The sequence below is a fragment of the Brassica napus genome, chromosome C4, assembly GCF_020379485.1.
Source record: "Brassica napus cultivar Da-Ae chromosome C4, Da-Ae, whole genome shotgun sequence".
In the NCBI taxonomy this organism is placed as follows: domain Eukaryota; kingdom Viridiplantae; phylum Streptophyta; class Magnoliopsida; order Brassicales; family Brassicaceae; genus Brassica; species Brassica napus.
In genome coordinates this window covers 1950213-2020155 of record NC_063447.1, presented here as the reverse complement: position 1 = coordinate 2020155, position 69943 = coordinate 1950213, and the positions used below count along the sequence as shown (strand labels likewise).

At 33.6% G+C, this 69943-nt stretch overlaps 9 protein-coding genes, 1 long non-coding RNA gene, 1 other non-coding gene and 1 pseudogene across 16 annotated transcripts; 8 read left to right on the top strand and 4 right to left on the bottom strand.

Annotated features, from left to right (window-relative positions):
* Positions 1-10983: 10983 nt before the first annotated feature.
* Positions 10984-12533, bottom strand: LOC106392386 (ABSCISIC ACID-INSENSITIVE 5-like protein 3). The gene is made up of 3 exons (XM_013833202.3): positions 11465-12533; positions 11311-11382; positions 10984-11205 (listed from the first exon to the last, which is right to left on the bottom strand). The coding sequence occupies exons 1-3, from the start codon at positions 12158-12160 to the stop codon at positions 11125-11127; spliced, it is 849 nt and encodes a 282-aa protein (XP_013688656.1). The 5' UTR covers positions 12161-12533; the 3' UTR covers positions 10984-11124.
* Positions 12534-13028: 495 nt separating this feature from the next.
* LOC106392471 lies at positions 13029-15239 on the top strand. Of its 2 annotated transcripts, none has more exons than XR_002657931.2 (3): positions 13029-13668; positions 13772-14427; positions 15074-15239. It is a non-coding gene; the product is annotated as an uncharacterized LOC106392471 (transcript). The 2 variants fall into 2 exon arrangements; XR_002657932.2 differs by having other exon boundaries at positions 14642-15239.
* Positions 15240-19535: 4296 nt separating this feature from the next.
* Positions 19536-22111, top strand: LOC106390168. Of its 4 annotated transcripts, none has more exons than XM_048754432.1 (11): positions 19536-19775; positions 20074-20259; positions 20346-20388; positions 20466-20492; positions 20571-20660; positions 20724-20890; positions 20967-21126; positions 21201-21323; positions 21389-21588; positions 21661-21751; positions 21837-22111. In XM_048754432.1, the coding sequence occupies exons 2-11, from the start codon at positions 20096-20098 to the stop codon at positions 21915-21917; spliced, it is 1146 nt and encodes a 381-aa protein (XP_048610389.1). In that variant the 5' UTR covers positions 19536-19775; positions 20074-20095; the 3' UTR covers positions 21918-22111. The 4 variants fall into 4 exon arrangements, with proteins under 4 accessions (XP_048610389.1, XP_013686028.1, XP_022556201.1 ...); XM_013830574.3 differs by having other exon boundaries at positions 20967-21129; XM_022700480.2 differs by lacking the exon at positions 20571-20660 and having other exon boundaries at positions 20967-21129.
* A 172-nt stretch (positions 22112-22283) lies between these two features.
* Positions 22284-23618, top strand: LOC106392470 (nucleolin 1-like). The gene has a single exon (XM_013833281.3). The coding sequence runs from the start codon at positions 22506-22508 to the stop codon at positions 22935-22937; it is 432 nt and encodes a 143-aa protein (XP_013688735.1). The 5' UTR covers positions 22284-22505; the 3' UTR covers positions 22938-23618.
* Positions 23619-24054: 436 nt separating this feature from the next.
* On the top strand, positions 24055-26529 carry LOC106395752 (probable protein S-acyltransferase 2). Its single transcript, XM_013836122.3, has 5 exons — positions 24055-24562; positions 25063-25242; positions 25320-25625; positions 25699-25923; positions 26009-26529. Exons 1-5 carry the CDS (start codon positions 24446-24448, stop codon positions 26384-26386), a joined length of 1206 nt encoding a protein of 401 aa, XP_013691576.1. The 5' UTR covers positions 24055-24445; the 3' UTR covers positions 26387-26529.
* Positions 26530-27124: 595 nt separating this feature from the next.
* On the bottom strand, positions 27125-30297 carry LOC106390196. 2 transcript variants are annotated; one of them, XM_022702161.2, is made up of 3 exons: positions 30100-30250; positions 29574-29658; positions 27125-29469 (listed from the first exon to the last, which is right to left on the bottom strand). In XM_022702161.2, exon 3 carries the CDS (start codon positions 29198-29200, stop codon positions 27413-27415), a length of 1788 nt encoding a protein of 595 aa, XP_022557882.1. In that variant the 5' UTR covers positions 29201-29469; positions 29574-29658; positions 30100-30250; the 3' UTR covers positions 27125-27412. The 2 variants fall into 2 exon arrangements, with proteins under 2 accessions (XP_022557882.1, XP_013686063.1); XM_013830609.3 differs by lacking the exon at positions 29574-29658 and having other exon boundaries at positions 30100-30297.
* Positions 30298-34385: 4088 nt separating this feature from the next.
* Positions 34386-35608, top strand: LOC106395074 (transcription factor MYBC1). Its single transcript, XM_013835604.3, has one exon. It carries the CDS (start codon positions 34652-34654, stop codon positions 35396-35398), a length of 747 nt encoding a protein of 248 aa, XP_013691058.1. The 5' UTR covers positions 34386-34651; the 3' UTR covers positions 35399-35608.
* Positions 35609-41806: 6198 nt separating this feature from the next.
* Positions 41807-44371, top strand: LOC106396603 (bZIP transcription factor 17-like). Its single transcript, XM_013837043.3, has 2 exons — positions 41807-43511; positions 43756-44371. The coding sequence occupies exons 1-2, from the start codon at positions 42026-42028 to the stop codon at positions 44187-44189; spliced, it is 1920 nt and encodes a 639-aa protein (XP_013692497.1). The 5' UTR covers positions 41807-42025; the 3' UTR covers positions 44190-44371.
* LOC106396604 (protein PLANT CADMIUM RESISTANCE 10) lies at positions 44325-45445 on the bottom strand. The gene is made up of 4 exons (XM_013837044.3): positions 45344-45445; positions 44977-45174; positions 44669-44895; positions 44325-44594 (listed from the first exon to the last, which is right to left on the bottom strand). Exons 2-4 carry the CDS (start codon positions 45152-45154, stop codon positions 44436-44438), a joined length of 564 nt encoding a protein of 187 aa, XP_013692498.1. The 5' UTR covers positions 45155-45174; positions 45344-45445; the 3' UTR covers positions 44325-44435.
* A 73-nt stretch (positions 45446-45518) lies between these two features.
* On the top strand, positions 45519-48778 carry LOC106395653. Its single transcript, XR_001279321.3, has 4 exons — positions 45519-46290; positions 46386-46554; positions 46637-46683; positions 47515-48778. It is a non-coding gene; the product is annotated as an uncharacterized LOC106395653 (long non-coding RNA).
* A 198-nt stretch (positions 48779-48976) lies between these two features.
* On the bottom strand, positions 48977-55713 carry LOC106392469 (annotated as a pseudogene).
* Positions 55714-58858: 3145 nt separating this feature from the next.
* On the top strand, positions 58859-61329 carry LOC106391050 (WAT1-related protein At2g40900). The gene is made up of 7 exons (XM_013831613.3): positions 58859-59289; positions 59382-59444; positions 59549-59665; positions 59818-60052; positions 60311-60469; positions 60576-60727; positions 60826-61329. The coding sequence occupies exons 1-7, from the start codon at positions 59102-59104 to the stop codon at positions 61094-61096; spliced, it is 1185 nt and encodes a 394-aa protein (XP_013687067.1). The 5' UTR covers positions 58859-59101; the 3' UTR covers positions 61097-61329.
* Positions 61330-69943: the final 8614 nt, after the last annotated feature.

Below are 69943 nucleotides of genomic sequence, written 5' to 3'. Positions count from 1 at the left end.
TGTTCTTCTCCTATAGAGGGTTTTGGATGTTGTCCAACAGAGGATTTGAGAAAGATGATTATATAAGAGAGGAAAAAGTAGGAGATGGAACTACATCATCTGTAAATTACAGATCGTAATGAAAGGAGTAAAGAATGGAATTGAATGGTGAGAGTGGGTTGTAGTTATTACAGAGATCCAAAATGATGAAGATGAAGTGTAAGAGTCGGGGAGAGATCGACTCACAAAGCTTTTCAGGGAAAAAAAAGATCTGTAGGGTAACGTGGCTAAAGTAAACTTTCTGATTGGTTGATAGTCAAAACCGATGGTGATGTGGAGAGATAAAGCTCTATCATTGGCTGGAATTAATAATCCTAGGTGGACACCTTAGATTTTGAGATTATTGTGCTTTTAGTATTGTTAGATATTCTCTAAAGAAACGGGCACAAAAAGATTCCAAACATATAGCAATATTTTCATATTTTTGATTTTTTCTCAAAATCTGAAGGTTAACCCCTACGAAATTGAGTTTTTTTCGGTAAATGCTCTATATATGGAAGTTTACAACCTTTAGTTTTTCTTAATATTTTCTAACCACATTCTAAATTTGTTCTAATGTATGATAAACCTTCTTTCCTGGTATATAGACATCACTCTAATTTTTTAACATTTAATTTATTAATTTTTATATACTGCTTAAATCAGGGGACTAATAAAATATATATTCTCTAGAGAAATGGACACAAAAAGATTTAAAAACTCTTTAACAATCATCCTATTTGAGTTCAGGATGCACTTATGAAATTAAACAAGATTGTCATATTTTTTGATTTTTTCTCAAAATCTGAAGGTTAACCCGTACTTAATTGAGTTTTCGGTAAATTCCTTATATAATGAAGTTATCACATTTTAGTGTTGTTTAAAAATTTCTAACCACATTATGCATTTGTATTAATGTATTCTAAACTCTCTCTCAAGGTACATGAGTATTATCTTTAATTTTTAACAATTAATTTATTAAAACTTCATATATTGCCCAAATGAGTGGACTAACCACTATGACATCTCTATTCTCTAGAAAAACGGACACAAAAAATATTCTAAACTTCTTTGACCATCATCCTATGTAACTTCAGGATGCAACTATTCCGTAAAGCAAGATTATCATATTTTTGAATTTTTATCAAAATCTGAAGGTTAACAACCCCTGTGAAATTTACCTTTTTGGTAAGTGCTCTATATATTGAAGTTTACACTCTTCAGTGTTGTATAAAAATTTCTAACCATATTATACATTTTTATTAATTTATTATAAACTCTCTTTTATGGTACATAAACATCACTCAAATTTTTAACAATTAATTTAATAAAATTCAATGTACTGGTTAAATCAGTGGAATAACCACTATAACATATATATTCTCGAGGGAAACAGACACACAAAAAGATTTTAAATCTCTTTATCCATCATCCTATGTCAGTAGATGATGCAACTATGCAATAACAAAAATTTGTTATAATTTTTGAATTTTTCTCTCAGTCTGAAGGTTAACTCCTACGAAATTGAGTATTCGGTAAATGCTCTATATAATGAAGTTTACACACTTTTGTGTTGTTTAAAAATTTCTAACCACATTCTACATTTGTATTAATGTATTCTAAACACTCTTTCGTGGTACATGAGTATCGTCTCTAATTGTTTTACAGTTAATTTAATAGAACTTCATATAATTCCTAAATAAGTGTATTAACCACTATGAAATATATATTCTTTAGAGAAATTGACAAAAAAAAAAGATTTCGGAAGTAGAAGCACTGCGGTGGGCAATGGAGAATATGCTTCAACATTCAACATGCCAGAGATTTGGGACAGACTGTAAGGAGCTGATTGCAATGATAAAGGAACCTCATGCTTGGCCAAGCTTTGCGACGGAATTGGAGAGGATAGAGAAACTACAGATATGCTTCCTGGATTTCAACATCATTCATGTTCCACGAGCGCGCAATCAGATTTCAGATTTTTTAGCTAAGACTGCTAGATCCTTCCATAGGGAGTTACATTTTATCGGTTGTTCTATTCCGGTCTGGTTACCAGACCACCTCAAGTTTGAGTAATAGAATGGCTTTTTGACGTCAAGAAAAAAAAAGATTTCAAACCTCTTTGACCATCATCCTATGTCAGTTCACGATGAAACTATACAATAAAACAAGATTGTCATAATTTTTGAATTTTTATCAAAATCTGAAGGTTAACCCCTATGAAATTTAGTTTTTCGGTAAATACTCTATATAATGAAATTTACACTCTTTAGTGGTGTTTAAAAATTTATAACCACATTATACATTTTATTAATATATTCTAAACTCTCTTTCATGGTACATTAGTATTTTCACTAATTTTTAACTGTTAATTTAATAAAACTTCATATATTGCCTAAATCAGTGGACTAACCACTATAAAATATATATTCTCTAGAGAAACATGCACAAAAAAGATTTCAAACCTCTTTGACCATCTTCCTATGTCAGTACATGATGCAACTATGCAATAAAAAAGATTTGTTATAATTTTTTAATTTTTCTCTTAATCTGAAGGTTAACTCCTACGAAATTGAGTTTTCGGTAAATGCTCTATATAATGAAACTTACACTCTTTTGTATTGTTTAAAAATTTCTAACAACATTCTACATTTGCATTAATATATTCTAAACTCTCTTTCGTGGTACATGAGTATCGTCTCTAATGGTTTTACTGTTAATTTAACTGTTAATTTAATAAAACTTCATATATTGCCTAAATCAGTGGACTAACCACTATGAAATCTCTATTATCTAGAGAAAGACACAAAAAAATTCCAAAACTCTTTGAAAATCATCATATGCCAGTGCATGATGCAATTTTGCATTAAAGCAAGATTGTCATATTTTTGAAATTTTCTCAAAATCTTAAGGTTAACCCCTACGAAATTAAGTTTTTCGTTAAGTGCTCTTTACATTGATGTTTACACTCTTCAGTGTTGTATAAAAACTTCTAACCACATTATACATTTGTATTAATTTATTCTAAACTCTCTTTTATAGTACATAAACATCGCTCAAATTTTTAACATTTAATTTAATAAAACTCAATATATTGCTTAAATCAGTAGAATAACCACTATAAATATATATTATTTCGAGAAACAGACACAAAAAAAATTCAAATCTCTTTGAACATCATCCTATGTCAGTACATGATGCAACTATGCAATAAAAAAGATTTGTTATAATTTTTGAGTTTTTCTCTCAATCTTAAAGTTAACTCCTACAAAATAGAGTTTTCAGTAAAAACTCTATATAATGAAGTTTACACTCTTTTGTGTTGTATAAAAATTTCTAACCACATTATACATTTGTATTAATTTATTCTAAACTCTCTTTTATGGTACATAAACAATTGCTCAAAATTTTAGCAATTAATTTAATAAAATTCAAAATACTGCTCAAATCAGTCGAATAACCACTATAAAATATGTATTCTCTAGAGAAACAGACACACAAAAAGATTTCAAACCTTTTTGACCATCTTCCTATGTCAGTGCAGGATGAAATTATGCAATAAAACAAAATTGTCATAATTTTTGAATTTTTCTCAAAATCTGAATGTTAAGACCCATACGAAATTTAATTTTCGGTAAATGCTCTATATAATGAAATTTTCTCTGTTTAGTATTGTTCAAAAATTTCTAACGAAATTATAAATTTGTATTAATGTATTATAAACTCTCTTTCATGGTGCATGAGTATTGTCTTTAATTTTTTAACTATTAATTTAATAAACAACATATATTATCTAAATCAGTAGACTAACATGAAATCTCTATTCTCTAGAGAAACGGAATCTATAAAGATTCTAAACCTCTTTGAGAATCATCATATCTCACTTTAGGATGCAGCTATTCCATAAATCAAGATTTTTATATTTTTGATTTTCTATCAAAATCAGAAGGTTAACCCCCTACGAAATTTAGTTTTTCAGTAAATGCTCTATATATTGAAGTTTACACCTTTTAGTGTTGTTTAAAAATTCTAACCACATTATACATTAATTTATGCTAAACTACCTTTCACGGTAGATAGACATCCCTCAAACATTTTAACAATTAATTTTATAAAACTTTTTATACTACTTAAATCAGTGGACTAACTGTTATAAAATATTTATTCTCTAGAGAAACAGACAAAAAAATATATTTCAAACCTTTTTGACCATCAACATTTGTCAGTGCAGTATACAACTATGCAATAAAACAAGTTTGTCATATTTTTGATTTTTTCTCATAATCTAAAGGTTAACATTCCTACGAAATCGGGTTGTCGGTAAATGCTCTATAAAATGAAGATTACACTCTTTATTGTTGTTTACAGTTTTCTAACCACATTCTACATTTGTCTTAATATATTCTAAATATTTTTTCATGGTACATGAGCATCCTCTCTAATTATTAAACAATTAATTAAATAAAACTTCATATATTGCCTAAATTAGTGGACTAACCACTATTAAATGTATATTCTCTAAAGAAACGGGCACAAAAAGATTCCAAACATATAGCAATATTTTCATATTTTTGATTTTTTCTCAAAATCTGAAGGTTAACCCCTACGAAATTGAATTTTTTTGGTAAATGCTCTATATATGGAAGTTTACAAACTTTAGTTTTTCTTAATATTTTCTAACCACATTCTAAATTTGTTCTAATGTATGATAAACCTTCTTTCCTGGTATATAGACATCACTCTAATTTTTTAACATTTAATTTATTAATTTTTATATACTGCTTAAATCAGGGGACTAATAAAATATATATTCTCTAGAGAAATGGACACAAAAAGATTTAAAAACTCTTTAACAATCATCCTATTTGAGTTCAGGATGCACTTATGAAATTAAACAAGATTGTCATATTTTTTAATTTTTTCTCAAAATCTGAAGGTTAACCCGTACTTAATTGAGTTTTCGGTAAATTCCTTATATAATGAAGTTATCACATTTTAGTGTTGTTTAAAAATTTCTAACCACATTATGCATTTGTATTAATGTATTCTAAACTCTCTCTCAAGGTACATGAGTATTATCTTTAATTTTTAACAATTAATTTATTAAAACTTCATATATTGCCCAAATGAGTGGACTAACCACTATGACATCTCTATTCTCTAGAAAAACGGACACAAAAAATATTCTAAACCTCTTTGACCATCATCCTATGTAACTTCAGGATGCAACTATTCTGTAAAGCAAGATTATCATATTTTTGAATTTTTATCAAAATCTGAAGGTTAACAACCCCTGTGAAATTTACCTTTTTGGTAAGTGCTCTATATATTGAAGTTTACACTCTTCAGTGTTGTATAAAAATTTCTAACCATATTATACATTTTTATTAATTTATTATAAACTCTCTTTTATGGTACATAAACATCACCCAAATTTTTAACAATTAATTTAATAAAATTCAATGTACTGGTTAAATCAGTGGAATAACCACTATAACATATATATTCTCGAGGGAAACAGACACACAAAAAGATTTTAAATCTCTTTATCCATCATCCTATGTCAGTAGATGATGCAACTATGCAATAACAAAAATTTGTTATAATTTTTGAATTTTTCTCTCAGTCTGAAGGTTAACTCCTACGAAATTGAGTATTCGGTAAATGCTCTATATAATGAAGTTTACACACTTTTGTGTTGTTTAAAAATTTCTAACCACATTCTACATTTGTATTAATGTATTCTAAACACTCTTTCGTGGTACATGAGTATCGTCTCTAATTGTTTTACAGTTAATTTAATAGAACTTCATATAATTCCTAAATAAGTGTACTAACCACTATGAAATATATATTCTTTAGAGAAATTGACAAAAAAAAAAAGATTTCGGAAGTAGAAGCACTGCGGTGGGCAATGGAGAATATGCTTCAACATTCAACATGCCAGAGATTTGGGACAGACTGTAAGGAGCTGATTGCAATGATAAAGGAACATCATGCTTGGCCAAGCTTTGCGACGGAATTGGAGAGGATAGAGAAACTACAGATATGCTTCCCGGATTTCAACATCATTCATGTTCCACGAGCGCGCAATCAGATTTCAGATTTTTTAGCTAAGACTGCTAGATCCTTCCATAGGGAGTTACATTTTATCGGTTGTTCTATTCCGGTCTGGTTACCAGACCACCTCAAGTTTGAGTAATAGAATGGCTTTTTGACGTCAAGAAAAAAAAAGATTTCAAACCTCTTTGACCATCATCCTATGTCAGTTCACGATGAAACTATGCAATAAAACAAGATTGTCATAATTTTTGAATTTTTATCAAAATCTGAAGGTTAACCCCTATGAAATTTAGTTTTTCGGTAAATACTCTATATAATGAAATTTACACTCTTTAGTGGTGTTTAAAAATTTATAACCACATTATACATTTTATTAATATATTCTAAACTCTCTTTCATGGTACATTAGTATTTTCACTAATTTTTAACTGTTAATTTAATAAAACTTCATATATTGCCTAAATCAGTGGACTAACCACTATAAAATATATATTCTCTAGAGAAACATGCACAAAAAAGATTTCAAACCTCTTTGACCATCTTCCTATGTCAGTACATGATGCAACTATGCAATAAAAAAGATTTGTTATAATTTTTGAGTTTTTCTCTCAATCTTAAAGTTAACTCCTACAAAATAGAGTTTTCAGTAAAAACTCTATATAATGAAGTTTACACTCTTTTGTGTTGTTTAAAAATTTCTAACCACATTCTACATTTGTATTAATGTATTCTAAACTCTCTTTCGTGGTACATGAGTATTGTCTCTAATTGTTTTACATTTAATTTAATAGAACTTCATATATTTCCTAAATAAGTGTACTAACCACAATGAAATATATATTCTCTAGAGAAATTGACATAAAAAAGATTTCAAACCTCTTTGACCATCATCCTATGTCAGTTCAGGATGAAACTATGCAATAAAACAAGATTGTCATAATTTTTGAATTTTTATCAAAATCTGAAGGTTAATAATGCCTACAAAATTGAGTTTTCGGTAAATGCTCTATATAATAAAATTTACACTCTTTAGTGGTGTTTAAAAATTTATAACCACATTATACATTTGTATTAATAAATTCTAAACTCTCTTTCATGGTACATTAGTATTGTCTCTAATTTTTAACTATTAATTTAATAAAATTTCATATATTGCCTAAATCAATGGGCTAAACCCACTATGAAATCTCTATTCTCTAGAGAAAGAAACAAAAAAAATTCCAAACCTCTTTTAAAATCATCCTAAGCCAGTGCATGATTCAACTTTGCAATAAAACAAGGTTGTCATATTTTTGAATTTTTTTTCAAAATCTGAAGGTTAACCCCTATGAAATTAAGTTTTTCGGTAAGTGCTCTTTATATTGATGTTTACACTCTTTAGTGTTGCTTAAAATTTTTTAGGCACATTCTACATTTGTAATAATGTATGCTAAATCTCTTTCATGGTACATAGACATTGCTCTAATCTTTTTAACAATTAATTTAATCAAAATCTATATATTGCTTAAATCATTGGACTAACCACTATAAATATCTATTCTCTAGAGAAACGGACAAAAAAAAATATTTCAAACCTTTTTGACCATCATCCTATGTCAGTGAAGGATGCAATTATGCAACAAAACAAGATTGTCATAATTTTTAATTTTTCTCAAAATCTGATGGTTAATACCCATACGAAATTTGATTTTCGGTAAATACTCGATATAATGAAATTTTCCCTGTTTAGTATTGTTTAAAAAATTTTAACCACATTATAAATTTTTATTAATGTATTATAAACTCTCTTTCATGGTACATGAGTATTGTCTTTAATTCTTTAACTGTTAATTTAATAAAACTTCATATATTGTCTAATCAGTGGACTAACTTGAAATCTCTATTCTCTAGAGAACGGAAGCAATAAAGATTTCAAACCTCTTTGACCATCATCCTATGTCACTTTAGGATGCAAATAACCCCTACGAAATTTAGTTTTTGAGTAAGTGCTCTATATATTGAAGTTTACACTCTTTAGAGTTGTTTAAAAATTTCTAACAGCATTATACATTAATTTATGCTAAACTCTCTTTCACGGTACATTGACATCGCTCAAATATTTTAACAATTAATTTAATAAAACAATTTATACTACTTAAATCAGTGGACTAACCTTTATAAAATATTTATTCTCCAGAGAGACGGACACCAAAAAATATCATCATTTGTCAATGCAGGATGCAACAATGCAATAAAAAAAATTAGTAATATTTTTGATTATTTCTCAAAATCTAAAGGTTCACACTCCTACGAAATATGGTTGTCGGTAAATGCTCTATAAATTACAGTTTTCTAATCACATTCTATATTTGTCTTAATATATTCTAAATACTTTTTCATGGTACATGAGTATCCTCACTAATTATTAAATAATTAATTTAATAAAACTTCATATATCGCCTAAATTAGTGGACTAACCACTATGAAATGCCTATTCTCTAAATAAACGGGCACAAAAAGATTCCAAACATCTTTGCCTATAATACTATGTCAGTGCAAGATGAAACTATGCAATAAATCAATATTTTCATTTTTTATATTTTTTCCCTCAAAATCTGAAGGTTAACCCTTACGAAATTGAGTTTTTCGGTAAATGCTCTATATATGGAAGTTTACACCCTTTAGTGTTGCTTAACATTTTCTAACCAAACTCTAAATTTGTATAAATGTATGATAACCCTTCTTTCATGGTATATAGACATCGCTCTAATTTTTTAACAAATAATTTAGTAACACTTTATATACTGCTTAAATCAGGGGACTAACCACTATAAAATATATATTCTCAAGAGAAATGAACACAACAAAGATTTAAAAAATCTTTAACCATCATCCTATTTAAGTTTAGGATGCACTTATGCAACAAAACAAGATTGTCATATTTGTTCTCAAAATCTGGAGGTTAACTCCTACGAAATTGAGTTTCGGTAAATTCCTTATATAATGAAGTTAAAGCATTTTAGTGTTGTTTAAAAATTTCTAACCACATTATTCATTTGTATTAATGTATTCTAAACTCTCTTTCAGGGTACATGAGTATTGTCTTTAATTGTTTAACAATTAATTTAATAAAACTTCATATATTGGCCAAATGAGTGGACTAACCACTATGATATCTCTATTCTCTAGAAAAACGGATACAAAATATTCTAAACCTCTTTGACCATCATCCTATGTAACTTCAGGATGAAACTATTTCACAAAGCAAGATTGTCATATTTTTGATTTTTTTTCAAAATCTGAAGGTTTAACAACCCCTACGAAATTAAATATTTCGGTAAGTGCTCTTTATATTGATGTTTACACTCTTTAGTGTTTCTTAAAATTTTCTATACAAATTCTACATTTGTAATAGTGTATGCTAAATCTTTTTCAAGGTACATAGACATCGCTCTAATTTTTTTAACAATTAATTTAATCAAAATCTATATACTGCTTAAATCATTGGACTAACCACTATAAATATCTATTCTCTAGAGAAACGGACACAAAAAAATATTTCAAACCTTTTTGACCATCATCTTATGTCAGTGCAGGATGCAATTATGTAATAAAACAAGATTGTTATAATTTTTGATTTTTTTCTCAAAATCTCATAATTTTTGACCATCACCCTTATTTTCGGTAAATTCTCTATATAATGAAATTGTCTCTGTTTAGTATTGTTTAAAAATTTCTAACCTCATTTTAATTTTGTATTAATGTATTATAAACTCTCTTTCATGGTATATGAGTATTGTCTTTAATTTTTTAACAGTTAATTTAATAAAACTTCATATATTGTCTAAATCAGTGGACTAACATGAAATCTCTATTCTTTAGAAAAATGGACACAAAAAATATTTTTAACCTCTTTGACCATCATCCTATGTAACTTCAAGATGCAACTATTTCATAAAGAAAAATTGTCATATTTTCGAGAGCCGGTTCTTAGCTTTTTTTAGTTAAAAGTTAGAACGATGTCTATGTACCATGAAAGAGCCGGTTCTTAGTTTTTTTAATTAAAAGTTAAGAGACGGTTTCTTATATTCCGCTAAGACCCCCCCCCCCCCCCATTAATCATGCTCTAAAGGCCCAAAACGTATCTTAAACCTGAGTCTGATTTTAATTTCGACATACAAACAAATTTTATTAATAAAATTAGAAATTATAAAAATAATATTCAGAAATTCTGAAAACAATTTATCATATAATCAAATATATGTGCTATATATTAAGAAAACATAACATAAAAAAATTTAATTTGACGAAGTTTTCCAACGTGTAGCTTTATTAATCTAAAAAAAACGGTAAGCCGCTCTCCGGCGATGGAATATTAAATCAGCGGAGGCCATACGTTAGGGATATCTGAGTGCAGTCGGATTCGAACTTAGCTCGCTTACCGACGCTTAAACGCCTTACTACCACCCGACCATTAACGCGTGGTTAAAAAAAGGGTAGTGGGTTGCCCCTTTCCCCGGAAAGAGAATGTAAATGCTCTGGTGGCCAGCGCGAATTGAACCCAAGTGGCTTCCCGTTTTGGGGCCGAAACTTCAAATAATCATCACTGGGCCAGCCCGCTCTGGTTTAGCTTTATTAATCTATTATCTTATTTCTATGTATTTGACACTTTTGAAGTGTAGCCTTACCTGACTGTGTTTAGATGTCATTTTTGTAGTTCCATAATTTGAGTCAATAACTACAACAAAAATTTATTTCTTCACTGTAAGGTAATGTTGTTGAATGCATAAATGAACAAGTGTTCATACTCAAAAGCTTGAACCAATACAGTGCCTAGAAGCTTACACATATTTGTTGTGCCTGTTGAGGGTAACCAAAAAGCCATATCATCATGTTTTGGGCCTAAAAGAAGTTATAAACAAGTAGCAAAAGGAAATGTAATTTAAGACATTGTTCTGAGTCAATAAAGTTTACATAATATACAAAGAACAAATACAAAGCTGTCTCTCTCTCTAATAAGAACCAACATAAAGAAGAACAAGAAAGAACCAAAGTCTCTTAAGATCAGAAAGAAGCAGAGCTTGTTCGCCTGAGCTTCCACTTAGGATCCGGTGGTGGTTCACTTGGCAGGATCTTCTCCACCTCCTACCATTAAATCAAATATTCAAAACATAAAGAAACCACTTAATAAAAATGGTTACCATTTAAACGAAGTTACAACATAGAAACAAGAAGAGATGGGACTTTTACCTTTAGCCTCCGAAGTTTTTCGTTTTCTTCTTCTAAGCTTGAAACCTTGATCTCTAACTCATGAGTATAAGCCTGCTCATCACCACAAAAATATTCAATATTATTAAACCAAATAACAAATAAGTTTGTTATTGTTTTCTTCATCATTTTTAACCTGCTTCCTAGCTCTTGAACGTGCAGCAGATTCTCTGTTCTTGATCATCCTCTTCTGCCTCCTCTCTACAACCCTCTCCACAATATCTCCTCCTGATGGAGCCACTCCTTTCCTCCCATGCGCTTGTGGTGCATCACCCATCATCATATTCATTGGTGACACCATTTCTTGCATCTCACAAACCGGATATGGCATAAATCCTTGTTGTTGATGCTGAGGATGATGATACTGAACCCATGGCTCATTTGAAGCTACATTAACAACAGTTTGAGGGAGTACAGTCTCAGTCACTACACCAGCTTTCAACAACAAGTCCTCAAGTGTGATTTCACCAAGTGTAGGCTGTTTATTATTATTATTATTATCTATCCTCTCACCATGAGGATTACCACTGCTTCCGTTCTTGTCATGTTGAATTTCTCTCCAAACCTCTTCAACTGTCTTCTTGCTGAGACCTCGAGGCAAAGCCAAGCTGCCTTGACGAGAGAGCCCTGCCTCTGTTGCTTCTCGTGGCTGATTAGTAGCTTCAGCAGACCAGACACTCTTGAGAAGCTCATCGAGGTTCATGCTTCCTAATGGTTTTGCGGAGCTTCCTAAGTGGTTTTGAACCTCATGGAGCTTTAAACTATATAAAGAGTTTTGTCTAGGTAATGACTGAGAGATAGGCTCTTCAACGTTTCCTCTAAGAGAACCCATTTATCACCTCTAAACAAAAAACTAAAACAATATCTATCTGGTATGAAAACTAGAAACCCTGGTCAATCTAAACACCTCAAAATCAAGTTCTAAGCACCACTACGAGCAGGACAGTATAAGAGAGTTAAAGGACTTGCATGCAGCATTCGAGGACTCACAACAGAGAAAAGGAGAGGAGACAGGAGCTTGTGAAGAAGTAGCAGATGGAGAAGAGAAAGAAATGAACTTTAGTTCTATCTTCTCTCTCTCTCTCCTCCTTATTTACACACGGGAGAGAAAGAACAGAGAGAGAAAGAAAAGAAGAGTCTAAGAAAGAAACTGTTACACTCGAACTTTAAACTGTAGCTTAAGGAATCTTCAGTTAAAAGCTACTTTTAAATAATACAGAAAAAGAAGCAATGGTCTTCTTACTTATGAATACTTTTAGAAGGGACATGTGATATCAAGTTTTATTCCCTATGTATAAACCTTGTACATAAGTCATATGACTCATATCTAACAAATATTCAAGGCACTCTACTTTATTATTTTATTTTTTTGATCAACTACACTGTACTTTATTATATAACCACTTTATCTTTGGTTTTTTAAGAAATATAACACTAATTAAAGACTTTGTCTTCTCAAACATAAGGGCATCTGCATCAATGAACCTTGAGTGGGGTTCATAACTTTAATTTTTTATTATTTGTTTTTACTTTTTCGTTTGATTTAAAAAAAAAAAAATTAAGCAGACCAATCGCGGACCATCATGTAGCGTGGACCCGTGATTCAGTGATGAACCAGGTTCATTGAGCTGAGTTCACAAAAAAGAAAATATTTTAATTTTTTTTTTTTAGGGAAAAATGTGAACCTCTGCATTGAGATGCTCTAAGTTTCCCAAAAATGCACAACTTTTCTAGAGAGTCTAATGACTTCTACCGAGGTGTTGAAATAAATAAATCAATAAAATTGAAATAAAGCTTTTTATTTGATGAAAAAAAATTCATTTGCATGGTCAAAAGAGAAAGAAGGAGGGGGACAAAGGGAGGAAGGGACCACATGGGCTGGTGAAGAGAATCGGGGTTTGCATGAAGATCCGCGTGTGCTTCCTCTTTAAGATGTTCTCCCACGTGTTTCTGCTTCCCTTATTATAAAACCAAAATATATTCGTAACACACTATATACATAATCCATTACTCATTAAATCTAACAAAAGATTGAGATAAAAAAGAGACTCGTAACGACTCAAATCTCGGCCCATAAAAATTTAGCCCAGTAAAATCCAATTACATCGTAAAAAACCCTAAAATTTTTTTATTTAAGATGGGATTTCGTGGTGGTCTCTGACAGAGACTTTTGGGGATGGCAAAACCCTGCCAGAACGTCACCGGAACAGCCACAAATAGCCACCATGAAAGAGAAGTCATCCTACCATCCGAAAAGAGAGAGTATAGCTCTGCAGATACGTTTTGGGGGAATAGAAGAACGATCAATCAAATATGAGTATTTCGAAGCTAAATTTTAAGGTTATATTCTACACTCATAGATCTATGTGTATCAGAAAGCAGATCGTCATTTGGAATTTTTATCTAAGAGTTATGGTTGTTTCTTTGGGACTGATATCTACAGATCGGATCCGCGAACAGTCAACTTCATCAGCGTTTTACCGTTGATACAGAAGGAACCAGGGAACGGGCGAGATATCATTGGAAAGATCTAGATGCCAGCTTTTCAGATCATCTATCCGATTGTCAAATCGACGTACGGTTAGAAAGTTATTGACGTTTCTTCTTGGCAAAGAATAAAGCTGTTGAGTTGCAGAGATAGTTCCGACCAGTCTCGGTGTAAGTGAGAAACGGTCGAGAGAAACAAAATATTTCAGTCTGGAAATTTGTCAGTAAGTAGTTAATTCTCTTATCTATCATCTCCTGCAAGCGGATCGTTATTCCGAGTTATTTTCTGAGAGTTATGCTTGTTTTCGTGAGAGGTGTTGGTGCAGTTTGCGTTTACGACCAGCCTGGAGATGAAGCTACTTTGGTTAAGAAAATGGTGTCCGATCAGAGTAAACTTGGTGTCTATGGATAGAGGACATATAGGAATACATTATGACCGGAGGGATCTAAACGTTAACGGTCCGTTATTGAGTTATTCATCTTTTTGCTCTATGGTTCAGCTCTGCCAGAATATCATATTGATCTAATTTCAGAGAGCTCCAGAGTTGCTTTGTTAGAGCCGTCAAGGTCCATTCGGCGTTTCCTCAGGTTTCTTTAGAACCCGTGGCAAAGGTGAGGGTCTATTTCGTAAATCTCGTACCAGTGTAGAATTCTCTCTATCGTAGTTTTGATTTCGAATCATGATCCGTCTGTTTGAATTGAGTCTTGATTGTTAGTTAGTTCATTCACTGTAAACTGGAACTAGGGGTCTAGAATCTAGAAGATTCAACCGTTGATTGATTGCGTGATGTTAAAAGATACGATATATATATGTATGTACACATAGCTATGAGTAGGGACTATGTGCGCGGGCGGGGGCTCAGAGATGTCTGGGCTAGCGACGCTACTTTGATTGTGCGGGCAGGGGTTCAGAGGCGTCTGGACTTGCGATGCTACTTGTGCGGGCGTGTGGTGCAGAGACGTTTGTACCATGGACGCTACTTGAGAGGGCGGGGGTACAGAGACAGACTGTACTAGCGACGCTATGTATTATATATCCATATGAGGAGATGCGGGGTGTATGGACTAGCTATATGCTATCATCGCAGTGTTTGTGTTGTGTTTATGTGATGCTTTAGGTGTCTTGTTTGTTCATGTTAGAGCTAAACTTCCATAGTGGAAGTTCTATTACTCAAGTCAGTGGTTTGCGTGTTTGGCATCTCATACCTCACGGAGTAACTCCCCTGTTACTCACCCCTCCTATTCCTTCCCCGTTCAGGTGAGACTGACGAGCATGAGTGATTGCTATCGCACTGGTGTTTTGGGAGTTTTATTTCTGTCTTTTTCAGATTTGCGGATTTTAATCTTTTATCGATATTTTCGGGATTTATTATGTTATTTAGATTTATGGCTATTTATTGAATTTACGATTTTGGAGTTGACTTTTGAGAAGTAATAAATGAAGATTTCAGACTTTTTATTTATTTAAGTTATTTCGAAAAATACAGGTGTTACAAGCCTATTCCTTATGGTGAATTTAAGGAGGAGAACATGATCACCAGCGAGTCCTGTGTGGCCGTTTGATCCTTGTCACAGAGAGAAGAACAACATGCAGACTCTATCTTTGACATAGGATCAAGTGTTGAATAAGTTCTCAATATATAGTTGAATGCAGTTTTAACCAAATAGCCTTAAGGACAACTAGGGTGAGAAACTAAGCACTAATTATCATGATAACTTAACATTAGTGAGCTAACATTAGATAACACTTGATTCCACGGACAAATACACAACACACCAGTTCAAAGCCTGGAAGCATTTGTGTGTAAAGAAACAACACATTTCGAATGCAATTGTTACCACAACACAATGGAATAACTTATATTTAAATTGGAAAGACATTCCAGAGCTTTCATGATGCAACATAAAGACACTAATAGTCTGCCTATTACTACTTGCAAACTGTTTTCACAGATTAAATAACTCCAACTACATGAGCACCTTAATAACTTCGGAAGATACACCAGACCAGTATTAAAAACACTGCTTAGGAATATCTGCACACTGAATTGAAAAGGTAAGAGAAGTCTTTCAAGAAATAAACTGGTGCAAAACTGAACACCCATCAGAAAAACAACAAAGCCATGAATGAATATGTGACACCAAAATTTGCAAAAAAATTAAAATGACAAAACATCAACAGACAGATAACTTCAAGTGAAAATTTTGAAAAAAAAAACAAATCAAGTACGAGTTTTAGAAAATCCAGAAGATGCATCCATCTCTGTATTAGGATAGTGATGGGCCTAGTTACAATCTAAGAGAGAGACTCAGTAATCAGTTTAATGAGAGGAAAGCTGGGAAGAATGGCTCGGATTTGAAGGATGAATCATGTGGTCTAGTTGGTTCAGAGTTTCATGCTGAAGCAGTACCTGACTAGTCTGTCATCACCTCTGAAAGCGATTCAAAGTGGTTTGACACTCTGATATGGCCATTTAACAGAGAACAAAACAATAATAATCTTCTTATTGAAAGAGACCCTATTGGAAATGCTGACAGTAATAAAATGCTCACAATGCTCGTCTCAGCTATGGGAGAGTGTGCACTCTCGATCGTTAGAGAACCAGAGCCGCAGTATTTCGATGAGGATTTTCTGCATGATTTCTGCATCTCAACACTAAAGGTTTAATGCTACCTGTGGATTTTATTCGGACTTTTCTCTTTGTGAGGTCGTAATTCTTGGCAAACTAATCATCTCAAGGTTTTCATGTTTAGATCACTTCCTGCCTAGTTGATGATGTAATTGCTAGTCTGTGGATTTCACCTCCCAAGCTCAAACATCTATTTGCCTCATTTCATGAAACTGGTGTAGCTTTGCACAAGATAAAGCATTTAAAAAAGGTTGCATACTTGAGCGCTAAATTTTCATTTTATTACAAGGTTTTTGCAGCTTAGTATATTTTTACAATATTGATGGTTGTACTTTGCAGGTTTCCTTGGCGTTCGAATTATGTATTGTAACAGTGTGGAATTATGTTAGACTCCTCTGTCTGAAATTTGTAAATGTTGAGTCTAACTCATCTGAGGATTTTGTGTCCGGAGAAGCAGTTATTGATTTTGTGACTGAAGCATGTAGCAAATCTGCATTCTATCTAGATGTTCTCGAGCTACATGGGGAACAAGAAATTGAGAAGCTTGGTTTATTTAACCTAGAAAATTGGTCTGAAGCTAAAAACCTCATTACAAGGTTACGAGATATGTTACCATGCATTCTACTTTACTTGTTATTTGTTGTTGTCATTTACAAATAACTTGAACTTATATTCTTACATAACACATGTAGGAAATTCATGCTTATGAGAAGTTAGTTCATGTGTGCTCAGAATTATGTGCGCAAATCAGTTAAAAATAGCTGATATCTTTTTGAAAGATGTTTTCATCACAAAAGATCTATTTGTGGAAAGATCAAGAGTTTTAACATGGAAAACAAGTATGACAACAACTACTGGAACTGAACATTTAAAAGAGTGTGTTCGCTATTTATCAGAAGCAATATTTTTTTTGTGCATTTTTTTGTGCACTTTTTTGTGCACTATCACAAGCAATATTGGTATTTACTTACTAGTTTGATGTTTAACAGCTTAACTACCGCTCATTTTTTTGTGTGAATGATTTCTTTGTCATTGCCACAAGAAATCATATTTAATGAGAACCATGAGACTTTGTGTTACTTCCAACTTATTATTGCATATTTCTTAAGAGCTTTATGCATCCAAGAAACTGAACCATAGTCCAAGGTAACATCATTTAGTTCTGTCGATTTTGTTTATTTATTTACTTTTGGTTCCTAATGTCTATATTTGTCTTATGATGCTATTTTCTTTACTTATTATCTTACTTTTATGTGCAACAAGTTTTCAAAGACATTAACACCTCTTTCAATCTATGGGTATGGATTCAGTCTAGTGACATTATTTCTCTAGAAAATGTGATTCCTCTATTGTTCAATGTAATTGATTTAGACTCAATAAAGGTAAACTTGTAATTTTATCATATTAGAATTTGTGCTCTTGGGATATACATTGTTTTACATTTTTTCTAGCCTTCAATATTTTTATTTCCCTCCAATTTTAGAGTTGGATAGAGCTCCATCAACGCATATATGACTTGATGTTTAGAATCTTAAAATGGAAAAATGTCAAAGTGAAGATCTCTTTGGCAATATTGTGGGATTATAGATGACTAAGTCATGCATTATGTCCTTGTCCAGTAAATGATGTTGTCATCATGAGATAATCATGCTATTTTGGTGAAATACCATAGTTAACAGATTTCTGGAAAAGTTGCTTGCAGTTTTCAAAAGCAAAATCAATTGGGTTCGAGCTGAGCATACATGAATCAGACATCACAATAGATGAGATTAACTGCACAGCTTCCAAACTAGTTTCAAATGTAAGAAAATAGATGTATCTATTATTTTCTTCTAAAGTATAATGTTTGGTTAAAATGTGACGATTTTGTCTCTCATTATCTATTTTCCAGTTTTCCGTCATTTATTGTTGCATCTCTCTATTATGATCTATTATGATCTCTGCGAAAGAGAATGACCATATGGTAATTTATACGAGGCAATATATTTTTTAATTATAAGAATATCTCCAAAAGCTACTTCAAAATTTCAAATATGAAGTTTTACGTGCTCCAAAAGATTAAGTGTAAATTTTGACAAAATAATAAACAACACAAGGATAACACAACAAATTTGAAAACGATGATTTACAATGCAAGAAGTTCAACATGGTGGCAACTATGAACGGGTCAAAAGACAGCAAGTCCACCCTTTAGATATACAAGTATCAAAACATAACTGAAAAACTACAAAATTCATGTAGACCTCCTCCCCATTTGATAGTTTTGGGCCTTAGATCATCATGTCACATTAATTGGACTTTTGAGGCCTATGTATGAACTGAACCGGCCCAATTTAATTTTGCTGGTTTAAAACATTCCTATAAACCGATAAAATAAAGACATAACTTTAGTGATCTCATGGGTGGGTAAGTGTGCCAGTTGGGTTAAGTTTGGTGCCTCCCCCCAGGCACACTTATTCGGTTTGTATCAACTTTATATCTTTTACAAAAAGCATCCACTAAAACTGGAGTATTAATTTTCTTATAATATTTCAGTTTATGAACTTTAATTATTGGTTTGTTTAATTTTGTGTATACTAGTGTTATATTGTGCTGATCTTCGTGCCAGGCGATGCTTGCTTTATGTGCTGGAAGCGGGACCCAAATGATAAGTTTCTGGCGATTATTTTCTAAAACTAGGCATTAAGCATTTTGAGCTGGAAGGAGGCAAGCAAAATGTCTACCGATAAAACGAAAATATATAACTAGGACATGTAGAAAATAAAAAAAAATGTCACAAATCACACCAAGAGAATAATATTTGTGAAAATAGAGTTTGTCATGGTCAAAAAACCCCACTATAATATGATAGATGGAATATACTCATTTAAGGTAATTATACTAATTTTCCCGAATGAGTATCCTATAATGATCCTTTCTGATGTCTTTCACTTTATGGCCAACCCACTAACAGAAAACACATTTTTTTTTTTTTTGAAACACATAAATTTCTAAAACAACGCATAGAAAGAATAAAGTCGAGAAGAGAGAGACCAAATCAATTAGACGGCAAATAATGCGAATAAATTAAATAAAACAACACCACCAAAAATCAATAATATTTGTATTTTGGAATTAAAAGAAGAAAAAAAAGATTTATTTGTGTGTTTCCAGAAGAACATGATATTATATCAATCGCCATAAACAACAATAAGAAGACAAAACGAACCAGCAACGCGACCTCTAAACGCTTAAAGACCTCTCCTTTCCTCAAAAGAATCTCCCCCATAAATAAATAAATCTTCAAACACAGAGAGATAAACAAACCCATCGATTCTTCTGGAAATAAAGGTATGAAACTTTCTATCAATATATTCGATTTCTCTTTTAGTACTATATTTTTTTGAAAATGGTGCATATGTGTAACGTTTTCTCTCGATGTTGTTGCTTTAAACATTTACTTTTGATTGAATTTGAATCTTCCTGGGTTGGATGAATATTAAGTTTTGTGGGGTCTTATTGTATTAATTACATTATTGTCAGAATCTCTAGTCCCTTTGAAACCCTTTTCCTATTCATCTCGTTTTAATTGAAAAAGACACAACCTTTGAATATACTCAGGGACTTGTTTGGTTTTGGGTTTTGTCAGCTCTTTGCAGCTGTTGTGAAAGATGATGTTTTTACACAGCAGTGTTAGACATGGTTTGTCATTGTCTCTTGGTGTCATCAGTGTTATCAGTTGGGGTGTTGCCGAGATACCACAGATTATGACTAACTTCTGTGAGAAATCCACTGAAGGTCTCTCTATTGCCTTCTTAACAACTTGGATCATTGGGTAAGGTCTTGTTTTTTTGCTTTCTTAAAATGTTCCTCTCTCTCTCTCTGGTGATTTGACAATATTTGGATTGGTTTGTTGTGTAGAGATATCTTCAATCTTCTTGGATGCTTGATGGAACCAGCTACTGTAAGTTAATCTTCAGAACAAACCAATCTTGTTGTTTTACTTTTAGCTAACTTTAAATTTACAAATCCGTTTTGCAGCTTCCAACACAGTTCTACATGGCATTGGTAAATTACAAAACAGCTGAAGCATCTGTTTTTTTTTTTTGTTTGCTTCTTAGCTTGATTTGTTTGATATGTTTGTAGTTGTATACAGTGACTACATCAGTTCTCTTTGTTCAATCTATTTATTACGGCCATATCTACCCACGGTTGAAAAACAGAAGAAACCAGATGGTATACTATTTTATTTAAGATTCTTTCTTGTTTTCAAGGCTGTTAATGTATTGTTTGGTGTAGGTTGAAGCAGAACGGATATCAAACATATGCAATGATGCGAAGATTCCGAGCAGATGGAGGAATAGCTGCTCTGATGCTACTACTCCTTGTGGCGTTCAAACCACACCTATCACCATGATTCCTGGGAGTCACCGGACTAGTTTCACCGGAAGAGAGCTGTTCTACACGTAATGCCTGCAATTTAGATTCACTCTCATTGTGAAAGTTAGTTTGACGTTTTTTTGCGTTTATGATTATTGTCAGGTCGGCAAGATCTTTGTCGAGTAGTCATACACCACCAGCTGGATCTGTACTAGCTCAGAGAATGGCTCGTGGACAAAGTGAACCAACTCTTGAAGAGCCTTTGCTTCCTGATGACGCCACGCCTCCTTCAATGCCTCCTTCCACCAAATCTTTGCTATGCGTGGTTAGAGCCTTGTAACACAATGCTCGGTTTCAATTTCTCAATTCTAAGTGGTTTCATTCTCTCTATTATAGGTCTCAGTGTTCATGTTTCTTGGAACGTTCAACCTCTCTAGCTTGCTTAGTGAGCCAAGAACTATGGCTTTGGGAGAGAGTGATCGAGTATTTGTGGTTCAAGCAGCAAGAAAGCTTTTGCAGGTACTCAAAACTAGCACATTAGTATCTGTTGAACGCTTATGAATCTATAAGTTGTTCTGTTTCAGGTCACTAGTGGCAACTTAGCAGAACATAACGGTGGAGAAAACAGCAAGATTGGGATGTGGTTGGGTTGGGCAATGGCATTCATTTACATGGGTGGAAGGCTTCCTCAGATATGTCTCAACATGAGGAGAGGACATGTTGAGGGATTGAATCCATTGATGTTCTTCTTTGCTTTAGTTGGCAATATGACTTATGTAGGAAGGTAAAAGATCGATAAATCTTTACTTGCTTGAGTCTAAAGAATCTTTTTGAGATTTCTTGTTTTTGGTTGCAGTATCCTTGTGGCCAGTGTTGAATGGTCAAAGATTGCACCGAATCTACCATGGCTTGTTGATGCAGGAGGATGTGTTATTCTCGATTTTCTTGTAAACAATCTCTCTCTCGTCACCTTCTTTGATTCCATTCTTTGCCACACTGAGTTCTAACTTCAGTTCAATTCTTTTGTTTCAGATTCTGCTTCAGTTCTTCCACTTCCGGTGTCGCAAAGACACAGATTCTGACAAGAAGTATGAAACAGCAGAAGTTGTTTAAGGCTTGGCTACTCACACTCCCAGACATGGATGCCTTGAACAGATACAGTTTTGGATTCTGATCTGACCAATCAAGATTCATCTCATTCTATTTTTTTATATATTCTTTTACACAACATTCAAAATTTTGTGCTGATAAACAACTACTTGCTTGTTCTGAGTTTTAAATAATATTAGATGTTTTATGGTTTCAAATTCATCTCTTATGATATATCACTGCTTGCGGCCAAGCATTTAACTATGAAACTAGTCTGAAAATCAAGAGCATGAAAGGAAGTACACTCATTTTGAGAAACATAACTATGATTCAATTATCTCAAATTTATCCTAAATCGACTACAGACTTGGTGATCATTGATTGGGACGTAACTCTATAAAATTTTCTGTAGAATTTGGTCTATAGAAATACTTTGATGTAGATGTATATAGTTTTAAAATTTAAATAAAAAATACTGCTACAACAACGCTTTTTCTATTGCTTTAGAAAATAATGTTATCACAATGATTTTTATTTTCTTTTCTGGGTTGTAAATTAAAAACCAATATAGTAGCCACTTCAGCGCACGAGTTCATTAAACTTACTCCTGCAATGTCTGCTAGGTTGGCCAAGGCCAAACGAGCCTGGGATAGCCCAATGATGGTGCTTACAGGATATGACACTTCACTTGCTGATGCTGATATCGAGGCCTCCTTGACCAACCATTTCTCTTCATGCGGAGAGATTGTTGGTTTTGAGTTATACAACTTTAAACATCTTCCCATTCAAGATCGCCAAGCCCACATTGCTATCTGGGGAGAAGGTGCAGAAGACAAGGCCCTGGAACTTAATGGGAGTGACATGGGAGGATTCAAACTAGTTGTTGTGTCTTTTAAACAACCCGTGGAAAACAGCCGCCCCCTTCCTGTCGATGATGATTTCCCACGTGGCTACATGATCCCAGCTCGGGTTGCCAACCCCAAGAAGACGAGCCGTTACAAGAAGATGAAGAAGAAGGCCAGCCGTAAGAAGGCTTGGAAGTAGAAAAAGCCCTTTGGTATTCTTGTTGACATTCTCGCTCTTGTTCTCACTCACTCTTTGTATTTCTTTACTTGTGTTTTATCATAACACACAAGCACACTCATACTCTCTTTACTCTCTTACACGTTTGGTTTCTTGTAGAGAGAAGCTTTGGTTGTCTACATCTTTCTCTCTCCAACTCTTTTTCTTATTAGAATTGGATACCTTTTACAATAGCAACACATACATACTTATAGTAGCTTTTCACTAACTACTACACATGCACTTTGACCACTACTACAACTTAGCCTTACTTCTAGTAAACCAATCTTTAACAATTCTAACAACTACACCTTAGGTAGACTTTAACCAACACAACACTCCTTGTTGGTGGCTTTGTCTAAACACATGGTTAGTTGCATCTTGACTTTATTTGTTGTGACTAAGTCACAACTCAACTCCTCTTTGGTAAAACTTTGACTTTCTTCTTCTACGTGACTCTCCTTGGTCACTTCTTCTTGTTCTTCCATTTCTTGCGCTTCAAGTCTCTTCTTCTTCTTCTTCACACAAGTTTCTTCTTTCTTCTTTGTAGCTTTTTCTCAGCTACTCTTCTTCTGTTGGAGATTCTAATCAAGGTTCAATCTCAACAATTCTCAACCTGTGATGCAACCTTTTGTCTCTCTTTATGTGATCTGTCACCTTCACGTTATCTACCTGTCTTATGCATGTGTGTCTGGATCCTTACGAACGACCTGTCTTATGCATGTGTGTCTGGATGTTAAAAACTAATCCTTAGAGCATGTCCAATGGGGGGTTCTACCCATTGGAGTCCTAAAAATTATGTATAGATTATATGTGTAAGTATATATGGTATCCTTTATTTTGGGAAGGACCCCTTCCAAAAATCCTAAAACTGTCTCTTGTGTGAAAAAAAAAACGTGATTGTTAATTTTAAATGTTATAGATAAAAATTAAAACTAAAAACAATACTACAGTAATCAATTGCCGCATAGTCAAAAAGTTTAACTACTACTTGTAGTCTTTATGAAAAGTTTGTTAATCCAACAAAGATTCTGACTGACACAAGTCATACAAAGTACCCAAAAAAAAAGTCTGTTAGAAACAGAAAATGGCGCGTGCGGGAAAACAGTAATATCAGGTTAGGGTTTTCTAAGGTGGCGAGATATTAGGAGGTGACGTAGCTGTCAAGATTGCTATGTTAAGGATGTTCCAGAGATTGGATGTTGTTGACGAACTTCCAATGGCTGAGAAGAAAGCTTTAGAAGGAAGAAAGAGAGAGAAACCATTTTCTTGAAAACAAACCTTAATTAGAAAAAACAAAAGGAGGGGAGAGAGAGAAGAGAGTTTGGTGAAGAGGAGGAGAGGAGCCAAAACAACCGGCGGCAGCGACTTGAAATCTCCGGTGGTTTCGTTCGCTGGCCGCGACAACAACAACAGACAAGCAATACAAGACAATGGTGTTTATTATGTTTTGGTCGTTCCGTCTGTGAGTCTAAAGCTTTGAGAAGAATATGGGGAGGAAGAAAAGCAGTCATGTCCATAGTGCTCCTTCTGACGACGACGACAACAACATGTATTCTAAAGATTCTAAGCCCAAGAGGATCTACCAACTCTGGCCTGGCAACAATGTATGTATGCATTTCCCTTGACAAACAGAGAAAAGTTTTTGTAATGCCCTCTTTCTTGCAACCCACGGATCTTCCTCTGTATTGGAAGCTAAGATTGGTGAATTAGGGTTAATTTTATTTTTCTCTCCTTAACTTAATGCTTGGGATCTATCTGATATGAAATCCTGATCTCTTAAGTTTAAGACAATTGATATGGTTATGGTCGGTCCTGAGATTTTAGAAGTTATAGATAATTTAGTAAGGGTTTCTATAAAAAAAATATGTTTTAAAAACTGGAAATCTATATATAAATGTAAAAATTTTACTAAAATTTCTAGGACCATAGACCAATGTTTCACTAGATATGCTTAGAACCGGTTCTGGATATGGTTTGGTCTTTAGCTCTTTAGCATAGTATCTAGCTATTTCTTGCCTCACAAGCATGACATGAAGTACTGCTCAGTGTTTTGTCTACGTGAATATCTAAATTGCAGCTTGACTTATCATGTTTGATGTTTTAGAAATTTTATTGTGGAGGGAGATTAGTCTTTGGTCCAGATGCATCTTCACTTCTTCTGACCACAGCTATGATTGGAGCTCCTGCTGTCACTTTCTCCATCCGAATGGCTTTCATGATCGGCAAGCGCTACCCTTTCTTCCACACTCTTGTCTTGATGGGTTCTCTTTTGCTCACCGTCTTGGTAATAAACCCTAACAGTTACTTGCCTCGCAAGCTATATTTCCCCTCCTGCATCTCTTTACTTTCTCTTCTTCACAGGACTTCACGTTTCTCTTCTTAACTTCATCGAGAGACCCCGGTATCATCCCAAGGAACAAAGACGCTCCTGAAGGAGAAGGGCTTCATAAGATCACTCAATCCTCAGAGTGGGTAAACAACAAGCTCGGTAGCACAAAGTTACCTCGAACCAAAGATGTGTTGGTGAATGGATACACTGTCAAAGTTAAGTTCTGTGATACTTGTTTGCTTTACCGTCCTCCTCGCGCCTCTCACTGCTCCATCTGCAACAACTGTGTCCAAAGATTTGATCATCACTGTCCATGGGTGGGCCAATGCATCGCTTTAGTAAGTTTTTGTCATAATCTCTTGAAACAGATAAGTATAATCTGTGATCTAATAACATGTTGTGTCTTTGCAGAGAAACTATCCTTACTTTATCTGTTTCATATCAACATCAACACTCCTCTGCTTGTACGTCTTTGTCTTCTCATGGGTCAGCATGCTTGAGGCACACGGCAAGATGTTGTTAATGATTATTACGGATGACGCAATATTTATTGTTCTCATTGTCTACTGCTTTGTCGTTGTCTGGTTTGTTGGTGGACTCACTGTGTTTCACCTCTATCTAATCTGCACCAATCAGGCAAGATCCTTTAAAAACTCTTGTCTGATTATTGCAGCTATGTTAGTGTTATGTTCTTTTGCTTCTGATTGTATGTTTTATGCAGACAACTTATGAGAATTTTCGATACCGATATGACAAGAAAGAGAATCCTTACGGAAAAGGTCTCTTCAAGAACCTATATGAGTTGTTCTTTGCTAGAATCCCACCTCCAGTGATCAACTTCAGAGACTGGGCTCCAGAGGAACCTGACGTGGAGGTTGGTTCCATTGCATCTGAGCTAGACAGAGCCTTTGGACCACGGGGAGAAAATAAACATGATATGGATATGGAAATTGGAGATTGGAAAGCTAGCAAAGGCGGTTTGGTTCTCCAGACGCTGGAGTATGACAACAACAACAAAATTGAAGAGACTGTTAAGAAGAAAGGTTTAAGTGATGGAACTGCACAGACCAACACAGCGTTTGATGTGAGATCGAGATAAGACACTGACTGAGATCTGTTGTGGAATCTTTGCGCCTGTAAAAATGAAAACCTTGATTGCTTGTGTAAACTACTTTCTTACTTCTAAAGCCATACACTTTTGTCTCCAAATAGTAAACGTTTTCAGATCAGAGAAAAGCTTAGGAGTAGTAGTTTTGGGCATATTATCCTAAACCCCAAAACCGAACCAAAAAAAACCGAAACCGAAACCGGATTCGGAAGTTACAAAAACTCAAACAATTCCTATTTTTTAAGCAAAAAGAAAACGAAACTGAAACGAAAATCGAGCAGATACTCCAATATTTAAATATAATGAAAATATTAATTAACTCAAATTTTATATAAGATATAATTTATAAATAAAATATCCAAAAAATTATTTACTCAAATATTTTTCGGGTATTCCAGATTTAACTCGAGTTTTTGAGATTTTCGGGTTTTTTGGCTTTAAATCCAAACCAAAAAGCCGAACTATTTTTAATTTAGTTTCACTTCGAGTTTTATAAAAAAATAGAAACCCAATCCGAAAAATATTCAATTCCTAAACAGGTCATAAACCACCCCAATCCGAATAATCGAAAAACCGAATTTTCCGAACCAAAAACCCTGATCAAATGTAGACCATCGCAGGGTCCTTTCTTGCATTGCAAGGTTCTTCATAACATTTTCTTTGTTGTCCCTCGCTCATAAGATACATCATATCATAAAGTGATAAAACCATTTACGAACCAACACATGTAAAAAAACTGACGAATAGAGCATACAAGAATCATTACAATGAAATAATAGAGAATCACTTTCAAGATAACAATAATAACAATAATGAAGAAAAGGAACAGAACATTAACAGCGAAGGCAAACACAGAATCTAATCCACATCCCAAAGATACCTATACAAAGATGGTCCCAAAACCGTAGGATACGTCTCATCTAGTGAAGCTTCTCCAGTCTCTCGGACAGGTTAAAGCAGAGAGCAGCACCTGAAAAGAATGTTTAATATAAGGACACACTCACACTCACATGAGCTTTAGCCTGAAGTTTCGATATCTTTCCCATGATCTTCCGAAAGATTCCTCTTCAGTCTCCTCAACCAAATATCACAATCCAAAGGATACGGCGTCCCACACAGACTATCAACGTAATCAGAAAAGGCCTTTAAAATGGTCGAGACATCGCCAAGCTTCTGCTGTATCAACCTCTTAGACCAAGAGGTCTCTCTCCACTGAAGAGCTCCTTCAACCGAATCCAAATCAGGCAAGTCCCCTCCACAACAGAAGTAAAGCATGTAGATCAAACTCTCCGCGTCCGAGGCAGCGCAGAGCTTCCCTTCCTGAAGCGCGTAGGTCGATGAGAAGTGAAGATTCATGGCCGGTCTATCTCTCTCCTCGAGCACCGCGTGACCCCAACCTATTAATACAAAGTAAGGCTGTCTCACACCTGAAGTAACATAAACCACATTCTCAGGTCGGATATCCCCGTGGCGAATCCCACCTGAAGAGGAGGAAGAGAGCGCGGATAAACAATCGTGGCAGCATCTGATAGCTTCTTCTGGTCCAAACATGCCTTCATTAACCAAATCAGCGACCCTCTCCCCGACTGGAGTGGTCGCAAGGATGGGAGTTCCGCACCAAGGATGATCACACCGTCCGCCAGAACTCGGTTTCCGACATTGTCCCGGGTGAATTACCCGACCAGAGCCGTGGAGCTCCGGCAAGTACTTGCTAGAAAGCCCTCTCTGCTTCATGACGCTTAGTATCTTAGTTTGTCTTTGCACTTGGTACCATAAGTTCATGTCTTCCCAAGCAGGCTCAAGCTGTGAAGGAGGAGAGCCAACGTAGAGAAACACAGCCCTCCCTGAGTCGTCATCATCATCCACTGGTGATGCAATATGATGAGGAAGAGACACGTGGCTAATCTGATAGCCTTTTTGGTAGTTTGAATCCTCCAACCACAGAACAGATCCAACTTCAAGCTTCATAGACTCTCCACGCTCTTCTTCTTCTTGAACTTCGACGATTTCAGGAGACCTAAACGCACCGTTTTCGTTGAGACTAGTATCCTCCCCCAAGTGCCTCTCCTGTCTTCTTGAGTGAAGGCGAGAGGTGTGGTCAGCGGCTAAGTCTTCAATAGAGTGCCTAGGCGGTCCAAAGAACTGCATTATACTGTGGTAAGTAGCGAAAACCACCTGCAAAGTACCAATGTCTCCCCAGTTTGCATTCCCCAGCTTGTTCCATATCCTGTCAACGGGCGACACAGAGATCTTGGAATGCTTCTGAATCCACTCCGCAGCGCAGTCATAAACACTGCTCACGTCGAAGTCCAGTTTACTCACGTCCCCTTCTACTTTCACAACACCACCGTGTTGTGTATCAACCAGAAGAATAAAGACACAGTTTGAGCTTTGAGAGAAATCCAAACGGCTCACGCTTCTCGCGATGAGTATACGCAAAGCATAGAAAAGAGCCTCCCCTAAGAGAGGTAACGAAGGTTGATGATGATCGCTCTCAATGTCAGGTCTTAGGAGAGCAAGTTCAAGAATGTGATCCCACTTCCCGTGCGGATGACGTGGATTTTTTAACAGAACGCCGGTTGCTGAAAGATCCTCGAGCTTCCCGAGAGCTAACGCTTGCTCGGCTTGGTAAAACTTAAGATTCTGATTGTAGAGACAGCCCACGGAGAAAGGAACAGGCTCGTCCTCCTGGCTCCAGAACGCCTCCCACAGGGTCTTGACAGTAGCGTGCAAGAAGTCTTCTATTGCTAGATATGCATTTGCCTCCACGGAAGCTGAGGTTGAACCGTAAACGGCGTTTGGCATTCGAGTTAGCTGCTGGAAGGAGACTCCTTCCAGCGCGTAGTCGAACTTTTGCAGCTCGACTAGCTCAAAAGGAGGGTCGAAAACCGGTGCATCGCTCTCTGAGTTTTGTAGTGATAGAGAGAACCAGTCTTGTAGCTTGTCGGTGAAATGCTCGCTGTTGGTGAACCTGGTGAGGAAGTCTCGTCGGGTGCGAGATCGGCTTCCTGATGAGACGCTTGATCGCTTTGTAGTTGTGCCAGACCCGGTGGATTCAAGGTCTGGTGATTTGCCTGTTAAGAGAGTAAGTGGTTTCAGAAGCTTTTAATGACGAATCATTACAGAACATGTCATTGTTTCTATTACAGGGAAGAGAGTAGTAGTACTTCAGTCTTACCGAACAGAACAAATCTACAGCAGATAGTGAGAATGAACAATCCTTTAATCAACAATTACAGAGCCTGCTAGTGTCTTTGCAATAACTGTTTTTATTACAAAGAACAGTCTTAGGGTCTGAATGGTAACATCCATACGAGTGCCCTCATAATAATAACAAAAACGTATAGATAGATAAATTTTTTGTTACTATTAACTGCAGTGAGTTTTGGAGTTTTGGATCGTCACCATTCGAAGCCTTAGATGGGATGAAATGGAACAAATCTAAAGCAGATAGTGAGGATGAAGAATCAATAAAGCTTTCAAATTTGAAGTTATTAGGGCAGTATCACCAAGTAGAATTCAATCTTTCTCAAGTCTATCACTAAAGCTAATGCTCATTCGAAGAAGGATGAATCAAACAGTGTGAGACACAGTTCTAGAGAAGCAAATTCAATGTGAAAGCTGAGAGAGAATTGGGAAAAGCTTAGGTTTTTTTTATCAAATGGGTAACAAGAAGGAGATCTGGTAATGAAGAAAGCACGAACCTTTCATTACAGAAGATGAGAATCTTCAGCTTCTTCTTCTTCTTCTTCGTCTTCTTCTAGTCTCTGCTCTGTAGTTTCTTCGTCTTCGTTTAGGATTCTCTACCTAAGCCTCGCTGACCTGTCTTTCTCTTTACCTTTTTTTTATTGTTCCTAAAATTCTTTCTTTGGGTATTTTGTTTGGTTTATATGTTTTTATTTATTTTTTTATTGTAAAGACAGGTCAAAAGTACGAAACGCTTAAACATTATTAAGTAATAAATTAATCAAATTAATAGGGGACGTTGAAAGACTGCGGTCTTACTGTATATTCAACATATATTCTCCAACTTTATTGTAAAAAGTAACATAAGGAAATTTAGCATTAAAAATTGCATTAACTCGGTTTTCATCCACAAACAGATTATGACAAAGCCTCCTCGAATCATCTTTCCCAGTTAATTTTTTTTTATTTCGTACATTAATTAAAAATTGTCAAAATTGACATAAATAACTCAATTAATTTACACAACTTTTTATTAATAGTTTTCATTAAAAACCATACAGAAAATCTAAATAATATAAAAACAAATAAATCAACACAAAGCCATATAAAGTGAAACTAACAATTAAGAATTTTTGCAACACACAAAAATATAAATCTAGTTGTATTAATGATCTAGTATTGTAGTATAAGTATATATATAAAAAATCTCAAATATATAAAGTGGTAAATAAGTTGTACATATCTCTGCTAGATTTCATTTCTAAGAAAATATTAATACGAGAAAACAAACAACCAAATAAACTAAGTTACAAAAAAAAAAAACAACCAAATAAACGTATGAACAAAAAATGGAAAAAATTTAACAAAATTAAATGTCAAATAATAATTGCTTGAATCAAATTATTTGAGAGGTTGTTGACTTTAAACAACATTCTTAACTATAAGCCCATGTTTTACCCAATGCCGCCGGCCCACTTATGTTCCCAAAATATATTGAATCATTTGTACAAATCTCCTAACTTGTCCCACCACATCAGAGATAGTTGATCAAGATCTCAGAGTGGAAATTTCATATACGATCGATCATGCATGTAATGTGTTAGAATTCGATAACAAATATGCAAGAGAATTCATCATGTTAGAGAGTTTTTCCAACTCATCTCTAATTTTACTTTACAATAACATTTAAAAGTAAATCAACTCCAATTCATTTATATTTTTCAATATAAAATATAAATTTCTATGTTTTCTATAAATAGAAGTAGTATTTTTTTTAGTTATAAGAATACAGTAGGATAAATTACAGTTCTGCTATATAGTTTTTATACAACTATAGCTAATAAATATGTTAAGAGGACTATCTTTACTACTTTATCATATTTTGTTAAAGTCTATACAATATATTCTATAGGTCCCAATGGCAACATTATAAATCCGAATGGCAACATGCACGACACTGCGGAATAATTGTAGTGCATATATATATATGTGTTATTATTAACTGCAGTGCGGTTTGTAACATTCGAATTATAAAGACATTAAAAAGGAAAACACAATAATTTCTCTACTTTCTTGATCGTTCCTAACAAAATCTAGGTGGTTGACAAAATTAAAGGAATAAAGCAGTATATGGATTTCACAAAAGAACCTGCTTGGGGGTAGTAACTAGCTCGTGAATGTCTTACTTTTGAAATTGGGCTTTAATTCAAAAAAGAAAAATGAAAGCCCAAGGCTACGCAGTAATATAGCTCTCTCACATGATTTTGATAGTGCATTAGTTGAAATCTTTTTTTCTTTTGTAAAATATTAAATTTTGTACCATTTTATATTTTACGACAATGGTTTTTGAGATAATTTAGCAGATATATAATATAGGGACGAAAAAATGTCTTAGCAAACCAAGAAAATCCCTGAGGAAGAAACACCAAATCCGAACATCTAAGCTTGGACATTTTTGTTCTTGCAGCTTCCTAAGAACTTAATTTTTGATCTTCATTGTCACGGACAATCACTACAAAACAAATAGAGAAGAAGTCAAAAAGTATTAAAAGGAAAAAGAGAAAGCAGCCTCTCCCTGACCGCCTGGAGAAGCATCATCTAGATGAGTAAGGACGGTGTCGGTAACGACTAGGACGTGGGTGAGAGAGGTTTCTAATTATGATAATTTCTTACTTAATATTTTGAATGTAAGTGATATTTTGGGTGGAAGCCTTCCATTACATCACGATGGGGAAAAAAATTTGTTATCTAGTAATATTTGGAATCGCCAATGCAACTGACCATGTGTTTGTAACAAGTTTATCACCGAGTAATCTCAAAATATAATTGACTGAATAACTTCTTTTGCATACAGTTATTTCAACCGAGTTAGATGATGATGTCGAATTTAAATTTATCCGAGCTTAGTATTTCTCTATGTAAACAAAAATGTTTGTTACATATCGCCGTTAACACTACAATTATCAAAATTGATATACATGAACTTGATATTTCAACGCCAAGTTCAGTTGAGCTAATAATTGGTGAGTCTGTTGACAGTTGTACATACGTCTCTAGTTTTCTTTTTGGTGTAAACATACGTCTCTAGTTGTAAACATAATTCGTTAAATTTATTTTCCATCAGAACGAACTTTTTATATTAACGTCAATTCGCTAATTAATTAACATAATTATATACTAAACATATAGGAAATCATATGCATGCCTAATAAAAAAATATCATTACCGTGTTTTTATCCTATTTGATTGAATGGTAGGTAGGTATCAATCAACCTAAAGGATACCTACACATAGGGGGGATATGGCCATCACATGGTTCATGAATTAACTTGTTAGCACCCTCGATAAAGAAAGAAAAGATTCTCTGCTTTAAATCATTCTCCTTCTCTCAATTCTTTTAAGAATTTAAAACGTTGTAAGTTGCTGTTTTTGGTTTTGAAAATAAAAGTTACAATGATTTTCCAGTAAATGATATTGAACAAAACAATATATCCTGTGCTTCTCTGGCCTTTTAATTATGGCACTTTTAAAGTCCAAAATAAACAGGTGCAAATGAAATCAAGGGGACAACTTTTGTCTGGTTTCACTTCTTGTCCTAGTGACTTCGCAAGAGATTCCTTTTTTTTTGTCTCAAAGGATAAACGTTACCTAACTTTTTGAATCAGATAAAATTGTAGAATTTCGTTGTCTCAGAATTAGCATCCTTATTTTTACATTACACGCCGAACCTAAAATTGGAATATTAATCATTCACACTACTCTAATGCATAGTTTATACCTAAAAAGCTAGTATTTGATTTATTTATTAATGCAGATTGCAGCACAAGTCCCACTATCTATCCCTACCTTTTTGTTACACTGTATCTAATAGTTTATTTATAGAATGACATGTTGATTCCAATATCACTAAACTTTTCTTTTGGTCTAAATTGTATAAATATATCATTAACTTTTCTTCTATCACATATTAACAAGTAACAAATTCAAAAGAAATACTTATAGATTGATAGTCATGAAAAAGCTATATAGCATACGCATGGTTAAACCCACTAAATGGAAGTTAATTTAATAATAATAGTTTTAAAAGTTAGCTAACCTAATCCATGCCGCTAGTGTGGAATCTCATGCGTACGACAGACCAATTGTACGACAGGTTGCTGTTTCTTTAAAAACCCACGCACAACATGACGCGTGAAAAGACACGTGTCACGCAGAAAACAAAGAATCTTTCGGACCATAACTCCGAAACACATAAGACAGTGACAGATCCGAACCAAACAAAAAGCAAACCCTACTGTTTTTGTCATCTTCTGTTTTCTCTCCTCTTTATTTTTTCATCACATTTAAGGAAATTAATTTTATGCTTTTCTTCCTCTGATCCTTATTAATAATTAATTCTTCTTCTTAAAATTTAGCGAAAGATTCGGGTTATGGTTATCAAGATTGGAATATAGATTTCTTCTTTCTATCGTGAGCTTCTATGGCGCCGCTCTCGTAGTCTCGTTTATATAATAAGAAGATATGACTTAGGATAACTTTTATTAAAATGATGTCGGCTCAACTATTGGCGCATTTTTATGCGATCTAATCTTTAATAGAATAGATTAACAACGAAGAGATCACATGAATTTAATACTCCACACCTTATCTTATACGAGTTCTTTCGAATAAGAATAATCACAACTTGGTCACGATTACAAATGTAAATAAAAAAATAAAAGAACTTGAGGCAAACATGAACACAAATCTGGCAATTTGGACGCCATGAACCGAACCATATATGACAATGACAGGTATATATGCTTAACAATATAATTCAACTTTTCTTGTTCTTATTTGTACTTATATTTTTTTATAAAAACGAATAATCTATTCCAGTTCCATAACTCTATTAACACATTATTCAAGAGAAAAGAAATCAGCCAATCACACTCTCTCTCGGTCTATATATATTTAGTAAAAAAATCGCAATTAACTACTTTGTTCTTCTTCAGCTAAGATCCACCTCGAACCTCTCTCTCATCCGCCGTCACATCCAGCAACTGTCACCGTCGCAAGAACACCGTTCAAATGAGAGAGGAAACTCCAAACTGGCTCATCAGATGTGAGGAGGAGCTTCCTTCGCCGGAAGAGCTCATACCTATCTCTCAAACCTTAATCACTCCTCACCTAGCTCTTGCTTTCCAAATAGGAAGCCACAACAATATTCACTCCTCGCCGAAGAGAACCGCCGCCATGTACCACCAGAAGCTCCAACCCGCCGCCACTCCATCTCCAACTATGATGAATACTGACTTCGGCGGAGACTCATCGACTGATCTCGGCTCAGGAGGAGGAGGAGGAGGAGGAGACGAGCCAGCGAGGACGCTGAAACGGCCGCGTTTAGTATGGACGCCGCAGCTGCACAAGCGTTTCGTGGACGCGGTTGGTCACTTAGGGATCAAGAACGCAGTTCCTAAGACGATAATGCAGCTGATGAGCGTTGAAGGGTTAACGAGAGAGAACGTTGCGAGTCATCTCCAGAAATACCGTCTCTACCTCAGGAGAATGCAAGGCGGGAACGGTAACGGAGTCTCCGGAGGACACGTCATCGTCTCGGACTCGGCTACTGACCGGCTCTTCGCGAGCTCGCCGGTTCCGGCGCATTTATTGAGCCATGAGTACTTGATGCCGTCACCGTTGATGAATCCTTATTTAGGGAAACATGTGGTAACACAGCAGAACCATGTGGTTCGTAATTTGAGGTATGAAGATTCGGAGTATGGTAATGGAGATGGTGGTAGGAAGGTTCTTAAGCTCTTTCCTGCTGGAAATTAAATGAGATTTGAATTATTTAACTCAAATTTCTTATGAGATTAATAAAGTTTTAAGGTATGTGGGGATCATCTTTGTAATCTGCATTTTTCGTCAGGTTTTAATAATGTATTGTTCGTGTATATTTTTAAGCAAATGATGATTTAACTCTTGTTTGTATGATGTTATCATCATTTGTATTCACTAGAATCAAGTGTTTTTTTTTACTTTTAATATCTTCGTCCATCTGATAAATTAAATAATCTCCATGAACATGTACAAATGCATCATTTTCTTCATGTTTTTTTTTTCATACATGGTATCAAGGTTTTAAAATATACAAGAAATTTTTTAACTCATAATCATTCTTTGGTATCCCTAATCAATCTTGATGGGTCATGGATGGATGTTTTACATGCCTTTCATAGCTTGTGCGGTCATAGTCAAGGTCATACTGACCTTTCTCTCTGTCTTCGAGAATTGCAATGCGGAATGCTTGAAAGCTCTCCCTGGGTATATGGGCATATGGTTCTTCTCTGCCTATCAATGTTACCATTGATCAAAACTTGATTTTCATCTCTGCTATGACTACACTTCATCCTCCAATGAATAGTTTTAGAAGAAGAATCGTTACAACAGAACTAATTCAAAAATACAAGTTCTATATCTACCATAAGACACACATCTTTTTAAAGGTTTCCATGACTTCTATTTATGGAAACTAGATATGTCCAAAGCTATATAGTATTGTACAAATCTTCCCGTTTGAAAGATAGCTACATTTTTATCATACGGTTTTAGGCCTCCAAAATGTTACTCGAATGTAATTGCTCTCTATCTTCCGTGTTTTACAAGGTATTCAACCGGATCCAGATCCAGGCCTACCACCTAAAGCCCCAAAAAAATTATGCAAGTTGGAGTAATTCGAACAAAGTATCTATATGACAATTAATAAAAGATCAGATTTAAGCACTACACTACAATCTTAATTAGAAACTGAAATCATATGAATTAATAATAACTTATGGCGCCTAAAACACCAGTTCCATAAGTTTTAGTCCAAGACCGGCTATGTCCACAGTGAACCGGCCCATCGAACATTGATATAGAATAATATCTGTCTTAGTGGCATTAACCATCTCGAGCTGTAGCTTCACATAATGTGAGTGATTTGCCAAGAAGTTTCCTAGAGGATATATAATTAAGTAATGTCAGTGAAATATTCTTATATCGTATTTGTATGGTTTGCCAATTGGGTTGTTGTAGAGATGACGATAAGAAGACTTTAAAAATGTGAAAAACAAATCATTATCATTGATCTGATCAGACCGTACAAATTACTCTAATCTTAATCCTTCCTTTTAAAGCTGATCCCTTTTTTTTTTAGTTTATTGATTTGATAAACTATTTAGGCATTGTGTGTTTCTCGCACACTTTCCCTTTCTTTTCAAACTATGTTTTCCTTCTTTTGATAACACTTTCAACCTCTATGAGAAGTTCTATAATCTTATAATCGTTCTTATTATTCATGGAAGACCTCAAGGCCTATATTTATATACATCAGATTTCCTAATACTATCGAATAGAGGAAACTACAATAATGGAAATATTCTATTCTAATGTCATCTAGGTTTGGGATATGCTAATATCCCAATACCTCCCCTCAAGTTGGAGCATACAAATTTTGTATGTCCAACTTGAACTACAAGTATTCAAATTCAAATCGGTCGTTGGTTCTTTCGTCAAAATCATCAGTTTGTTGGATCGTCGGTTTCGGTTCGTCGAATTCAATATTATCGGGTTCGGTTTCGTCAGGTTCGGTTTCATCAATTCGAGGTCGTTGTAACAACAGGAAAGTTTGCTATCCTTGTTGATCAAAGAAAAATCGAGAGGTCCCAAGTTCGTCGGTTGTGAGTTCGTGAGGTCGCAGGTTCGGTGGTCGTGAGTTTTTGGGTTGAAGTTGTTCGGTGGTCTTGATTGAAGTCGCAGGTTGAGAGTTCGAGAAATCGCAAGTCGTGAGATTGAGTATTCGTGGTCGCAGGTCGTGATGTCGAGAGTTCGAGGTCGCATGTCGTGAGATCGAGATTCGCATGTTGTTTTGAAAGCAATTCGAGTTTGTTTCTTCACGTCATCATCATCCGGAACGTCGTCTTCTTCAATTGTCATCACCATAACCAAAATTTTCTAACCACAATAAACGGAAGCGCTGGTTTTGGTCCTCAAAAACCGTTGTGGCTCTGATACCATGAGAAGTTCTATAATCTTATAATCGTTCTTATTATTCATGGAAGACCTCAAGGCCTATATTTATATACATCAGATTTCCTAATACTATCGAATAGAGGAAACTACAATAATGGAAATATTCTATTCTAATGTCATCTAGGTTTGGGATATGCTAATATCCCAATACTCTAGCAAAGAAAATAATTAAAACTTGTTCTTCATTCATTAGCTATGAAGATTAGCTTTAGAAATGTAAAGGAGACATACGTGACGGATAAGATACTCAAAAACAATACACACTTGGAATTTAGAACGTGAAGCATTATTTTAAAGTTTTTCTGATTCATAAAGAGAGGGAAGTTTCGAGAGAGAGAGAGAGGCAGAAACAAAACCCTTACTTCACTCCAACAAAATGCAGTGAACGTGTATATCATGTGGACAGTCACTTAGCACCCCCACCACGCTCTTCCTCTATCGCTTGTTTCGTACTCGCGTTTCTCATTTTGCTCTTCTTTTCAGTCTAGTTTGTATAAAACGTTTTCTTGTTCTTTTCAAGAGCGTAAAGCTCAAAAACAATTAAAACACCCAGTTGTAACCGTTACAAACATACAATCATAAAATATATAAAGAAATCAATCAAGATAAATGCACGAAAGATCTAAATATTATAAACACTTCTAAAGTGAATACATATGTAACGCTATTCATTTGGGGGTGTTCTGTTTCAAAGATAGAAACCCAAAGTCAACGCTACAAGTATTGCTACCGAACTGATGAACTACTTCCAAGAAAAACGTCAAACCAATGCATATGCTCTGCTATTGGATCATCTAGCTCATTTATGCACGTATGGCCAAGAGCTTATAGGCCTCCTTTGTCGTCTCTCAAAATTACTCCCATTTGACTTTGTATATGTGTTCTAAACTTATAACATATGCTGAAGAGACATTATTTCTCGTCTCAAATCTAATATCCATCCGACTTTTGATAGGTGTTGTAAAAGCATCTCTAATTTACCTATATATTTACATTTATAATAACATTTAGAAGTGAAATTATGCAAATTATCTTAACATTTACACCAAAAAACAAATTTATGCAAATTCATTTCTATTTCTTCCTTTTAAGTAATTTTTTTAAATTTTTTTATTCATAGAAGAATGAATATCATTCCCAATTTTTTTACTCTATATTTGGAAATTGTTGTTTTTAAAAAATACATTGAAGCAAATCTCATATCTACTATAAAGTGCTTCTATTTCAGAAAATAGCAAAATGAATTTTATGTAAAATTCTTGAAGTGTAGTAATTACCTACTTAAATTACTTTCCATATATTTTGTATTTGCATTGAATCACATTATAAAACTCAATAAATGAAATCTGCCCTTTGTTCTCTAAATCAATTAAATTCATCAATTCACTTGTGTAGCATTTAATAAAAATAACAAAAAAAACAATTAGAAAATCTAACTATCACATCACACAAAAGTTATTAGCTAGTAAAAGTGATTTATCTTTTGTTATCAATATATATAAAATAGACTTTTTTCACATCTTTTGACATGTAGAAAAGGGGTTTGATGACATATGTCATCATATTTTTTTCTTTTTACATTTAGGTCCTTTTTCATTTAGATTACTGCAATTTAACTCAACATTTTCTAATGGTGTATTATCTAATCCTTCTTACACTAACCATCATCAAATAAAGTTTAATAATCTATTTATTTGGTCATTAAAATGCAAGATGAATAAAAAATACATAAAATAATATAAATATTTAATTTATTCACAACTAAAAATAACATAAATTTTTATTATTTTATTATTTTAAACTATTTTATAATATTTTATTTACAAATTATATTTTTATTTTACTATTAAAAATTATAAAATAACCAAACTAAGAAAAAAGAACTAGAGAAGACACATAATTTAAACCTAAAACCTCCACAATCACAAAAAAAAAAAACTGAAAATGCCATAATAACGCTAACTCAATAAAGGTCTGAAGCTGAAAGGAGATCAAGAACGAAAACTAATTTATCTCACCTTACCATAGAGTATCTTGGCCATAACAAGCAGAGGTTCGAGAATGTTATAAAGATAAAATCTGAGACAAAGCAATCCCCGAACACAAAGGAACGCGATCAAACACTAACGCAAAGTTATAGATATTCATTCGGTTTTTCTTGGATTAAACAAAAGAGAGTAATTACATGAGCTTCAAACTTTCGAACAATTAAAGCATGCCAGAGGAAGAATAACCACCGGAAGGTTAAAGTCACAAGAAACAGGAAGACACATGCCTAAATCAGCGGAAGCACAACCACCAGCCAAGAGGTAAGAACTATCTCATAAACTTAACAAGCATATACAAGGTGTCTCTACCAACGGATATAAGAGACCAAAACTCTAAGAAACTAACTTCACACACCTATACCAAGGGAAGGAGGGGAACAAGAGAAACAAACTGAGAGAGGGAAAATGAAAGGTAATCACCGAGAAACCAAAGCCTTAGCTTAACACCAAAAACAACCATTTAAGCCAACACAACATACACATAGAAAATCACTATCCAAACTTGGATTGGCAAACATAGTGAAAGGGATATGAAGGAAGGGGAGGCGAAACAAAATCAGCAAACCATGGAACTGTCCTCGAGTTATGAAAGAGAGCATAAATGTTAGATCACCAAAAATCAGATCTTGAAAACCAAGACGAGCATGGACTATTGACGGCAAACCAACGACGGGGAAGACAACATCAAAGACGACTAAACTTTGTCCCAAACCAAGGGGATGCAGCTTCTAACATAAGCCAAAATCTAAGGAAGAATAGGAGTGCCAATATTGATTGGAACAGCCTACAACGCGTGAGAAACAACCGCACAAATGGGAACTCATAAACCCGATTTACAAAAAATATCAGATAATCTCACAGGAGAAGAAGGTGAAGAAGAATAAGAGCACGAAAGTGAGTCTTTTTTGGAGATAGTGAGAAGCACCGCACACCAGAAAGATAAACAAAATACATAAATGATGACGACTCGCGGTCAAAATATGGGGAGAGGGCACAAAACATCGTAAAAGAATAATGTTCCAAAATATATAAAAAAGAATACAATTTTGAAGTCGAAACCATTAATCACAGAATCAATAAATTCATAAAAGCAAGTTATTGAAATTCATTATCATTAGTGACTCATTTCACCACTAACAACTGATATTATGCACACAACAACATATTATTGAAAAAACAAATACATAATATATTAAGCTATCACCTACTACAACATAAAACAACAAAAACACCAAATAATTCTCTTAACAAATAAAAAAAAATCACATAATTAGTTTATCCAAAATATTATGTACTTAACAACAATGAAATAATATACCGCGTGCCCCCTAGTATCCCCTAGACTATATTTGCCACATGTCCTATCTACAACCATTTTTACAAAAAAAATGATGACATGGCTAACAAGATTGATGACATGGCTTATAGTTAATATGACAAGGAGAATCACATTTATTACTGACATATATTTTTTGTACATTTTATAGAATATGACAATAACTAATACATTACATTTAATGTTGATTTATATTTTTGTTAAACTTCTTAAAATATGGTAATAATTCATAAATCATCACTAAAATAAATATATTGAAATATGCATTATAAATTTTAAAATACATTATTTAATTGTTTTTTTATAATTATACAATTTGTATCACTAATATTTTCAAAATTTTCTACATCTTTTTAAAAAAATTAATAAATTGTTAATCGTAATTTCATTAGTTTCTTTTAGATATCTACAAATTTTATAAATATTGTTTAGTTATAATTTTTTAATAACTATACAATTTTTATATGATTTTTAGTAATTTTATACAAGTTGATTTTATAGATTTAACCAAAATAAATAGATAAAAATTTTATCTAAGATTCGAATTTTAAATATATTACATATATACTATTAAATGTAATTTAAAATAAACAAAATTATTATTTTCTTAATTTTATGCTTAAATAATCAACTTTATATTAAATATTAGTCAAAAATAATAAAATATATAATATTAATAAATTTTATTTTAAATATAATTTAACTTTTAAAAAATTTATCACCACTAGTAGCTAACTTTTAATAAATTTTATTTTAAATATAATTTAACACCTAGTATATATATATATATAGAACGAGATGTAATGTGGATACTGTTTCCATCCATCACCACTAGTAGCTAGCTAAGCGAGTGCGATTCCGGAGCGTGAGCCACGCGCGGGAGACTGAAGAGAAAACAAAAAGCTTCATCCTTTTGTTCTTTAAACCCCCGTCCTCTTCCCGTGAACTCTCACCGCATAAATCTCTCCGTCTCCAAATCCCCAATTCACAAACCCTAAACCCTAAATGTCTCAATCAATCACCGAGGAGCCGCCGCCGCCCTCCTCCGATTCGTTCTCAATCCCTCCCTTCGACGACCAATTTCACCATCAGACCCCGATCGGCGAGCTAATGTCCGATCTAGGGTTCCCGATCGACGGCGATTTCGAGCTCACTTTCGACGGCATGGAGGATGTCTACCTTCCCGCCGAGAACGAGACGTTCCTCATCCCCGGTAACCAAGAGCAGTTCGGAGATTTCACGCCGGAGTCGGAAGGCTCCGGCGATTGCCTCCCCAAAGACGCCGATAAGAGTAAGAGCGCTACTCCGTTGTCGTCTCAGGGGTCGGGTAATTGCGGCTCCGACGTCTCCGAAGGCACTACCGTGGTGGATCAGAAGGTGAAGGTGGAGGCGACGACGACGTCTGTGACCAAGAGGAAGAAGGAGGAGATCGAGGAGGATATGAGCGACGAGTCGAGAAGCAGTAAGTACAGGAGATCGGGAGAGGAGAGCGCCGTCACAGGCGAAGAAGACGAGAAGAAGAAGGCGAGGCTCGTTAGAAACCGAGAAAGCGCGCAGCTTTCGAGGCAGAGGAAGAAGCATTACGTTGAGGAGCTTGAGGAGAAGGTTAGGCATATGCATTCCACTATCACCGACCTCAACGGGAAGATATCGTTTTTCATGGCTGAGAATGCGACTTTAAGGCAGCAGCTAGGTGGGAGTGGGATGTGTCCTCCGCCTCCGATGGGAATGTATCCTCCGATGGCGCCAATGGCTTACCCGTGGATGCCTTGTCCTCCTTATATGATGAAGCAGCAGGGGTCTCAAGTGCCTTTGATTCCTATTCCTAGGTTGAAGCCTCAGAATCCTATGGGATCGTCCAAGGGGAAGAGTAAGAAGAGTGAGACCAAAACCAAGAAGGTTGCGAGTATTAGTGTTTTGGGCCTTGTGTTTTGTCTGTTTTTGTTTGGTGCTTTGGCTCCAGTTGTGAACGTTAATTACGGTGGGATTAGTGGTGCTTTTTATGGGAACTATAGGTCTAATTACGTTACTGATCAGATTTATAGCCAGCAGCATAGGAATAGGGTTTTGGATACATCTCGTAGTAGTTGTGCTGGTTCTGGGGTTTCTAATATATCTGCACCTCCTGGGAACGGTAGCGAGCCTCTGGTTGCATCGCTCTTTGTTCCGAGGAATGACAAGCTTGTGAAGATTGATGGGAATTTGATTATTAATTCTATATTGGCTAGTGAGAAAGCGGTGGCTTCACGTAAGGCTTCTGAATCGAGTGAGAGGAAAGCTGCTGACCCGGCGGTGGTTACTAAAGATTATCACCCTGCACTGCCTCTGCCTGAGGTGGGGAAGGTCGAGGATATGGCTAAGCATCTCTATAGATCCAGGGCTCAAAAGCAGAGAGCTTTATCCTCTGGCGCTGCTGATACTCTGAAAGATCAGATCAAAACGAAAGCAGCTAATGGTGAAATGCAGCAATGGTTTCGTGAAGGTGTTGCAGGTAATGATGGGTTTCTGATTCTACTCTCTGTTCCCTTCCCTTGATTATGTAGGAAGACACATTTTAGGCATACTAGTCCTTATCATATCTTTGTTCTTGACACTCAAACAACCTTCAGTTAATCTCTGGTTAAGAGTAGATGCATAACGTAATCCATTTAGATGCTAGATAGTAAAAGTACTAGTGAGTAACAAGATCAAGTGACTAAAGTAATCTGTTTTTTTGTTATATGACTCAATTGCAGGGCCAATGTTTAGCTCAGGGATGTGCACTGAAGTGTTTCAGTTCGATGTCTCATCAACCTCCGGAGCCATCATACCTGCATCTCCAGCAGCCAACGTCTCTGCTGAACACAGTAAGAACGCCACAGACACGCACAGGAGAAAGAACAGAAGAACCCTTCGTGGCCTCCCCATTCCACTCCCGGGATCAGACTTCAACTTCACCAAAGAGCACCAAAGAAACAGCTCTAGCAAAGAAATCAAGCCCGCTTCATCAATGGTTGTGTCAGTGCTCGTTGATCCTAGAGAAGGTGGTGATGGAGATATCGATGGGATGATTGGTGGACCAAAATCACTGTCCCGAGTTTTTGTTGTCGTGCTTGTGGACAGTGCAAAGTATGTTACCTACTCTTGTGTCCTACCTCGATCAGGAGCTCCTCATCTTGTGACCACTTAAAAGACTTCTTCTATCCATCAGCTGTGTATGTAGAAGAATAAACAAGCTGCCTGCTCTATGGAATCAAGTAGTATCCGTAGCTATTACCGTTTTTGTTTCCAGATGTAGAATCGAGTTCTGTAGCTTTTTCTTATATACTTCTCATAAACTTATATAGAACCTAGAAAGTTATACTTTACTCATCAAACTTCTCAAATACATTAGATGACAAGAAACATGTATCTCCATCTAACGAGACTAAAGTGATCAGTTAGCTGATTCCATGGTTTGAGGCAAAGGGGCATCGGTAATAGCCATCTTCGTGTCGGGAGAACTCGAGCCACGTTCTCGGATCTCTCTGTACTCTTGGCAAATGGCGCACAAGTGACAGAAGAAGTGTGTTGCAAAGTCACCACAAGGAGCCTCCTGCATCAAAGAAACGTTAGTAACTAACAAAGATATGATGTCTGCACATGTTTACTATCTGAACCACATTCTACCTCTAGATTGTACTTGGCTCTTAGCGATCTGCGGTAACCGTAAGTATAACATGACACAAAGCATCCAGGTAGACTTAGTAATAAGCCACTGGTTGCAAAGCAGTAGATGGTGTTGACTAACGACCACGAAATGCAATGGGTTAAGCAGGGTCCTGCAAATGTTCCAGACCCCAAGAACTCTGCGTTTTTGGCAAAGACATAACATGGACAGAACAAACCTATAAAACCTGTGCATCCGTAAACAAACCGCAGTAAGTTTGGTTCTTGTAGTAAAATCAAGGTTTGGAGGACAGAGAGTAGTAGCATACAGCTCTGTGTGTCGTCAAAGCAAGCGCATATACCAGACGACCACTGTATGGGATCACCCTTTGTGCCTCCAGAATCAGCACCTTCTAGATTCGGTGTGGTGGATACTTCTGCATCAGCATCCTCTGACTTAATTAACGGAGTGTAAGAAGGAGGCACGTAATGTCCCTTCTCTTTCATCTTACCTCAGAGCTTTAAAACTAGACACGAAGAAACATATCAGTGTCTTGAATTGTACAAAGATGGAACATATATATCGATAGAAGCTAAATCGAAAAGGTAGTGAGAAGGAGTACATAAGAATGACATCTAGAGCAAGAAGCAGAAGGAAGCCTAGAAGAAACAGATACATGTGAGTTGTACTCTTACCTGAGCTCAACGGAGAGATTTGTTTCCTTTGTTTTTGTCAGAGATGAGCTGAGTTTCCATGTCCGTTTAAATTAAAGAAATACTAATCAAGAATAGTATATTTATTTATTTATTATCATGAAATATTTTCAGATTAGTAACTAATAAACGGTGGCCTAGTCATTTTAACGCATCGATGATAAATCAAATAAAATGTTTCTTTCCTAAAGTGTTAATTACGTCGAATGAAAGTTAATTACAGTATAACTTCTTTAAATTAATACTCTATAAATTAATTATATACACTAAAAATTTCTATAAAATAATATAATTTTATAGTCTCAAATTGAGTTTTTGGTTCAATTAGTATATCGATAAATTAATATCTCTATAAATTAATAAAAAAATTATAGTTTCGGTGTAATCCCAACATTATTAATTTATAGAGGTTTTACTGTATTACCTTTTTCCTCAGAGAAATAATTAATTCATAATTGTTGTAAAAGAAAATAAAAAAATATGTTAAAAATATACTAATCTAAGATACCAAGCCTTCTAGCGAAAGAGGTGTTCACCTATTAGCTAACTTCCACGCAGAGCCGATCCTAGAGTTTAGGTGACTAGAAGCAAAAAAAAAAAAAAATTGGCAACTTATGAGAATCTAAACCGGGTTTGCCTTTCATCTAGACATAGAACTTAATGTTATACCACTAGACTAAGGCAACTTTTGGAAAAAAATGTGACCGAATTCTAATGATAAATATGTCGGCTGGAAGCAATTGCTTCTTTTGCTTGACCCAAGGGCCGCCAGCCCTGCTTCCACGCTATCTCCCGAGGAGGAGCGAGTTTGCATAAGAGACATTGCTATTGCTGCTGAGTCTAACAGAGCAAAGAGGGTGATACGTTTTATCTCATCACTCAAGAGGTGTTCCACGCTCGCTATTCTCCACTTGTTGCTTGGCTTTAAGGTTATCTTTATCAGAGTTACTGTCTTGATCTTCTATGATTAGATATTTAGATATAAGCAACAAGGTTTAGATCATTAGAGATTCTCATACAGCAGATCCATGAAGCACAAGTTGGAAACATTCGTGAACTTTCCAATTCATGACTTGGATTTGACAAAGTATGTAGCCAACAAAAATCTCTCTCAACCACAACTCTATGAGCTCTATGCTTTGACCAACCATTACGGTGGTATGCGAAGCGGACACTACACCCCACATATCAAGGTCAGCTTTATAGTTCTCCAAATGGTTTGATTATGTTCCTCTGCTTCTGAGGTTCTTACTTTGGTTTTGATTTTGTCTGCAGCTTTTGGAGGAGAATAGTTGGTATAGTTTTGATGAGGACTTTTAACGGTAAAACCCCTCAACTATGTTTGTTTTGGGCAAAAAACCTCAAACTAAGTATTTAACGTAAAAGCTTCCAAACTAATTTTATTTAATGAAGTAAACCCTAACAGGTCATAATTACCAATACTACCGGTAAATCTTTAGTTGAGAGGTTTATACATTAAGTAAACATAGTTGAGGGGTTTTACCATTAAAAATAAAAAAAAATCAATTTTATAATATTATCTAAAAATTAGTAACTTAAATTTTCAAAATTAGCCTTTTTAATTTTTTTTTTGTAAATATATGAGTTTGATGTGTTTTAACATCAACATTATATATGTATAAATTAAAAATGTAAAAACCAAAAAAATATAACAAAAATTATATAAAGAATTTAGACGTAGTAAGACTTTCTTCCCTAACTTCCAGATCAGACATATTCCAAGAGCACAAAATACTATGGCGGACAAACTTGCAAGTGGTGCGTGGAGTTCTCATTCAGCTATGTTATATGTCGATTCAATACTTTCGGTTTGGCTTTCTGAATCGCGCGGTCCAGTTACTTAGTTCTCGCTTATGTTGTCAAAAAAAGTTACTAATTTTTAAATAATATTATAAAATTTTGATTTTTTAAAAAATATTTTTAATGGTAAAACCCCTCAACTATGTTTACTTAATGTAGAAACCTCTAAATTAAAGATTTACCAGTAGAAATGATAATTATGACCTGGTAGGATTTAATTCATTAAATAACGTTAGTTTGAGGATTTTTTTATTAAATACTTAGTTTGAGAGTTTTTACCCAAAACAAACTTAGATGAGGGGTTTTAACGTTAAAAATTCTTTTGATGACAGTCATATATCACATATAAATGAGGATGATCTGAAGTCAGGTGCTGCTTATGTGCTCTTCTACAGAAGAAGTCTCTGATGCAGGTGGAAACATATACTTAGCATGGGAACATAATCTTCTTAGTTTAGTATCCATGAAAGATAATTTTTTCTCTGGAGATTTACACTTTTTAACATGTTATATATATTTAAACCTGGTTTGATAATATTATTATTAACATGTCCTCAATCAAAAGGAAGAAAATATCACATATATGTGAAAGTTAGTTTGATATATTTCTAAATTCAGTAATTAACATTCTTATATTAAAAGTTCATTGATATTATATTCAATTAAACTTATAAAGCTTGATATGATTGGTTACATTATTCTTGTTATATTTTTCTGTAACAAACGATTGGTTACATTATTGGACATGACAAAAGAGATTCAGAATTGATGTCTTATTGAAAAAGATTCTTTGACCAAAACATTTTACGTTCCTTTCTTGAATTGTTACCATCTTTTTCTTTCTCTCTTTGTCGGCTCAGTCATTAATATAAAAAAGCCCGTTAATAACAATAAAAATAACATTCGGAAAATCCAAATTTTCACAATATACATTTGATAAACATCACCAAAGAAAGATTAAAAAAAAAACAAAACAAGACTTGGACTACAACTAGTGAAATATATTTCTGATATATTTAAGAGACGACCCCAAGCCAATAAGATTGCCAAATTGCTCAAATACTCTGCCATTTTCATCAAGAAAAAGAAAATCAAAAGACAATAACTTTGTGTAGACCCAAAGGTTGTGTGTGGAAATGAAATTGCTGGAGGGTGATTAGATGACCATTTGGATTTGTTGCCCTCTCTCATTTCTCATTTCTCATTTCTCTTTATTACCAAAAACGCACCCACACTTTTGACCCACATCCACTTTCTTTATTTTTCTTCCTTAATGTTCTATCAGATCATGCGTTTCTTTTAAACCCACCCTAAAACATATATTATCTTGAGTTTAATATTTATGTTTACACATATATAGACACACAAGTTTCTATGTAGATATATAGTCCCAACATTTTTGACGTTTGGATTATTGGATAGTTCATTATATCAGATGTACTGGAATTCTCTAATTTACAATTATATTAGTCTAGTATACAATTATATTCGAGTAAAATCCTATAATCTATAGTTTTGATATGAATAGTGACTAAATGCGCACTGAGTGAACATTAATTTTTTGCTTCCCCCGAGAGATATGATAAATTGGTAATCGTTACGGCTTTGAAAATCAATGATTATCGAACAATTATGATACGAATTTATATATCAAAACAAATAGTAAAAAGATAGAAAATGACGTGGAGATAGACGCCCGACAATATGCATGGTTCAGCTCGAATTCGGTATGTGAATCATTTTTTTTTTGCTAAATTATAAAGCTGAAAGCTATTTAATTAGATTTTCGAATGATATTTTACGTCAAAAAGTCGGATAATCTGCCGGACTGTGTCAGAGGGAATTTGTGTAGCATATAGTTCCCCAATCGCAAAGACGTATTATATTTGATAGTTGATACTGTAACTAAACCATGAGTTATCGACACGTTTCTCCGATGCATTTACATCCACATTCGCATGACACAAAAGTGAACCTTTTCATCTGTATTTACATTTTCAATTTATTTATTTTCTTAATAACTTTAAAATTTTATACGCAGAGATGCTAATTTTTAGTCACATAACTATAATATTAATATGTCTAAGTGATCGTTATTCATATTAAGGTGATAATGCAAATCAGAATTTCATCTTTTACATAATAGGGTTTATGTATTTCATCAACATAAATAATAAAACTAAAGATATGGAGCCTTATTTATAAGATGATTTATCAAAATGCATAGCCTACTATGATGAGTTCAATATACACTTGGTCTCTTAATTGTTTGTTAAAGTTGATATGTATCCAGCAGCATAGGATATACCGATATAAAACTAGTCACTTTAGGACTCAAAACCCAATATTTCCAAACTAATATAGACAAGTAAGCGCGAGACACGTTTTTAGATATGTATTGAATTTTTAGTTTAAAAATAATGGAAAGAACCTCCATTAAAAACGATGTAAATCAAGATGTCTTAGGGATGGAATCATTAAACTTTTTCTGATTAGTTTGAAATGAAAATATTCATAATAATAATTCATATCAGTTCTCATCATAGATTAATATGGGACCTAGTATATTACAGTTGAATCTATCTAATTAACCTAATTAAATTTAAGATACGAATTGCACATAACCTTCCACACAACTAAGTAAAGTAGCCACTATTGTCCCTTAAAGTGGCAAGAATGCATATTATATATAAGATAATGGATGTTCAACTACTTATAAATTATAATTGAAGAGTTTGAGACATAAATTGATTCTAGATGCATATCTAGGGATATAATAATACACTAGAGCTAGTGTTTTTTTTAATGTAATGTAACTAAATATTTTTGATACTATTATATAATCTATAAAAAAGATAATAAAATGGTGACAAAAATACATCACATAATACATATATTGCTGTTACATAATTTCAGTAATAGTAAAAGTAAAATGATTTATATAACTGTAAATGTAAATATCACGCTAATATTTGTTTTCATTTGACAGATATCATTTTTATTATAACCGATATCGAGTTGGCTAGTGGTAAAGGAAATGCTAGTAGTCTTTCATTGGTCGGGTTTGATAGACGTTGGAAACAATTATTTACAACATTTGGGTTCCTAGTAAAAAAAGAGAAACCATTTTTTCATTTGTTAGAAATATAGTTTTGTTTTCTATAAATAATATAATATATATTATTTTTTTCACGTATTATGTATTTTTTATTATGACATTACGCATTATAATTAAAATATATTTTGTTAGTTTATTTTTAGTTTATGTGTGTGTTTTCCATAAACTAAAATATATATGCGAAAATAATATTTGAGATATTTTGATAGGTTTTTGGTCATAAATAATAACTATATTTAAATTTCCAACCCGTTATATAAGTAATCTTAATTTTTAATTTCTCAACCCGATATATAAATATTCGTCATCCATTTTTAACACTAAAATATTTATATTATACTTATTAAAATGAGTAATTTGTTAGAATGAGTAATTGCATTTCTTGTATTTATATTATTATAAAATTAATTTTATTTTAACTTATTGACTTTAACATTTTATTATATGTAGGATTTTTATTTTGTATGAACTTTTTTTTCTTTTTTTTAGAACATTGCTATCTTGTCTAAATGTTTTTCTTTACGTACAAAACTTAAAGAATATTCTTTTGTAACTTTTCCTATTACAATTTTCTCATAAGAAAAATCTTAGGTATTTTTAACTTTTTTAATACTAATACTTAAATGTACATGTTATTACCAAATATAATATTTCAAATTCTTACTAAAGAAAAATAATTTAAGGTAAAATTCAAATTGAACATATGTAATATCATACATAATTTAAAAATAATTTTATAATAGTATTTTAGTTATATATATCTAAAACAATATCGTCAATTAAATAGATTAGTCAAATTGGTTATTTGAAAAATTTAATTAAGTTCAAATTTAGAATTATCAAGTAAAATGGATCTTTTTAAATATGTTCTCATTATTAAGTTTTTATTCTGAAATACAGCATATCTTTTAAATTTTTTAAATATTGTTAATTGATTTCATTAACAATAAAATTTTGAAAAATGTAATAAACATTATTTAATAGAGGATAATACCCACAAATTTATGGAAAGAGGTTTTCTACTTTACATATTAAGATTTATAGTATTAATGTGCATTAAGTGTAATATTTATCATTAATTTGTTGTGAAATAAATTTAGAAAAAAAAATTTAGATTTAAGTTTATTTATTACTTCAGTGGCATTGCTTTGTAAATAAGTTATAAATTTTAGGAGTATTTCTTATTTGTACTTCTATTTTAATAAGATAAGGTGTAAAAAATAGTCCAATGAGTTATTGAGACGTGGTTGGATTTTCTTTACCCATTAACTTAGTATTATGTGGTTCACATTTTGGATAAGCAATTCTATCAACAGATCCATATGATGTATATATATTTCTTTTTTGTACAAAAAACAATATATAGTGTATGCATGTACATAGATGCACTCACATATATAAGCATGGACATTCACATATGGTATATGCGCATTCACATATATATACACCTATTATTTTCTATAAGAAAAGGAATCCACCAAATATAGTCAGTTTTTATTTGATTATCGTCTTACAAAATGTAGTCCAAATTGATTATGGGGTATGTTCCTGTTACCGGTGAAACTTTCAAATACGTAAAATTCAGTAACACTCGTCATGCCACAAGATACGACAAACCACGTAATCATGTGATTTGATTGTTATTATTCCTTTTTTTGAACTATTTGTTATTATTACTTTCACATTGTCATTGTAATAATTGCTAGAAACTATAGATGATACACAAGTAATTGGTCAAAAAAACATACACGTAATATAGTTTAGAATATTTTACACGACTTTTTTTTTTATCTAAAATATTTTACACGTCTTGTTCTGATTATAACTAGCCGACTTCAAACGGAGAAAAAAAAGAAGATATGGGAATAGTGACAACCACTTGAGGTAGTAGGATTGTGGGACGAATAGTAGTTTATAACCACATGAGGTGGTGGATTTATATTTTTGTTTTTAAAAAATATTTTATATGATTAGAAATTTGATATTATATTTTCACGTAGATAAATTTATGAAATTATATCAACAAAAAGGGGTTAATAGATCATTTTGAAAAATACAGATATACACATACATGTAACATGTGTAGCATCTACATTTATGTTAGAACTATTTATTCTCTAAACCGAATACATTGTATTCTATTGTTTCTGTATAACAGAGATAACTAATGTATAAACTGTTGTGTAATAAATTTTTATATACAATCAGTAGGGCCGGCCCACCATACGGACGGGATGATAATTTAAAAAAATATAAATAGTTAGAGTAAATATTTAATATAAGTCATTATATTTAAAAATAAACATATTAGTTAAATTATGTACGTATTATTGTAATTGAAGTCTAAATATATCATGCTGTCTTGATAATTAGTTTTGATTTACTTATTTTTTCATGGTGCCATCACATCATTTATGGTAATTTCTGGAGTTGGATGAATCTAAAGAATCTAGCGGAGAAAGAAACTAACTTGTAATTATAGATCTAGTAAATATATATGAGTAAATTTTTCCATTTCAAAAAAAATGCACATTATTTCAAATTTTTTTTTTTTACATTTTCAATCCATTGTTTATTGGTAAAATGTAAACTTAAAAAAAAAGAAATTGTCTTTTCGAGATGCTATTGGTTAAAAATAGTTTACTACAAATTAATGTATCAATATTCATTTTTTGAGATAAAGAGAAAAATATCTTTTTGTTTCGAATATTTTTGTAAAAAAAAATTTTGAGGTGAAAAAATTATTTGGTCACGACTTACCCCGCTTGGGTTACATAATAGTGAAAATAGCTTTTGGCGCGAAAATGTTTCACGCATGAATTAAATAGCAGAACATTAGAAAACAACATCTTTAGTATGTAAAAGAGAAGAAGGGAAAGATTTCAAAACATTTATTGTCTAACACGTACTATGTATGAAATAGCGAGGATAAATATGAGCTCTAGCCTAGGCTAACGTCTAGCTGCAATGTCAGAGATAACAAAGCTGAAATTGATTTAATCAACATAAGCTATAAATAATCGACTGCGTAGGGAAAATGCTTTTACAAATTTCATACATTTTTACAAAATAACTATATCATGCATGTAGACATGGACACATTTATCCAGAGCCGAAGAACCAAACTGAATTTCATAAATATTTACACATATCTTACATTTTTGAAATAGAAAAAATCGAGACCAAATCGGAACCAAATGAATACTCAAATGTTAAAACATAGTTTATGTATCTAAAATAATTAATTTCTTTAGTTTAACAATAACAAGATATCCTAACAATTTACTTTTAAACCGAATTATCCAAATGTCTTTTTATCCAAAATATTTCAAATTATTTAAATTATCCAATATTATCTGAAAATTCTGAACTACACAGTAATTTTTTTTGGAAAAATCTAATTTATCCACAGAAAGTATCTAAATTAACAAAATTATATTAAAAGCAGAACTGAATTAATTAGACCTGAAACTTTCTCTAAATCAGCCGATTTCCAATTTTGTTATCCGAAACGAATTGAAAACCTAAATAACCAATGATTAACCAAATTGAAATTCATAAATAACTAAAAAAGTCATAATTATCTAAAATAGAGATTGAAAACTGAACCCAAAATCGAAATGCCCAGAGCTACCTGTATCTTCAAAATTGAACACAAAAGAGAGAACATCATACTGAAGAAGAGTTTCAGTCCACCTTTTAAAAAAATATGGAATGTTTTTCTTATTGAGAATTACAATTTTTATTCAAATTTTGTTATCTTTGATTGGTAGTCCTTTTTCTGTTTCCGTTCTTTTTGTAAACGTCCCGACCAGAGATGCACAAGTACAAATAGCTTACAAGTACAAAAAGATTTCACTGTCTAAATTTTTTAAAGCAGAAAATATTTTATTTTCCCTCAAACTTCAAGATATTTAGCTACAGTCTGATCATCTTTATCTCCTCTTCCCCTAAAGTTCAAGACGACTCTTGCTCCATCTGGTAACGTTGGACATAACTTCTCAAGGTGTTCTAGAGCGTGTGATGTCTCCAGTGCTGAAATGATTCCCTCTAACCTTGAGACTCTACTGAATGCTACAAACCTTTGCGTTAACGAACACATTTTTACTTTAATGAAAAAGACAGAGACTACACATTGATACAAACCTTCGAACGCTTCTTCATCCGTAACGCTATAGTATTCAGCCCATCCCATGTCTTTAAAGAAACTATGCTCCGGTCCAACTCCAGGGTAGTCCAATCTATAAGAGAAAACCAAACCGTGATCAAATCAACAATATGCAAACTTATGATTAGGCATGTTCTAATTGGCTCTTACCCTGCACTGAGGTTCAATGATATGACCATCATCATCTTGCAGCAAGTAACTCATAGCTCCATGTAGAACACCAACATCTCCCTTTGTCAACGGGGCAGCGTGTTTGCCACTGTCCAATCCGAACCCTGCAGCTTCCACACCGATCATCCTGACCTCTGCGTCATCCACAAACTCATGGAACAGTCTCATCGTGTTTGAGCCACCATCGACACAAGCCACCAAGATATCCGGCTTCCCGCCCCATTTCTCCAACGCTTGTCTCCTCGTTTCTTTACCGATCACCGCGTGAAAGTCTCTGACCATCATAGGGTAAGGATGAGGACCCGCCACAGATCCCAATATGTAATGTGTAGTCTCAACGTTCGTCACCCAATCTCTTATCGCTTCAGATATCGCGTTCTTCAATGTGGCTGTTTCAGAGTGAACTCCTATCAACTTGGCACCAAGAAGTCATATTCTGAAGACATTGAGTGCTTGCCTGTCCACGTCTTGAGCACCCATAGAGATAATACACTCTAGACCATACTGGGCACACACAGTGGCTATAGCAACACCGTGTTGACCAGCTCCTGTCTCAGCGATGATCCTCTTCTTCCCCAAACGCTTGGCGGGAAGATCCAAACTTTTATCTCAATCTGAGAGACCCGTGTTCTTGAATACAAATAAACATAACTCAAAAGAAACAACAATGTTCCATGCTAAACTCACTTAGAAAATGATAAAGCAATTCCACTGAATGACCCATCTTATGCATTTTATGGTCAACTTTTGTAATGACCCCGAGCTTCTGAAAGTAGCTATGAATTTCATCTTAAGGACATAATCAATTTACATGATTGAAACATAAATACACAATATCAAAGCTTAAACAAACTTACATGATTGTATCAGCTTAAAGGATCAAGATAGAGTCTGGATTGATTTCAGCTACTGTCAATGGGAGAGACCTAATTAAATCTTGTCGGTCTACTACTTCAACTCAGACAAAAAGGAGCTGGGATGCCAGAATATGTAATCAACCATATAAAGTACTCAGAAGGGGCTATTGGTCGCCGAAAATACCTTATGATCGAGGAGGAGCATGTCGACGCCCATGATATCACCGCCTTTCTCGTATTACGGGATTCCCAAAACATCTATAATCAGTATGAGGCGCTAAAAAAGGAGGAGACACAGGCGGAGTAGTTGGAGGCGCAGTGGCGGAGACAGAGACGCAGTAGCATCAAGACGGTCCTAGACGGCGTGAGAAGCAGCACTCGAGATCGAGGAGCCCATGAGACTTTAACGGAGAAACTCATAAATGAGTATGACAGGTAGGAGAAACAGATTTAAGTGTTGATATTGAAGAACGAAGAGGAGAGGCGAACTCGGACGTCCGACGAACTCCATCGCCATTTCTTCGCGTAGTCACTAATTAGGGTTAGAGACGATTTCATCTACTCGGGCCACAAAAACCATCAAACTCTAGCCAACGCGATGACAGACAACGATCAAAGCCCATCATCACTCGGGAATAAATGAAACACATCACTTTATTAGAGGGACAGGTGTCACGCTCTCCTTGCAGTACTTAGTGACGTGGTATCACAGGAAGGAAGCAAACATATTTTTATATATATAGATAGTAAACTTTCTTTTTTTCTAGTGACTTTCTAAATAGAAAAAGCATAATGTTTATGTATTTCAGAAACAAAATCACTATTCAAGATAAACTACCTCTAAAAATTCAGTCAGAAAAAGATAAACTACTATACCTATGATATATGCTCTATACCTATGATATATGCTCTAGTTCACGTTTATCATGTATAAGTTTTTAGTATTTATTTGGTCATGTAGATCAAAAATATCTGCCTTTTAAATTTTCTTTTAGAAGAGATTGAAATCGATAAGAACTAGAGCAAGAGAAAGTAGATCTGTTTTGGGTCCGGCGTACGGCCGGCGCGTGAGCGAGCGTGCCGTCGCCGGAACCCTTTGTTCTTCCGTGAGAGATAACCATCCTGGTTCTCCTTCGCTTCTTCTTCACGACTGCCTTGTCGGAGCTATGGTCCAGTCCCATCCATCGGTGACAACTCGAGGAGTTAACCGACATCTTTGGTGGTGTTTCGGTTGGAGTAACGACGCGATCGTGGGGAGCTTTGGCGTGGTGAAGTCGGTGTTTAGTTTAGGTTTCGTTCCGGGAGGTGGAGGCTTATACAGCTCCATCGCCGCCGGTCTTGTTTCCGGGAGGCGGAGGCTTCTTAAGCTCTGCTATCGCCGGCTCTAGTCTCCGGGGGGTGAAGGCGTTCTGTGCCTTGCGTCGCCGGCTCTGGTTCCCCTAGTTCTGTTTTGGGGTTTGTTTGTATTTTGGGTTTGTCTTGGATTATATGGGTTTGGGTTGGAGTTGGTGGAGAAGCTCTCGTCTGGGGACGATTGAAGTTCTCCGGTGATTAAGGTTGATGTCGCGGCGAAGCTTTCTTCCCAGGTTTAGTGATGCATGGAGGCGGATGAGATCTCGGTTTACCGATCGATTCTCTCCGAAATATAGCATACTTGGGTGGAAAGAGTTTGCGATGATGAGTTTGTGAAGCTAGTGAGTGCTTCTGTGTCCCGGTGTATCGTCTCACTGGCGGTGTCTTGAAGCGGAGGTGAGGCCGCGGTGCGAAGTGGTTGAGCCGCGTCGTGTGTAGGCTCTAGGGCTGTATGGATGTGGGCCTAAAGTGTAAGAATTGAGCTTTGTAATATTCTGGGCTTGGCCCTTTAATCAATAAAATCTCAGATGAAAAAAAAAAAAAAGATTGAAATCGATAACAGACAAGACATCCAACAAATATTTTGTCCGGTAGTTTACCAAAAAAAAAGATTTTGTCCACTATATTTTTTCTCAACAGAAGAACGCACTTTCAGATAAAATGGTATATATTTGAGATATGGGTCCCAAACGTACGTAAGATTGAACCCAATTGATTGTTGCTACCACGTGGAATTCACTTTGTCAACTTGTGTTTCTTCACTGATTTAACCTCTCAAGATCGATCATTTGTGACCACGAGTCTAGGAATTAGGATAGACGTGTCCCCCCATGCGTCACACTCCATGTATATAACCCATATTACAACGAATCTATCTTAATGTAGTGTTTTGGTTGGTCGATTTTCAAATTCCTACTTTACGTTAACCAAAAAAATGTTATACTACTACAAAGAAAAACAAAGTGAAGCAAGAAAAATGTAGATAGCTTTGGAAAGATAATGAGTCAGAACCAATCTGTATAGGTTCTTAAGATTGATATATTTCTTGACTCCTCCCGACGTGACGAAATGATTTATAACAAACACTCCACAGTTTAGGCGTGTTACATCTCAGTAACACTCCACAATTTATTGGTAAATATTCTATATATAAAAAAGTTTGTTTTAACCTTTCTTTGCAAAAGGGTTTGCCTTGCCATTGGTTTTACTTGATATTGACGAGTTTGTCATATTTTATATAAATTATAACCTAACCCTAGATTATTTTGGCAGTAAAATTCCGGTAGAATTATTCTATAAGCTTTTAATTAGTTCACCACAACTTTGACAACCACGACCTTAACGACTGTTCCCAGTTGGTTAACCATCCGTACATGAATCAAGAGTTAGGCCAATAGCATGAATAACTAGATTTATTACTAGATATAATTACATTTTAGTGTCATATGTATGAACTAGACGTCGACATACACTCTATTTAATAGAAAATATTTTAGCAAAAAAAAAAAAAAAACTAGACGTCGACATACACACATATATACACATTTTAGATTTAACATGCTTCAAATTGTGATTGGCTGATTGTCATTTATATATTTGTATAGACCCAATGGGCGTGATTGCATATGTTTTTCTTTTGCTTTCGCATGTTCTACCAACAATAGGATCATCTTGAATATTATCGTTTATGCCGCTCTAATTGCAATAAAAAAACATAACACGAAAAAATATCTAGAAGCATAATGTTGTATCTACCATATTAAACTAAACAACTATTTTCTTCCACATCAATCACACTACTGATCTCAAGTTTTAATAGCCACAAGTTTTATTTACCTAATATGATTGGTTTCACGAAGTCGTATAAACCGAATATTTATATGTAGAATGTTCTATCCACTTACTTTAGAGATAACATGATACCCAATTGTTAAACCGAATCAAACCGGAATAATTAACACCAACGTCATTAAAATAAAATTTAATAACAAATATAGAAAAACTAAACAAAAGGAAGAAAGCAGAGAACACTGATCACAATTCCGAATATTATGATATAAATACAAAGAACCTCTCACCACTTGGTTCCCAGGAAAAGCACATTCGATAAGTGTTTTGTCTCCTCTCTATTCCTAGCTCATTTCTCTTATACACAAACACTAACTTTTGATAACTTTAACCTCAAGGATCATAAAATAACCCCAAAGTTTTGTTTCATTTTCTTGTCTTGAAACCTAACAAAGCAAATCGAGATGGGACTAAGGATGTCAGAATCAGCTAAACCTTACTTTGCAATGGTCTGTCTTCAGTTTGGATACGCCGGTATGAACCTGCTCACTAAAACCGTCCTTGACCGCGGTATGAGCCATTACGTTCTTGTTGCATACCGCAACGCTTTTGCCACAGCCGCGATCGCACCTTTCGCATTTCTCTCTGAAAGGTAAAAAAGAAAAGAAAAAGAAGTCCATATCGTTTCTAAGATATCATTACTTTTGTGCGTTTTTAATATTTATTCGTTTGGGGATTTTGTAGGAAAGTGAGGTCAAAGATGACGTTTTCGATATTCATGCACATATTTGTTCTTGCTCTTCTCGGGTTAGTCTTCTTAAACAATCTCTAAAACGTTTTTTTTTTTGCTTGTTGAATATATGAAAACTGTTACATGTATAAGAGTAACAAATAAGGTTTTATACAAACAGGCCTGTGATTGATCAGAATCTATATTACATCGGTCTGAAACTCACATCTCCGACGTTTTCCTCCGCCGTCAGCAACATCGTGCCCGCAATAACCTTTATCCTCGCCACTCTATTCAGGTACATACATAAAAGCAATATTTCAATAGTATTTTCATACGTGGATATGCACCAATTCATACGTAGATGTATAGTACAATCAATATGTCACGAGATCAAAAATTATGAAATACTGATGCGTTTTATATAAAAATATGAATATAAAAATATAGGATGGAGAAAGTGGAGATGAAAAAAGTAAGATGCCAAGTAAAAGTGGTGGGGACTTTAGTGACAGTGGTTGGATCCATATTGATGATATTATACAAGGGTCCTTTCATCAATTTCTTCCGATCTCACCTCACCACCACCGCCACCGCATCTTCGCCGCTGGCCGGTGATTATTTTAAAGCCGCCGTCTTCCTCCTTCTCGCTTCCCTCTCATGGGCTACCTTCTTCATTCTCCAGGTATAATTTATTGATCCAATCTAAGAAAGTAGCTAGTGTTATAGTTTCGTGGGATTTTGGTTTAGACTCTTAGATTGTGTCTAAGGTTTACTATATGTTAAAATTATGACTGGATTACAATATTCAAAGAATAAATTTCTCATGATTTAAAAAGAAAACACTCATGATTTTTGATTTATACAATTTGTGATAGGATATAGAAAGATATATGGATCTAACTAACGAGAACGTTATATGTTTTTATCTTATTTTTGTTAGGCATGGACTTTGAAGAAATACGCAGCCCATCTCTCGTTATCAACCATGGTGTGTTTCATGGGAACGTTACAATCCTTAGCCCTGGCCTTCGTAATGGAACACAATCCTTCTGCTTTGAACATCAGTTTTGACATGAACCTTCTAGCTTCTGCCTATGCGGTCCGTTCTTTTTCTTTAAACTTCACCACGGTTGTACATAACACATCAGTTCACATATTAGAAATGAAAATGACACTTATGTATATTGTGATTGGTACGATTACAGGGAATAATGTCGTCGAGCGTAGCTTACTACGTTCAAGGACTTATGATGCAGAGAAAGGGACCTGTCTTCGTCACTGCTTTTAACCCTCTTGTTGTCGTCATTGTCTCCATAATGAGCTTCTTCGTTCTCGGCCAAGGAATCTACCTAGGAGGGTACGTTAGCAACAACCGGTTCATTATGATATATATTTGGTTTAGTTTCGGTTCATTCTGTAATTAACGTAAACCGGAATATATATTTGAACTTTCAGGGTTATTGGAGTGGTTGTTTTAATGGTGGGAGTCTACGCCGTGTTGTGGGGCAAACGCGTAGACGATGATGACAAAGAAACACGCTGTGAAGATAACATTTTAGAAGCCGTTAAGTGTTGTAGTGGCAATAATAGTCTCTCGATCATGCCAACAATCGATGAAGCTGATGAGGATGTTGAAACGGGTAAAGTTCAGGCGGTTGAGAAGGAAGCATCGCTGGTGGTTGTGGTTTTTTGCCGTGAAAATGGGGATAACGTTTCACGATGCTAATTAGATGTTTTTTTTTTTGTTTGAGGCAAAGTTGGGGAGAAGAGTACCTTGTTTTTGATACTTGTAAGTTTGAATACCTTCTCTTGCTTCAAAAGTTTTATTAATAGTTTTGACTTGTTAGAGTAGCTAAGGGTTCTATGTACCATCCATTTTGATCGTTAACTAGCTATAAGCTATGTAAATCACTTCATTTGGTATTCATCCGCAACTACATACCATTATATTCTGGGTTAGTGAAGGTACATAACAAATTGTATTTCTTAATTTTCTATGTTTCATATATAGTAAGTGTTGGTTCACAACATTGTTTAAAAGAGGTTGTTGTATAAATCTAACCCTTTAAATATGAGAACCAACTAAATTTTGACCCGCGCTTTCAAAGCGCAGGACTACTTTTTGTTGACAATTTATTAACCCATTTGTTTGTTCACCAATATGTTTAGACATGAACGTTCATTTTCGATTTTTCTGGTTTTTGATTTCTGTTCGGCTGTGGTTTTTGATTTTTTGGTTCAAGAAATATATGAACCGTTCAATTATTCATGAGTTTGGGTTTGGTTTCGGTTTGATTATTATTATTTTTAGTTTGATATGAATAACAATGTTAGGAACCCGATAAAATTTTGAGTTCAATTCGGTTCTAATTTCGATTAATTCTTTTCAGATAATTTTGAATAATTTGATTAAAAATCACATTTTTTGATTTTTTGAGAAAAAAACAGGAAAAAAGTAAATAATTTATATTTTAAAAATATTGGGTGATTCAATCGGGAAATTGGACAATCCTAGTTTTTGACAATTTATTAACCCGTTTGTTTGTTCACCAATATGTTTAGACATGAACGTTCATTTTTCGGTTCAGTTCCAAATTTTTTTTGGTTTTTGATTTCTGTTCGGTTGTGGTTTTAGTTTTTTTTTGTTCAAGAAATATTGGAACCGTTCGATTATTCATGATTTGGGTTTGGTTTCGTTTGATTATTCTTTTTTTTTAGTTTGATCTGGATAACAATGTTAGTAACCCGATAAAATTTTGAGTTCAATTCGGTTCTAATTCGATTCATTCTTTTCAGATAATTTCAAATAATTTGATTAAAAATCACATTTTTGGATATTTTTTGAAAAAAGATCCAAAAAAATTAAATATTTAAAAAAATATTGGGTGATTCGGTCGGGAAATTAGGATAATCCTAATTTTTATTGACAATTTATTAACCCGCTTATTTATTCACCAATATGTTTAGACATGAATGTTCAGTTTTCGGTCCAGTTCCATTTTTTTTTGGTTTTCGATTTATGTTCGGATGTGGTTTTTGATTTTTTGGTTCAAGAAATGTAGGAACCGTTCAATTATTCATGATTTGGGTTTGGTTTCGTTTTGATTATTCGTTTTTTTAAGTTTGATCTGGATAACAATGTTAGGAATCCAATAAAATTTTGAGTTCAGTTCGGTTCTAATTCCATTCACTTTTTTTCAGATAATTTCGAATAATTTGATTAAAAATCACATTTTTGGATTTTTTTGAAAAAAGATCCGGAAAAGTTAAATATTTAAAAAATATTGGGTGATTCAATCGGAAAATTAGGATAATCTTTATCTTACATAGTAATACTTCTTATCTTTTATAAACCTATATATATTGAAGTTGATTTAATAATGAAAATAAATTACATATATATATATATATATATATATGTATACATCATAATTTCATTTATTTAAAAATTATGTTTTTTCGAATTGATATATAAAATTTATTAATTTATGTACTTTTTATTATAATAGTGGTTATAGTATTGTGAAATCTGCTTAAAACAAAATATTTGCTCTTACTAACCTCGAACCTATCAGCATACAGTATGTGTCTATTTAAAAATGTTAATGTTAGTGTATACATTTGTATTTGTATTCTTGTAAATAAGACATTTGCTAAAGTCTTAATATTCCTTTTTTTGTCAAACCCACTTAATCTGCTTAGCAAGTAGAAAATGATGTATACATGAGAATTTGGACGTTAAGATCTGCTGTATATTTAAAAAAATTATATGCTATCAAGGACTCATGATTAAGGAGGTGCAATGGCAGATCAAAGTTTATAACTAATAGAGATATCAACCCTTTTCTGAAACGGATAAAACATTAAATGAGTGGTTATTACATTAAGTATAGATAGTAATTAGGCGAAATTTAAGTATAAATCTAATTTACTTTTGAAAATATAGCTGAAAAATTTATTTTAAATCAATGGCAATGGCATTCCAATGTAAATAACTCTAAAAAGTAAGGGTAGAATCTTATAAGGGATTCTGCTTTAATAGTATAGATTTAACTTAATCGACCAAACATGTAAACCTAATCGATATATGATTTAGATACGAAGAATCAAAACGTTTAACTACTTCCTATTAAAATCAAAAACCTATTACCTTCATCGCATCATTCATTTAAAGCTATTTTTCACAATAATCTAAATCAATTTTATCGTGGTTTGTCCCTTCATTTAGATTTAGGGACCATACGAAGTTTACTAAATTAATTGATAAAAAATAGAACGATGCTCATGTACTATGTAAGAAAGTTTATAATACATTAATACAAATGTGGAATGTGGTTGGAAATTTTAAAACAAAAATAAAGATTATAGGCTTCAGTATATTAACCATTTACCAAAAAACTGAATATTTTGAAGGGGTTACATATAGATTTTGAGAAAAATTCAAAAAATATGACAATATTGATTTAATGCATAGTTGTATCATGAACTAACATATAATGATGGTCAGAGAGGTTTAGAACTTTTGTTGTCTTCGTTTCTCTAGAATAACGATTTTATTGTGGTTTGTCAACTGATTTATGGAGAATATGAAGTTTTATTAAATTAATTGATAAAAAATAGAACGATGCCCATGTACCATGAAATAGAGTTTAGAATACATTAATAAAAATGTAGAATGTGGTTAAATTTTTTAAAATAACACTAAATATTATAGGCTTCAATATATTAACCATTTACTGAAAAACTTAATATTTTGTAGGGTGGGTAACACATAGATTTTGAGAAAAATTCAAAAAAACATAACAATATTTTTTAATGCATAGTTGTATCATGAACTAACATATGATGATGGTCAGAGAGGCTTGGAACCTTTGTTGGGTCCGTATCTCAAGAATTGCGATTTTATTGTGGGTTGTCTACAAATTTAGGGAGCATATGAAGTTTTACAAAATTAATTAATAAAAAAATAGAACGATTCTCTTGTACCATGAAAGAGAGTTTAGAATACATTAGTTAAAATATAGAATGTGGTTAGAAATTTTAAAACAACACTAAATACTATAGGATTTAGTATATTAACCATTTACCGAAAAAACTGAATATTGTGTAGGGGTTAATACATCGATTTTGAGAAAAATTCAAAAAATGACAATATTGTTTTAATACATAGTTGTATCATGAGCTAACATATGATGATGTTCAGAGAGGTTTAGAACATTTGTTTTCTCTATTTCTCTAGAATTATGATTTTATTGTGGTTTGTCCACTGATTTTGGGAGTATATCAAGTTTTACAAAATTAATTGATAAAAAAGATTCTTTTGTATCATGAAAGAGAGTTTAGAATCCATTAATACAAATATAGAATGTAGTTAAAATTTTAAAACAACACTAAATATTATAGGCTTCTGCATATTAACAATTTAACGAAAAATTGTATATTTTGTAAGGGTTAACACATAGATTTTGAGAAAAATTCAAAAAATATCACAATATTGTTTTAATGCATAGTTGTATCATGAACTAACATATAATGATGGTCAGAGAGGTTTGGAACCTTTGTTGTCTCCGTTTCTCTAGAATAGCGATTTTATTGTGCTTTGTCCACTGATTTATGGAGCATATGAAGTTTTACTAAATTAATTAATAAAAATACGAACGATGCCCATGTACAGTGAAAGACAGTTTGGAATAAATAAATACAAATGTAAAAAACGTTTTGAAATTTTAAAACAACACTAAAGATTATAGGCTTCTGCATATTAATCATTTACCGAAAAACTGAATATTTTGTAGGGGTTAAAACATAAATTTTGAGAAAAATTAAAAAAATATTAAAATATTGTTTTAAAGCTTAGTTGTATGATAAACTAACATATGATTATGGTCAGGGCGGTTTGGAACCTTTGTTTTCTCCGTTTCTCTAGAATAGCAATTTTATTGTGGTCTGTCCACTAATTTAGGGAGCATATGAAGTTTTACTAAATTAATTGATAAAAAAATAGAACGATGTCAATGTACCATGAAAGAGAGTTTAGAATACATTAGCACAAATATAGAATGTGGTTAGAAATTTTAAAACAACACTAAATATTATAGGATTTAGTATATTAACCATTTACCGAAAAAACTATATATTTTGTTGGGGTTATCACATAGATTTTGAGAAATATTCAAAAAATATCACAATATTGTTTTAATACATAGTTGTATCATGAACTAACATATAATGATGGTCAGAGAGGTTTGGAACCTTTGTTGTCTCAGTTTCTCTAGAATAGCAATTTTATTATGGTTTGTCCACTGATTTAAAGAGCATATGAAGTTTTACTAAATTAATTAATAAAAAATAGAACGATGCCCATGTACCATGAAAGAGAGTTTGGAATACATAAATACAAATTTAAAATGTGGTTTGAAATTTTAAAACAACACTAAAGATTATAGGCTTCTGCATATTAACCATTTACCGAAAAACTGAATATTTTGTAGGGTTAACACATAGATTTTGAGAAAAATTAAAAAAAATATTACAATATTGTTTTAACGCTTAGTTGTATCATGAACTAACATATGGTTATGGTCAGAGAGGTTTGGAACCTTTGTTGTCTCCGTTTCTCTAGAATAGCGATTTTATTGTGGCATGGCCACTAATTTAGGGAGGATATGAAGTTTTACTAAATTAATTGATAAGAAAAATAGAACGATGCTTATGTACCATGAAAGAGATTTTAGAATATATTAATACAAATGTATAACATGGTTGTTAATTTTTAAACAACACTAAAGATTATAAGCTTCAGTATATAGAGCATTTACCGAAAAACTGAATATTTTGTAGGGGTTAACGCATAGGTTGTTAGAAAAATTCAAAAATATGATAATATTGTTTTAACGCATAGTTGTATCATGAACTAACATATAATGATGGTCAGAGAGGTTTGGAACCTTTGTTGTCTCCGTTTCTCTAGAATAACGATTTTATTGTGGTTTGTCCACTAATTTAAAGAGCATATGAATTTTTACTAAATTAATTATTAAAAAATAGAACGATGCCCATGTACCATGAAAGAGAGTTTGGAATACATAAATACAAATGTAAAATGTGGTTTGAAATTTTAAAACAACACTACAGATTATAGGCTTCTGCATATTAACCATTTACCGAAAAACTGAATATTTTGTAGGGGTTAACACATAGATTTTGAGAAAAATTCAAAAAATATTACAATATTTTTTTAATGCTTAGTTGTATCATGAACTAACATATGATTATGGTCAGAGCGGTTTGGAACCTTTGTTGACTCCGTTTCTCTAGAATAGCGATTTTATTGTGATCTGGACACTAATTTAGGGAGCATATGAAGTTTTACTAAATTAATTGATAAAAAAATAGAACGATGTCCTTGTACCATGAAAGAGATTTTAGAATATATTAATAAAAATGTATAACGTGGTTAGTAATTTTAAAACAACACTAAAGATTATAAGTTTCAGTATATAGAGAATTTACCGAAAAACTGAATATTTTGTAGGGGTTAACGCATAGGTTGTGAGAAAAATTCAAAAATATGATAATATTATTTTAATGCATAGTTGTATCATAAACTAACATATAATGATGGTCAGAGAGGTTTGGAACCTTTATTGTCTCCGTTTCTCACGAATATCAATTTTATTGTGGTTTGTCCCTTGATTTTGGCAGCATATGAAGTTTTACTAAATTAATTGATGAAAAGATATAACGATAAGCATGTACCATAAAAGATAATTTAGAATACATTTACAAATGTATAATTTGGTTAGGAATTTTAAAACAACAATAAAGATTATAGGCTTATGCATATTAACCATTTACCGAAAAATTGTATATTTTGTAGGGGTTAACCCATAGATTTTGAGAGAAATTCAAAAAAACATAACAATATTTTTTTAATGCATAGTTGTATCATGAACTAACATATGATGATGACCAGAGAGGTTTGGAACCTTTGCTGTGTCTGTTTCTCTAGAATTACGATTTTTTTGTGGTTTGTCTACTAATTTTGGGAGCATGTGAAGTTTTACAAAATTAATTGATAAAAAAATAGAACGATTCTCTTGTAGCATGAAAGAAAATTTAGAATACATTAATACAAATGTAGGGTTCAGTATATTAACCATTTACCGAAAAAACTGAATATTGTGTAGGGGTTAACACATAGATTTTGAGAAAAATTCAAAAAATGACAATATTGTTTTAATGCATAGTTGTATCATTAACTAACATATGATGATGTTCATAGAGGTTTGAAACCTTTGTTTTCTCCCTTTCTCTAGAACTACGATTTTATTGTGGTTTGTCCACTGATTTTGGGAGCATATCAAGTTTTACTAAATTAATTGATAAAAAAAAAGTAGAAATACGTCCATGTACCATGTAAGAGAGATTAGAATACATTAATACAAATATAGAATGTGGCTAGAAATTTTAAAACAACACTAAAGATTATAGGCTTCTGCATATTAACCATTTACCGAAAAAATTGTATATTTTGTAGGGGTTAACACATAGATTTTGAAAAAAATTCAAAAAGTATGACAATATTATTTTAATGCATAGTTATACCATGAATTAATATATGATGATGCTCAGAGAGGTTTGGAACCTTAGTTGTCTCTGTTTCTCTAGAATAGCGATTTTATTGTGGTTTGTCCCTTGATTAAGGGAGCATATGAAGTTTTACTAAATTAATTGATAAAAAATAAAAAGATTCTCTTGTACCATGAAAGAAAGTTTAGAATACACTAATACAAATATAGAATGTGGTTAGAATAACAACACTGTATATTATAGGCTTCAGTATATTAACTATTTACCGAAAAATGAATATTTTGTAGGAACATATAGATTTTAAGAAAAGTTCAAAAAATATGACAATATTGTTTTAATGCATAGTTATACCATGAATTAACATATGATGATGCTCCGAGTGGTTTGGAACCTTTGTTGTATATGTTTCTCTAGAATAGCGATTTTAATGTGGTTTGTCATTTGATTTAGGGAGCATAGGAAGTTTTACTAAATTAATTGATAAAAAATAAAGATTCTCTTCTACCATGAAAGAGAGTTTAGAATACACTAATACAAATATTGAATGTGGTTAGAATAACAACACTAAATACTATAGGTTTCAGTATATTAAAACTAAATATTTTGTAGGGGTTAGTTAACCATTAATGTAGTCGAGCATAGCTTACTACGTTCAAGGACTTATGATGCAGAGAAAGGGACCAGTGTTCGTCACTGCTTTTAACCCTCTTGTTGTCGTCATTGTCTCCATAATGAGCTTCTTCGTTCTCGGCCAAGGAATCTACCTAGAAGGGTACGTTAGCAACCGGTTCATTATGATATATATTTGGTTTAGTCTTGGTTCATTCGTGTAATTAATGTAAACCGGAATTTATATTTGAACTTTCAGGGTTATTGGACTGGTTGTTTCAATGGTGGGAGTCTACGCCGTGTTATGGGACAAACACGTAGACGATGATGACAAAGAAACACGCTGTGAAGATAACATTTTAGAAGCCGTTAAGTGTTGTAGTGGCAATAATAGTCTCTCGATTTCTGACAAAATTTTGAAAATTGGTATAATATTTAACATTTTACCAAAAAAAAAAAATAGTCTCTCGATCATGCCAACTTTCGATGAAGCTGATGAGGATGTTGAAACGGGTAAAGTTCAGGCGGTTGAGAAGGAAGCATCGCTGGCGGTTGTGATTTTTTGTTGTGAAAATGGGGATAATGTTTCACGATGCTAATTAGATGTTTTTTTTTTGAGGCAAAGTTGGGGAGAAGAGTACCTTGTTTTTGATACTTGTAAGTTTGAATACCTTCTCTTGCTTCAAAAGTTTTATTAATAGTTTTGACTTGTTAGAGTAGCTAAGGGTTCTATGTACCATCCATTTTGATCGTTAACTAGCTATAAGCTATGTAAATCACTTCATTTGGTATTCATCCGCAACTACATACCATTATATTCTGGGTTAGTGAAGGTACATCAAATTGTATTTCTTAATTTTCTATCTTTCATATATAGTAAGTGTTGGTTCACAACATTGTTTAAAAGGTTGTTGTATAAATCTAACCCTTTAAATATAAGAACCAATTTAACCTAACAAACCAAACATGTAAACCTAATCGATATATGATTTAGATACGACGAATCAAAACGTTTAACTACTTCCTATCAAAATCAAAAACCTATTACCTTCATCGCATCATTCATTTAAAGCTATTTTCACAATAATCTAAATATATATATAAAAGTATATTTTTATCATGAATTCTCTCGTTTACTTTTAAGTATTACTATTAATCCATAATTTTATTAGATCAAGATTAATTGTGAGACTGTGAAATGTTTGATTTATCTCCAAATCTACTGAGCATATTTAAAGGACCCATATACTTGTCTAGCCATGTGATTCCAGGGCCAGTTCTTAATTCTTTTGTTTCATAACGAGAAAAAAAACGTCTGATCAGTCGAGTAGGTGGGTAAGTGGGTTTGGTGAGACGTAAAAACTATTCATTT

Excerpts from the sequence above, each read along its gene's own strand:
- LOC106396604 (XM_013837044.3), bottom strand. The coding sequence starts at position 45,154 with ATGAAAGAGAAGGGACATTACGTGCCTCCTTCTTACACTCCGTTAATT. Across the intron at positions 44,896-44,976 it reads CTTTGACGACACACAGAGCT|GTTTTATAGGTTTGTTCTGT; the intron begins GTATGCTACTAC and ends ACGGATGCACAG. Across the intron at positions 44,595-44,668 it reads GAGCCAAGTACAATCTAGAG|GAGGCTCCTTGTGGTGACTT; the intron begins GTAGAATGTGGT and ends TCTTTGATGCAG.
- LOC106395752 (XM_013836122.3), top strand. The coding sequence starts at position 24,446 with ATGGGGAGGAAGAAAAGCAGTCATGTCCATAGTGCTCCTTCTGACGAC. Across the intron at positions 25,626-25,698 it reads TGGGCCAATGCATCGCTTTA|AGAAACTATCCTTACTTTAT; the intron begins GTAAGTTTTTGT and ends GTGTCTTTGCAG. Across the intron at positions 25,924-26,008 it reads ATCTAATCTGCACCAATCAG|ACAACTTATGAGAATTTTCG; the intron begins GCAAGATCCTTT and ends TGTTTTATGCAG.
- LOC106396603 (XM_013837043.3), top strand. The coding sequence starts at position 42,026 with ATGTCTCAATCAATCACCGAGGAGCCGCCGCCGCCCTCCTCCGATTCG. Across the intron at positions 43,512-43,755 it reads GTTTCGTGAAGGTGTTGCAG|GGCCAATGTTTAGCTCAGGG; the intron begins GTAATGATGGGT and ends ACTCAATTGCAG.
- LOC106390168 (XM_013830574.3), top strand. The coding sequence starts at position 20,096 with ATGATGTTTTTACACAGCAGTGTTAGACATGGTTTGTCATTGTCTCTT. Across the intron at positions 20,260-20,345 it reads TTAACAACTTGGATCATTGG|AGATATCTTCAATCTTCTTG; the intron begins GTAAGGTCTTGT and ends TTTGTTGTGTAG. Across the intron at positions 21,589-21,660 it reads AATATGACTTATGTAGGAAG|TATCCTTGTGGCCAGTGTTG; the intron begins GTAAAAGATCGA and ends TTTTGGTTGCAG.
- LOC106392470 (XM_013833281.3), top strand. The coding sequence starts at position 22,506 with ATGTCTGCTAGGTTGGCCAAGGCCAAACGAGCCTGGGATAGCCCAATG.
- LOC106392386 (XM_013833202.3), bottom strand. The coding sequence starts at position 12,160 with ATGGGTTCTCTTAGAGGAAACGTTGAAGAGCCTATCTCTCAGTCATTA. Across the intron at positions 11,383-11,464 it reads GTTCAAGAGCTAGGAAGCAG|GCTTATACTCATGAGTTAGA; the intron begins GTTAAAAATGAT and ends GGTGATGAGCAG. Across the intron at positions 11,206-11,310 it reads AAAAACTTCGGAGGCTAAAG|GAGGTGGAGAAGATCCTGCC; the intron begins GTAAAAGTCCCA and ends ATTTAATGGTAG.
- LOC106395074 (XM_013835604.3), top strand. The coding sequence starts at position 34,652 with ATGAGAGAGGAAACTCCAAACTGGCTCATCAGATGTGAGGAGGAGCTT.
- LOC106391050 (XM_013831613.3), top strand. The coding sequence starts at position 59,102 with ATGGGACTAAGGATGTCAGAATCAGCTAAACCTTACTTTGCAATGGTC. Across the intron at positions 59,290-59,381 it reads TTCGCATTTCTCTCTGAAAG|GAAAGTGAGGTCAAAGATGA; the intron begins GTAAAAAAGAAA and ends GGGATTTTGTAG. Across the intron at positions 60,470-60,575 it reads TTCTAGCTTCTGCCTATGCG|GGAATAATGTCGTCGAGCGT; the intron begins GTCCGTTCTTTT and ends GTACGATTACAG.